We start from the raw sequence: 72,089 nt of genomic DNA, 5'->3' as shown, positions 1-72,089 counted from the left end.
GAATTTTGTTTTACTAATTTTCTGATTATTTTCTGTATATCTGACACATTGCAGAGCTTATACTCCATAATTATATGAAGCATTTTGTGGGAATTTCCAGAAATGTTAAACTTTTGTAGGAATTTAGTTATTTCTCTTTTCAATATAACCAGATTTAATATTTTCAAGACATTCAACAATACGGTCACCGTATTTTTTGGGGGGTATTTATATTCATAGATTAACAGATTTTCACATTTGCTCAGTCTTCCTCATTCTCAATCTAATGCATGGATTTATTTTTTTAAAAATATCAAGAAAAAATAAAAATCAAAGACATAAGGGGGCTGAGGTAAGAAAGGTAGTTCAGTGAATACAGAATTATAAGTAATCATAATTTCTTTATTTCGCATTTGAGTTTTGCAACTGCTCATCATAGTAATTTTTAAGCCACTGGCATGCCTTACCCACATTAAATGAGTGTGATTGTCTGCTTTTTAAACATTCCTGCTACCAATTCATTGTTTTTGGTTTTTATCCTTTTGTTTCTGGTATAGTGTCAATTTTCTTCACATTACTTTAGATATTTGTAGTCAACCCCAAAACCTTACATATGAAATGTAAAGGGAAATACTCGGCTTTAATAAAATTGAAATTTAAATAATAGATTTTACATAGGGTTGTGATTTGATCTTGTCAGTCTTGGTTTACATTTATGAACCTAGCATGTTTATTCAGGGTGATTTATTATATTCTCAAGATTGTCTCGGCTTTGTATGATATTTGTGGTCTCCCTACTTATACCATTTATGCGATATAGACATCTCCTACTCTTTCAAACTCTACTTTTATAGGCATTTGTTTATAAATAATGCACAGTTTGCCCAGACTGCTCAGTTGTTACGTTCTCTAAAACATCAGGATCATTTGTGTCGATGCATTTTAAACATGCCACATCCTATGCCTCATTAAACACACCTAATATCTTATCTTACTAATGCTATTCATCCTTTAGGTCTTAGCTTACGTGAAATTTCTACAGAAAGGACTTTTTGAACAACTGTTAATAATTTGATTACTCTTTTTCTCTTTTATAATAATCTGTCCATTTTTCACATCCTCAAATATCATATTTAATATTTATTTATCTTCTCTAATACTCTGTAAACTTCAGATTGGCAAAAGAAAACATAAATGCTTTGTGTACCACTGTGTACACAGTGCCCAAAACACTTCCTGGAATACACAGGTGGTGTTCAGTATTTAAAGGAATATAAGATTACTCTAATGCAAAAATGATCACCCAGATAATTTGCCTCTCAGGATGATTTCACTGTAAAAAGTTATGCATTAAAAATAAACTCATAAAAATGTGATTCTATTAGCAAAGTATTGAAACTGACCTCATAGAAATGTTGTGAATGTTGATAATTCTTTAAGAAATGTCATTCTTGGGATTTATATATTTTTATGGCTTCATGGGCAAAGGTAACTGGAAGGAAGAAGATAAAGACAGAATTATTCATTTATGCTAACTGCCAAAACTTATTTGTAATTAATTATTGCCTGGATTTTGATTGAGTGAAAGCACTACTACACTATTTTACATCAAGAATAATAACGTTGTTGGAGTAATAGCCTCTCATTCATTTTAATTTTAGACTTATTTTTGTTTATATCTACAATCTTACTTATTTAGTGTAATATGTCTATTTTATGTCCTTTTTATCTACCTTTTTGTTTTAGTTTTAATTGATTATTCTAATTTCCCCTCTATTAGTGTATTATTTATATAATCTTTTACCATTCTGATAGTAATTACCATAGAAGTATCTAAATTTATGATTGATTTCTTATAATGTAATTTAAATTATATCCTTTACCACTTTTGGGATAGCTTAAGACAATTTCACTACTTTTGTCTTTCACCTTTAACATTGCTGATATCACATTAGCACTACATACATTTTAAATTTCATATGTTATCATTTTTATACTGTATAGTACATATGTAGTCAACATTTATTTTCATTTATCCCTATATCTAAACATTCTATTGCTCTTCCTTTTTCATGTCATTCCATCTTTCCATCTGTGATTATATTCTATCTTAACAAATTTTTAATGTATTTCTCTTAGAAGTCTGATTGAAATGGACGTTTAAACTGTTGTCAGATAAAATGTTTATGAACTCTTAATTTTGAATGACATATTAACAGAATTTAAAAGTTTAGTTTGGAAGTTATTTTCTTTCACCACTCTAAAAATTCTATCCCACGTCTTCTAGCTTATTTATGTTGAAAACTCAGTTGTTAGTCATCTCACAGCTACCATGACACTAATGTGTGTATTTTTCTCCAGGTAGTTTTAAGATTATCTGTTTTATTTATAATTGTCCTACTATGATATGCCTTGATACTTTTGTAACTATGTTATTGATGGCTAGTAGATAATTTTGATTCTATGGGTTGATCTCCGTATCACCCATTCTTTTTTTTTTTTTTTTTTTTTTTTTGTGACGAAGTCTTGCTCTGTCACCCAGGCTGGAGTGCAGTGACACGATCTTGGCTCTCTGCAAGCTCTGCCTCCCAGGTTCACGCCATTCTCCTGCCTACAGGCGCCCACCACCATGCCCGGCTAATTTTTTGTATTTTTAGTAGAGACGGCGTTTCAACGTGTTAGCCAGGATGGTCTCGATATCCTGACCTCGTGATCACCGCGCCCAGCCCTCACCCATTCTTTTCTATTAGCGGCAGTGGTCTTGAATTCAGCTTGACTATGCAGTTTGTAAAAACAATAGTTTCACCTGAAACCACATTTATGGGCCGGGCGCGGTGGCTCAGACCTGTAATCCCAGCACTTTGGGAGGCCGAGGGGGTCGGATCAGGAGGTCAGGAGATCGAGACCATCCTGGCTAATAGGGTGAAACCCTGCCTCCACTAAATACAAAAAATTAGCTGGGTGTGGTGGCTGGCGCATGTAGTCCCAGCGGCTCGGGAGGCTGACGCAGGGAGAATCGCTTGAACCCTAGCGGTAGAGCTTGCAGTTAGCCGAGATCACGCCACTGCACTCCAGCCTGGGGGACAGAGGGAGACTCCCTCTCAAAAAAAAGAAAAAGAAAAAACCACATTTACTGAGTTTGAAGAAAGGAAACAGCAAAGAACATTCACTAACAGCATAGCAATGATCTCCTGATTTTCATGCATAGCATCTGATGTCCCAGTCATGTGTATTCACTGTGTGTTTGTTGACAACCTCAGCTCCAGAAAGGTATCAATTATGGGATTGCTTTGGCTTAATTACATTTCCAACTCAGGAAAATAATTACTCAGGACAATGAGATTAGCTTCCATTCTCCAGGTAAGCTGCATCTCATCAGTCCCGGTTATTTATTACTCAGTCTCAACAAGCAATTACAGGTGCTTGGTTTCACACTCTGTTCAGATTCTCATTTGTCTTAAATAAAACATGTTTAGTCAATCTTGAGTAACCCTATGAGTAAAAGTTACATGGAGTATCCAAAAATGCAAAAATCTTTAGGTATCTCTAAGGTTATAATAAAAATCTTAAAATCTTCTAACCCTTTTCTTTGGATTTACCTCCATCTTAGTCTCTGGAATGCTTGCTACAGTTTAAACAGACATTTTAAAAAATAATACTTTGGGGAAACATCTTCAATATTTGATACGTTAAGACTATTAGGAATTCCCTCCTGGAACACATTAAACATAACCATAACCCCAATGCTTACTGATAGTCCTTTACTACCTGGACTATTTGTCACACAATTTTACCTACCATTACTTGAAAATTTCTACAGATGTTAATAGAAGCATTTAACTGTGTGTGTAACTTTCTCAAAGCTAAATTTCTTTCTTTCTATTAGTCTCCATGTATACTATATTAGTTTGAATTTTACATCAACTATTCAAAATATTTTTCTCATAGGGATTGTTTTCTGTAGACTTTAATTTTTATTTAACTATACATATAAACCAAAATAATTTGTATTATACACATAGCTATTGAAAAAGTATTCATGTAGAGATTAACACACCAACAATTACTTAATAGTAATGTAATTGTTAATACTAATGTAATTGTTTTATACCTTATTTGGGGAAAAAAGCCACAAATATTCATTTTTGAATTACTTAAAATTAATGTTATCGTTTATATATTCTTGGAGAGAAAGTGCTCTTTTCTTATATACTCTACATTTTATGACTTAGAATCCTTAGAGATCACTACTCAGCAAAATCTACGGTCCTTCCTATCTTGGGGCATAACTTTATGACTTGGGGCAAGTCACAAAGAACACATGTTCTTTGGTTCAAGTTTCCAAGTATCACTAGGGAAAATCATTCATTCATCTTGCATTCATTCAACATGGCATTTATATTCATCTGACTCTTCCAACCAATTGTACCAGAGGAAATATGGGTTTCTTTTCCTTCACTGGCACAGTGGCTAACAGGAAGCAGAGGTAAGCCCCACAATTGACAGTGATGAGTTTGCATTATATACACAGACCATAGGAGTCTCAAAAACTGACCTCACTCTTCTGACCCTTCAGCATTCCCAGTCATGTCCTTTAAACATACCAGAGCATATTGGAATTAATATGTTAAAAATCTTTCTTTAATGAAGGTTTATACCTTCACCAAGATTTCTACTGAGTTTAATACAATATTAGTGTTGAAATATTTGAGCAAAACATCTCCCTCTGCCAGAAAAACAAATACTGTCCAGATCTGGTTTGATTGCATCCAGCAAGGTAATGGCAAAAATTTGTGACTTAGAAGAGAGAGAATTTTGTGATCTCATGATTTACCCAACACATGCCCCAATTCCCACTGAATCATATAAAACTTTCCCAAAAATATTCCTCATTCACTACTTCTCATATTCAGATGAAAGACAGATTCACTCAGTTGAGGCAGCCAGCCCTTAATTTCCTTACCTTGCCCTATGGTAGTTTCTTTGGCTATATAGCGAATTACTTCAAAACATACTTCGAAATTGTGAGCAAATGAACTCATCATCAAACAGTTATTATGGTGCTGGATTACATAGGTTAAGAATTCAAATAGGTCATAATGAGGATGGTTTTTCCCTGCTCCATGATACCTGGGGCCTAAGAGGGATGACTCCAAGCCTGGAGGCTAAAATTATTTGGTTCTCATTTCTTCAAAAGAATGCTGGCTTGCAATGGGAATGAAGGGCCTCATTTACTTTCTACCTGGGCCCCTACCTGTGAACTCACCATGCCCCCTCCCTAACAGGATGGTGCTTGGATTCCAAGGGTTTGTATTCTTAGAGTGAGCAGGAAAGAAGCAATATCCTTTGTATGGCACATATATCCCTTTTGCCATATTCTAGGGGACTAAGAAATTACAAATTAACTAACATTCAATCCAAGATGAAGCTATGTGTCACTTTTCAGTGAGAGGAGTGTCCATAACATTATAAGCAAGACATGCAAGAGAAGAGACTGAGAGAGGAGAATAAATTGTGGAAATCAGTGAAAAGTCCAAAATACTGGTAACTGGAATCCAATAACGTAAAGTGATAGATAATAAAGAAAAGTAATATTTGAAAAGATAATGGATACAAATTTTCAAAACCTGATGAGTGTCATTAGAAGACAATGTTAATGACTAGTTGTGTAGGCTTTTCCTCTATCATCAGACACACCAGAGAATTTGATCTTTCATTAAATCCAGCTTACAACATTAACTCAAGGAACAATTAGGAATCTGTATGGGATCAATGATGAATAAGAATTCAGCCTAGGTTCTGTACTGAACAAAACCCTTGTATCTCATTGTTAAACATTATTTAACAAGTAATGAATGGCTGGATTTCATGAGATGTAACTGAAACAGAAAAGGGGGTTATTTATGAATCCTTTGAGAATTTTGTAGTTAGCCAGTCCTATATCCTTGAGGGAATAATGTGACCAGCTAAGGGTATTCTTTGAAGGGTATTCTCTATGGCTTTTTTGAAATGACCGCTTTCTCAAACAGGCTCACTTCTCATGTTTACATACATCATGAGTGGCATCAAGTCATATCCTTGACTTTAGGATATCTGAACCTTTGGAAATTGTAACTAGAAGTCTTAAAACATTAGCTATGTATTGATTCTCTCACCTTCAGAACAATGGAATGTCCTCTTTCATAAGGTAAATCAATCTGATATGGAATGAAACCTGTTTTGTGTTTTTTGTTGTTGTTTTTGGTTTTCCTAATGAAGAAGATTGTCAATCCAAACCTATAACCATTGTTGTTTGAAAGCATGAGCATTGCAGGGTAGTATCAGAAGTGGGGTTGACTGTTAGTCTCCAAAATCTATTAGTTAAAGAAATTTTAAGTTAAACATATATATGTATAGAGAAGAGTTAAAAATTTTTGATGATGGCATGGTGGTCCTCCTGTCCTTGGTTTGAAGAACTGAAAGCAGCAGATATTCAGTGGTGAATCTTATCAGTGGAATATAAATGAAATACCTTCATCTCAAAAAATTGATAAAATAGATTGCAAAAAGGGGGTGTAAAAAGTTGGTAATGGCTATGAAATACCATTTTCTGAGTGTTGCCAACCCTTAGCAATAATACGTCCATTGATATGAGAAGGCAAAGTAAACAAAATTGAGCAAAGAAAAATTTGAGGCATATTTGAAACTATGGCAGGAAAAATAATGCCTCCCCCAAAAGTTGCCACACCCTAATTGCCTAAATCTATGTATATGTTCATTTAAAAAGCAAAAGTAACTTTTGAAGACATGATTACAATAAGGATATCGAGTTGGAGAAATTTTCCTTAGTTATCTAAGAGGACACAATATAATCACAGGGTCCATATAAAAGAGAGTCAGGAAGGTCAGAGTCAGGAAATTCAGAGTCAAAGAGGGTCCATATAAAAGAGAGATAGGAATATGACAACAGAATAGGAGATCTTTGGAGTAAAGCAGCCAAGAACCAGGGAACACATGCACTTTTCAGAAACTGGAAAAGAAAAGGAAATGTTTTCTTCCTTAGAGTCTCGGGAAGGAATACAGGTTTGCTAACACCTTGATATTAGCCCCATAACACCATTGGACTTCTGACTTCCAGAACTGTAGTATAATAACACTATATTGTTTTAAGTCACTATATCTGGGATAATTTGTTACAACAGCAACAAAATGTTTAGGTACCAGCAACATAAGTTTCAAATATGCAATGATGAGTAATGAGGCAAGACAAATGATGTACCTCTGATCTAAATAATGGTAGATGCTATGATACAGATAGTACTCATTCTCTATATGGACTTTATTCAACCCTCCTTTTAAGAGGGAAAGAGACTATTTTGGAATCTGGGCCAATTCGCTACCATGCAAATGTGCTCTTCATTGGTATTAGCAATGTTAGAGTCATTCAAAAGAAGGAGAATGGCTGACAGAAAATAATGATAATAAGAAAGAACTAAACTAAACTGAGTAGTACCATAATATTTAATAAATAATAGGATAATTTAAATAGATAAAATTAATATGGTTGCCATAAAAGAAAAAGAAAAAGCGAAAAAAACCCTAGTGGTGCATTGTTGCTATCTGGGTGGAGGAAAACCAATCCCTGGGTCAGGTAACACACCAGCTTAAACAGCCTGTTAAATATGTTCCCTTTGTTCTATCTTGAAAAAATTTAAATCCAATAATGCAAAAATGGATGGAAAACAATATCAAAAACCAAAGCTATATAAAAGATGAGATTAAACTGAATCTTTTAATGTGGTAGTGGTAAAGGATGAATGACTTGAGGCTTAGTGTTATCTCACCAAACCTCTATCTAAGACTGTAAGACTGCATGCTAAGGTTAAAGTTAAATAGTCTGCGGTAGAAAATAATATATTTTGAGAGGAATAGATTTTAATGCAAAATATGCTGGAAGACAAGAAGACACAATTAGATGACTTAAACTGAAACATGGAGGCCACATTCATACTATGGCAGCAGTCACCAGGGTTATAGCATAACTATAGATTAACCTGTACCATGGTATGGTAACATTACCTGCAATAGCATGCCTAATTGGGAAGAAGGAGAGTATAAATTGGAATAACTACCATTGATGGCCTATAGTTGAATATTGGGCAATTCTGAAATTTGTTATATTATTATAAGTAATAGGAAACTTTTAAATAGGAAAATTTTAGAACAGCTGAAACTAGAAATACAGTATTTAATAAAAGAATGGTACAAGTAGGCACACTTACACTCAAAATACCTCCAATTACAAGAATCCTGTGAGATTCTAAGGAAAGTTAGCACAGTCGAGTGACTATGGTTAAAAATAATTTATTATATATGCCAAAATAGCTAGAAGATTGGGAATGTTCCCAACAGAAAGAAATGATGAACGTCTGAGGTGAAGGATTGATTATCCCAGTTACCCTGATTTGATCATTACACATTTGCATGTAAATATAAAAATGTCACATGTACCCAATAAATATAAAAATTATTATGTATCAGTTAACAAATTGAAAAAAGTGTATAGTTCCTGAAAACAAATGTTCACTTTATGGCTTAAATTAATTCCACCAATGGCCTCTCTGTTTCTAGGTATGAATACACTAAAGTATAAAGTTGATTGTTATGCTGTCATACAGGTAGCTAAGGTTTTCTTTCATTTTCTATCTTAATTTTGAAGAACGCTGAACACCTGTTCTTTTTTTTTTTTTTTTTTTTTTGTAGAGGTGGAGTTTTCCCATGTTGCCCATGCTGGTCTGGAACTCCTGAGCACAGGTGATCCACCCGCTTCTGCCTCCCAAAGTGCTGGAATTACAGGCATGAGTGACTGCGCCTGACCCATTTCCTTGTTTCTCTTTTCTTTGTTTATCCCACCTCCCATAGAAACAACTGAAGAATAGCAGAATACAACTATTCGTTCCCTAGGGCGCCTAAATTTCCCAGCGTTCTTTAGAATCTGATGAGATGAGGTTTAGATCTGATGACCATCAAAAGTAATTGGATTCTTTACATTGATTATATTATAGAATTGTTTTCAGAAAAGATAGTCAAGAAATTTTAGGAAATGTAATATATAACTAATTGGTGTAGCCTATATGCTGTACCAATAGGATATATAATAGGATATATAAGCAACGGTTCATTAAACCATCTAAAACTTAGGACTCAGGCCAATCTTTTAAATCATTAAGGATATTCTCCGCATGGACCTCAAGAGATAGTAAATAAAAATATGAAATATATACTGGCTTTACTGAATTTTTCTGACTATAAAGTTCTATAATGTTATATGAGACTTTTTGTATTTTTATTGACACATATTCTTCCAATGGGTATCTGATTGGTGACTACAAATATCGTTCCCAGAAATAAATATGAATATTATGTGATTCAGAACAAAAAGAGGTTTCTGAGAGACTTGCAGACAATAGTAGTCCAAGGGGTGGCATTTGGGATATATGATGCTAAAGCTGGTTTATATCATCAGTGATAATATATCTTATTAGATTAGTATGATTAAGAATAAACTTGTTATGCTGAAGTGCTAACCCGCTCCTTAAGCCTACTCTATGTTTCCCAACACATTTAATTTTGCTCTTGCTAAATATCCACCTCAGGTTGGCAGAGATTCAGACAGAGTATCCATCTTGACAAGTCCTTTCAGAAACAGTAGCAGGGAGAAAGTGGATATAGAGAATCATGCACTAAGCTTCGAAAGTTTATAAGCAAAAGTGCCATGGGTTTCTTCTACTCAGACTCCAATGTCCAGGCAAGTCATATGGCCACATGTAACATTACGGTGTGCAGGAAAGTGCAGTTTTATTGTGTGCCCACAAAGAGGAGATCCAAAATATTTGTAGTAATTCTAATTATTAAAATATGCAGGCTTATTAACTTGGTTCTATTAATAACGGTAGCTAGGAATTAGAATTTGCTATATTGTATGTACCATATTTCATTTGAACATGTTGTAAAGTGTGGGCACAAAAATATATTATTTTTAAAGGTGCTATGCATCTCACATATGTATATTTTGAAGTTATATTCTAATTGCTCACAACCGTTAGAAACCATTCCTCTTTTGTCTGAGTACAATTATATTTAGATTTAGTAGTTTAACACATAGAGTCTAAAATGTTTCTTTTAATTTATCGAATTAGATTGTGATCATATTAAAGGAATAAAGATATTGAGTATGCTCTGATGCAAAATTGTTATGTGCCCACTTGAATTACTATATTAACATATTCAATAATTAAGATGATAATGTTCAAAGGCATTTGCAATAGTAAAATATTCCCTTTTGTGAAGGTTCCTTATTCTCTCAATTCTCCTGAATAGCTAAAAATAATTATTTCGCTGTTGTTTTTTACACATTTATTTTACAAATACAATGTACACATATGTGTTTATATGATTAGTTGTACATTATATTTTGTTGATGCAGAATGGGTGACTACATTTTGCTAAAAATATGACAGTTAATTTACAAGTCCCCTATAATAAACAGCGTAGGAATTAGAAGGAGAGTCACATAGGAAAACATACGTATAATTCTCTTGGGTTCATTGATTTTTCCCTAGTAGGTTGTGTTGATAAAAAGATGTAGCTTTCTTAAGTTTCCTTATCCTAATCTCAGGTGTTAGACTTTTATTTTCTTTCTCATTTTCTATTTCCCTTAAGTTCTTATCTGTCTATATCCCCTTGCTTCTTTGCTTTGGATTCTGCCAACATAACTTTACAAATCTTTTTAGGACTTATGGGAATTGGGGTTCTAGGAATATTTCTGAAGGTGAGTTTCTTACCTGTATTCTTCTAGTTAAGCTTTCAGAGTACTATGTGGAGTTGTCCTCATTTTAAGTCCCCATTATCATATCCTGGTATCTACTTACAGTTTAGCTTCCAACTCATTCTATTTAGGATAAGTGTATTTTATCTGATTTTCTTTCATACTCATGAATCCTTCTGTAACAAACTGTTAATCTGTAATATTACTGTTCTGAAAAGTGGAGTACAGCTTCAGCATGATTCAAAGTATTATATTGCAAGAATTTTCTTCATTCCACTTTAAAATTTGTGAATGCAAAATAATTCATCCATGTTTGAGAAGTCCGAATTAATAAAATATTCAAAAGAAAATAAAAATAAATGTAATTTTAACCTCTATAAAATACAAACAATATAAAAATGTAACAAAATATTACATAATTTATAAAGGTCATTTAAGTCCTTACTTTACATATACATGTATGTATGTATGTGTAAATGTATATGTATGTATAGACATACATATGTGTGTGTGTATATATGTATGTATATACATACATGTACATTTACACATACATACATATACATTTGTACCAGTTCTTCTCTGTATGTCTGGTGGAATTTGGTTGTGAATCTATGTTATCTTGGGCTTTTGGGGACAAAATAATTTTTATTATTGATTCAATATCACTACTTGTTAGACGACCATCTGTTTAGAATTTCTATTTCTTTTTGTTTCTTTATTCATTTCTTCCAGGATGCATAGTTTGTGAGTATAGAGATGTTCATAGATGTCTCTGATGGTCTTCTGTATTTTTTGTAGTATTGATTTTAATGTCTCTTTTTTCACTTCTGGTGATGCTTATTTTAATCTTTATTCTTCATTTTTGGTTAATCTAGCATGTAGGCTATCAATTTTGTTTATCTTTTCAAACAACCAAATTTTAATTTTGTTAATATTTTGTATTGATTTTTGTCCCCTCAACTTCATTTAGTTCTGCTCTTATCTTTATTGTTTCTCTTCTTCTTCTCTTTGGGTTTGGCTTGTTTTTCCTTTTCTAGTTCCTTCAGATGTGACATTGGGTTGTGAATTTATGATTTTTCTTTCCTTCGATGTCAGCAGTTAATGCTATAAATTTTCCTCTTAGCACTGCATTTGTTGCATCCCAGAGATTTTGGCATGTTACATCTCTATTTACATTTGTTTTATTATTTTTAATTTTTAGCTTAATTTTGTTACGAACTCAAAGATCATTCAAGAGCAAATTGTTTAATTTCCATGCATTTGTATAGTTTTGAGAATTTCTTTGTGAATTGATTTATAGTTTTATTCCTCTGTGACCTGAGAAAATACTTGACATAATTTTTATTTTAAAAAATTTGAGACTGTTTCACGGTGTGACATATGATCGATCAAATATGACATAATATCTATCAATAAGATAGACCATATGTTTGTGGCCCAACATATGATCTATTATCAGCACATGGAACAAGTCTAAAGAATGTTTCAGCCAGTAATCCCAGCACTTTGTGAGGCAGATGTGGGCAGATCACTTGAGGTCAAGAGTTTGAGACCAGCCTGGCCAATATGGTGAAACCCCATCTATACTAAAAATACAAAAATTAGCCAGGCATGGTGGCACACCTCCAGTTTACTCAGGAGGCTGAGGCAGGAGAATCCCTTGAACCTGGTAGGCAGAGGTTGCAGTGAGCTAAGATCACACCACGGCATACCAGCCTGGTATGCTAGACTCCATCTCAAAAAAAAAAAAAAAAAAAAAATTCCACCTGCTCATGAGAAGAATGTATTTTCTGCTGTTGCTGAGTAGAACGTTACGCAAATATCTATTATGTTCATTTGGTCTAAGTCCAATTAAAATCCAATTATTTTGTTAATTTTATAGCTCAATAATCTGACTAGTGCTATGACTGGTCAGCTAGTACAGCTAGACTATATAGTATAGTCTAGTATATAGACTAGTATATAGTATATAGTATAGTCTAGTCTAGTATAGCTAGACTCCATCTCAAAAAAAAAAAAATTCCACCTGCTGATGAGAAGAATGTATTTTCTGCTGTTGCTGAGTAGAACATTATGCAAATATCTATTATGTTCATTTGGTCTAAGTCCAATTAAAATCCAATTGTTTTGTTAATTTTGTATCTCAATAATCTGACTAGTGCTATGAGTAAGGGATTAAAGACTCCTACTATTATTGTGTTGCTGTAAATTTCTTTTCTTTGGTCTAGTAGTATTTTGTTTTTATGAATCTGATGTTTTAGTATTGGTTCAATATATCTTTAGGATTGTTATGCATTCTTACTAAATTGATCCCATTATCATTATATAGTGACGTTCTTTGTTTTTTTTTTTATACTGCTGTTGATTTAAAGTACGTTTATCTGATGTAAGCATAGTTACTCCTGTTGGCAGTCGGTTTCTGTTTACATAGAATATTTTCCCTTTTACCTTGAATGTATAATTCAGTGTGGTGTCTTTAAGCTGCATATGGTTTGATTTTGTACTTTTTCTCCATTCTGCCAATTTATATATATTTTTTATTTATTATACTTTAAGTTCTGGGATACATGTGCAGAACGTGCAGGTTTGTTACATAGGTATACACGTGCCATGGAGGTCTGCTGCACCCATCAACCTGTCATCTACATTAGGTATTTCTCCTAATGCTATCCCTCCTCTAGCCCCCACCCCCCGACAGGCCGCAGTGTGTGATGTTCCCCTCCCCATGTCCATGTATTCTCATTGTTCAACTCCCACTTATGAGTGAGAACATGTGGTGTTTGGTTTTCTGTTCCCGTCTTGGTTTGCTGAGAATGATGGTTTCCAGATTCATTCATGTCCCTGCAAAGGACATGAACTCATCCTTTTTTATGGCTTCATAGTATTCCATGGTGTATATGTGCCACATTTTCTTTATAAAGATTATCATTGATGGGCATTTAGTTGGTTCCATGTCTTTGCTATTGTGAACAGCGCCACAATAAACATATGTGTGCATGTGGATAAATGATCTCTTTTTACTTTTGAATTTGAATTTACTTTCATTTGGATGGGATTTTTAAATTTCCTTTTTGGAACATGGCTACAATGTATGCTGTCTAGGGTTTTTCACCTTTGGTTCTAAGTGCTTTCAGTGGCAAAGACTCTCTGTATATGTGTTCCTTGGTTATTGATAGCCTTACTATGATGGTTTTCTCAAGTTGGTTGTAGTAGCTAGCTATGTACAGGGTTTGTGAACAGGCTCACAAATTCCTGCTGGGCTGGGATGGAGGAGGTGTCAGAAAGCTTGTTTTCTAGTGCTATGTGCTCATGTCAGCAGATTTTGTATTGGGTCATGAAGTTCAACCTTCAGGCTAGTAGGTCCCCTCTACTACAGACATTCTGCTACTTTGTGTAGAGAGGGGAAGGGCCAAGACATTCTGCTACCTTGTGTAGAGAGGGGAAGGGCCAAACCTTTCATGCAAGCCTTAGCCCAGTTGGGATGCTGTTGCCCCTAAGAGCCCTAGAATGATCCTCCTCTGGCATGCTTGTGCCAATCCCCTGTTGGAGCAGCCACAGGTGTTTCTGCAGCAGTGGGTGGAGGTGGGAGGAGAAATGCCTATCCCCAAGGCTGTTCTCAAATACTGAGGTCAGTTGGCCACAGGGAGAGAATTTCACTTCTCCCTTGCAGAGCCAGCTAAAGCACCCATGTCTCCATTGGAAGTGTCACAGTCATTCTCAGCCCTTAAGCAGGGAGCTCTCAGGCACAGTAAATTATATGCTCTGATTTCTTTTGTCCCAAAAGCTGCTCCCTTGATGTGCTGCTCTCCACCTTCCCTTTGAAGCAACACTGCCTAAGGGCTAGAACACTGGGAACCTTGCAATCCTCTGTGTTCGGGGAGACTTGTGTGGTTGTTGCAAGCTGAGCAGGTGGTGGAGATGGTCTATGGGGGCTTTGGTGATGTGGAGACACAAGGGCAGAGATTCTCTAATTAGGACACAGTCCCCTGATGGCTGTACTTCCCAGTATAATGCCCCCCACCACGGCTTAGGTCCAGAGTGATATATGTTGGTAGTCTGGTGTAATGCCCTCAAGAAGAACCCAAGTTGCTGCCCACACCAGTGATGATTGGTTTATGAGAGCAGAGGAGCTCTCTGTCAGTTCAGATACTGGCAGTCTGCCTCAGGGATGAGGAGATAAAAACATTCCCACTCAACCTTTCAACAAATTACCAAGTCCCTCATGGTTCCTATGTGACTTCTGCCAGCTTCACGCTTCCCTCTTTCTCTGTACCCTTGTTTATTCCCATTAGCTCTTTACTAGGCTCCACCCTTCCCTTGGCATTCTATTTGAGATATAATTATTCCCCTGTAACTTTGGTTCTACTTTTTGAGAAAAACTAATATCCAACATCTGTAGTAAGTCATCTTGACAAAATATAATTTTTGTTATAAGTAATTTTGCATAAATTCGTAAAAGGCACCAGCCAAATATCAAGCACTAAAATTAACTGCTACCTCGAAATTATGTTTACTTTTGTGTGCTTTTAGATAAATATTCAATATCTTAAAACTTACAATTTCTAATACACATAGAATCTATGTAATGCAGATTAAAATGTTTGAATAAAACTTGAAATGGTAAAAGATATTAAAGCTTAAAACATATTTTTCTTCAAAAATTTTCAAGGGGCTTTATGATAGCTGACAAGAAGCATTTTGTACTCAACTCCTCCACTAGAAGCACCAAAATTATGAATAGATTATCACACCTCAAATCGATGAAACAAGAGAACATGGAAATTCAATGGAAAAGTGACAGACAATAATTAAAGCAAAGGAGAAGGAAGCAAGGCAGCTTGCAAGGCCAGCAGTGGCTGAGAGCTGAGAGATACTCCCCAGTATGGAGAAAGAGTAAGCGAAATACCCTCAGAGGTTTACGTTTGCATCATGTACTCTGGCAATCCTAGCCATAGGAAAGACCCTTAACCCTTGAGGACCCTGAAACTAACATAAAGAGCTAGAAGGAAATTGTGTGAAGGCACTGCACCAATGAGGAAGGTAGCACTGAGTCCCACACATTCTCTGAGACCACAGCAGCTACAGCAAGGCACCATTTTAGAGCCCCATCCTCAACAGACTGCTCACTGTGCTAGAGTCCAACATCACTGGGGCTGAGGCACAAGAGATGTGACAGCTGCTGCCACCAGGCCTTAGGTGCAAGCAACCATGGTGGACCACACCTGAGACTGAGCAGCAAGCAAGGCTCCCCAATAACTGCACTTCACCTGTAAAGACATATAAAGTCTGAAAATAAAGGAATGACAAAAGATATTTCACGTAAATGCAAGCTAGCAGGACTAGCTCTAGTTAGAGTAGATAAAACAGACTCCAAGTTAAAAGCAGTTAAAAAAAAAAAAAAAAGAAAAAGAGGACAATGAAGGGCATCATATAATGATAAAAGGAAAAAATCTGGCAAAAGGATATAACAATTCTAAATATGTATGCACCCAACACTGGAGCACCCAGATTAATAAAGCATATATTCCTAGATCTAAAGAGAGAGACAGACTGCAATACAATAATAGTGGAGGACGTTAACAATGCACTAGCAGCATTAAACAGATCATCTAGACAGAAAATCAAAAAAGAAACATTGAATGTAAACTGGATCTTGGACCAAAGGGACCTAACAGACATTTACAGAACATTTTATCCAATAACTGCAAAATATACTACACATTCTTCTCATCACTACATGGAACATTCTCCAGGATAGGCCATATGTTATTCTTCAAAGCAGTTTCAACACATTTAAAAAAATTATATTATCTTCTAAGAACACAATGGTATATAACTAGATATCAACACGACGAGGAACTTTTGAAACTGTACAAATACATGGATGTGAAATAACACGCTCCTGAACAGCCATTGGGTCAATGAATAAATTAATATAAAAATAAAAAAAAATTATCACAAACGAAAATGGAAACACAACATACCGAAACCTATGGGATTCAACAAAAGCAGTACTAAGAGGGGAATTTGTAGCAATAAACATGTATATCAAAAGAGTAGAAAATTTTCAAATAGTATAACAATGCACCTCAAGGAATTAGAGTAGCATGAACCAGACAAAGCCGAAATTAGCAAAAGGAAAGAAATAATAAAGATCAAAGCAGAACTAAATGAAATAGACATTAAAAAACACACAAGTTCAGTGAAAAGTTGATTCTTTGAAAGGATAAAAAAATGATTAAATGTTAGCTAGACTAACCACGAAAAGACCCAAATAAACAAAATCAGAAATGAAAAAAGCAACATTGCAACTAATACTACAGAAATACAAAATATCATCAGAGATTATGAACAACTATGTATTAAAATAGTGGAAAACATAGAGAAAATGGGTATATTTCTGTAAACATACAACCTATCAAGATTATATGAGAAAGAAATAGAAAATCTGAACAGATCAATAATGAGTAGTGATATTAAACCACTGATAAAAAATCTTTCAACAAATAAAAGCTCATGGCTGAATGGATTCACTATGGAATTCTACCAAACATAGAAAAAGGAAATAGTACCAATCCTTCTCAAAGTATTTCAAAAAACTGAAGAGGAGAGAATTCTTTCTAACTCATTGTAAGAGGCCAGCATTCCCCTGATACCAAACTAACCAGAGGCCTAACAACAACAAAAATACTTACAGGTCAATATCCCTTATGAAGATAGATGCAAAAATTTTCAACAACATAATAGCAAATAAAATTCAGCAGGACATCAAAAAGATAATACATCATGATCTATTGGGATTTTTCTTAAGGATTCAAGGATGGTTTAACATATGCAAATCTATTGAAGGGATATATCACATCATGAAAATGAAGACAGAAACATATACTCACAATAGATGTAGAAAAAGCATTTGATAAAATTCAACATCTCTTCATGACAAAAACTCAATGAACTAGACATATGAGAAACATACCTCAGAATAATAAAGGCTACATATGACAAATCCACAGCTAATGTCATTCTGAATGGGAAAGGTTGAGAGTCTTTCCTCTAAGCACTAGAATAAAACAAGAATGTTCACTTTCATCACTCTTTTTCAACTTAGTATTAGAAAGTCCTAGCCAGTCCAATCATGCAAAACAAAAAATAAAAGATATCCAAATTGGAAAAGACAATGTTAAATAGTTCCTATCTGCAGATGAAATAATGTTATATTTACAAAAACCTAAAGACTACACCAAAATAACTCTTAGTGCTTAAAAATAAATTCAGTACAGTTGCAGAAGACAAAATTAACATACACAAGTTAGTAACATTTCTATACAATAATTAAATAGTTGAAAAATAAATCAAGTTGGTAATCCTATTTCCAGGAGCTACAATAAAAACAAAATACCTAGGAATAAATTTAACTAAGGAGGTAAAAGATCTGTTCAAGGAAAACTATAAGACATTGATGAAAAAATTGAACAAACAAATGAAAAGACATCTTATAGTCATGGATAAGAAGAATTAATATCATTGAAATGACCATACTACCCCAAATAAAATACACATTCAATGCCCTCCCTATCAAAATACCATTTCCATTTTTCACAGAAATAGAAAAGCAATCCTAAAATTTTAATGGAACCAAGATGTAGTCGGAATAGCCAAAGCAATCCTAAGCAAAAAGAACGAAGTTCAAAACCTCACACAAACTGACTTCAGATTATAAGGCTATAATAATCAAAACAGCATGGCACTGGTATAGAAATAGACACAATGGAACAGAATAAAGCACCCAGAAATAAATCCAAATATTTAAGATTTTTAACAAAGGAACCAAGAACATACGTTAAGGAAATGATACCCTCTTCAATAAATTGTGTTGGGAAAATCAGCTATCCATATACGGAAGAATTCCCTGGACTCCTATCTCTCACTATACACAAAAATTAACTTCAGATAAAATAAATAATTAAATATAAGATGCAAAACTATAAAACTAATAAAAGAAAACATAGAATAAACACTTTAGGACATTGACTTAGGCAAAGATTTTATGGCTAATACCTCAAAAGCACAAAGAAAAATATACAATTGGAACGATGTTAAACGAAAAGGTTTCTTTACACCAAAGAAAATAATCAACAGAGTGATGAGAAAACGTTTTTCATAGGAGAAAAAGTTGCAAACTACTCATCTGGCCGGCAACTAATATATAGAATATATAAGGAATTCACACAACTTAGCAATAGAAAGAATAATCCAATTAAAACGTAAGATAAGAACACGCATAGTCATTTCTTTAAAAAAAAAAAACATGCAAATGGCCCACAGGTATATACAAAAATGCTCAACATCACTTATCATTCGTAAAATGCAAATCAAAACCCCAATGAGATATCACCTTACCCTAGTTAGAATGGCTGTTATTAAAAAAACAAAACAAAAAAATAGCAGATGGTGGCAATGAAGTGGTGAAAAGGTAACTCTTATACACTCTTAGTGGGAATGTGTGTTAATACAAGCACTGTGGGAAACAGTATGAAAATTTCTATGAAAAGCAAATAAAAGAACTACCATACAATCTAGCAATCCCACTCCCAATTATCTATTCACAAAACAAGCTTTCTTATACAGGTATCTCAAAGAGGTACGTGTACTTGTCCGTCCCCTGACATGTGGGGATTACAGTTCAAGATGAGATTTGGGTGGGGAAACAGAGCCAAGCCATATCAGTGAGTGAGTCAAATTTATAGCTATATAGAAGCAATAAAATAAGTCCTAGTGTTTAATAGAATAATAGAGTGACTGTCATTTGCAACAATATATATTTCAAAGTAGCTGGAATTGAAGACATGTTACAAACACATAGAAGAGATAAATACTCAATATGATGAATACCCTCAATAAGCTTTCTTGATCATTACATATCCTTTGCTTTTAAAAGCATTCACATTACTCCATAAATATGCAAAATATTATCTATCAATAAAAGAAAAATAATATTTTCAAGTATGACTACTTCAATTATTTCCTCCTGAAATAGTCATAAAATATATAGGTCATGGAGCACAATTTAGTGGGATAATAATAAGTAGCTTGAGTATCATAAAAATTATGTTTTAAATGTTCAGCTCCCCACTTCCTTACTAGCTGTATGATCTTAAAAAGGCAAAATAACTTCTCTGATTCTCAGGTTTTGGTGTGTAACACAATGTCAATATGTTCTGAATGGTCCATGAGGCTTAAAAAAGCTGAAAGCAGATAGAAAATATTTCTACGCTCTCTGCTGTATAGTGAAGCATTATTAATACACACAGGTATGTGTGTGCACATGCGCACACAGACACACACACAATTTAGTATCACTTTCCTTGAGTTGTCTTCTCAAATGGATTATTCCTATTTACTCCCCACAGGGAAAAGAGATAGGTTGAAAAACAACAGGGACAATCAATATATAATTATATTTTTATGATCAATATTTTATAATTTTTCTATATTCTTGCCTAAAGTTATTTTGCTATGTTCGCTAATAAACTTTATTAGAAAAATACATATCAGAACTAAAGCATTCTTTGAGATGTTGTGTTCAAAAATAAGTTGTATATGGCCGTGTTTTTATTGTTTGTCAAAATTTAATATGTTCTTGTAGTATCAAGTAAAACGATAAAATACAGCATTTTATCATGCAGTCAAATTATACTAGAAATGAGAGGGCAATGATCTTTTACCAAGCCAAATATAAAGATGATAAAAGTGTATATGGTTTCTGTTGATTCTAAATGTCTAATTATCTCAGAAAGTTATGATGGAAAAGTTCTACCTCAGACTTATTTTAGTGTATATTATAGGATTATTGGATGAATTTCTTCACTTTTATAGAGAATGAGATGCATAGTAAACTTTGAAACAGTTGCTAAGATGTCTATCTTTAAAACGAAATAGAGATTATCTCTTTCAAAATAAAAGAATGCACATGAAAAGTACTTATAAAATGTTTATAAAAATATATTACTTCCACAGAGCAGTTCTCAAATCATGGGTGTGCACTAGGTTTTTATACCTTTTTAAGTCACCTTTAGCTCACTGCCACTTTTCCGTCCACCCCCTTCTTAATTACTGCATCTGCCTCTCTCTCACCAGCAATTATTTCTAGTATGTGATTGCAATATCATTGTTTCTTTAGTTTTTCTGAACTTTGGCATTTTATTACTGTGTTAAATCTCAAGTTATTGTTTTGGTGTGATAGTCTTAGTATATTGTTTAATTGGACATTTTTTCTTGTTTCTTTTTTCTTTTTGATGTTATTTGATTAAGTGAGATGATGACAAGAATAGGTAAAACAGCTGGAGTTGCAGTAGATTTAAGTACATGGAGAAGAATGAGACTGATTCCTAGGAGAAACACCAATAGGTAGAAGACAGAGAGTGATTCTCCACACACCTAAATTAAGTTAGTTACACTTTGTATTTTGCAATAATGTAATTATAGGGAGAATTCAGAAACATATTAATACAACATCTTTATGTGACATTAACACAAACTCACCCAGCCTGTAAAACATGTATCAGTCTACTTGTAAATCAGATAACACATCCCTGGATAGCATAGCTTTCAGAGTCATTCAAAAACTGCCTATTGATTTTTTCCCCTTATTTATGTAAAAATTGCTGTGAATATGTTTCAATTTAAAGGCCACTCTCTTTGTTTTTTGACATATTGAAAACATTTTCCTACTTATAGTATTTGAACATTTTGACAATAAATTCTTACTTGACATATTATAATTTCCGTAGTGCATTTTAAGCTAGCCACAGAGATACTAAGATACAGTTACATAATAATGAATCTGGGTGGATAAGTCATAACTTTCACACGAATAAATGGTTAGGTCTCTAAAAATACCAAAATGCCTATTGATTCAAAATTTCAATGCTTCTTTATAGGAATAGCAGTATCTATCTCATAATACGGCTACTGTTTGAAAAAATAAAGTACAGGAGAAAAATTACTCTCTAAATTGAAAATACAATAAGTACCTTGATGATTTTATTTAATATTTAACATTTTAGTGAATTTTTCTGATCATTCCTTGAGTATAAGTAGTATTTTAATATGCATTCTCTGTATCTTTATTGTAGATTCTCTTAAAAGAGTTTGATGTTTTCATTTAAAATTATCAGGACTTCCTGACCCTACTTATTCTCCAAATGAAATAATATTTATATTTTAATGTTCTAATGAATTTAAAGGAGATAAGGCCTGCATTTTTAACCACAAATATTTGCTTGTTTTGAAAGATGCTTCATATTTCTAATATTCTCTCATGCCAAATCTACCTTTTGAAAAAATGCTCAGAAATTGATTTTTGTATAAAACAGTATTATTTCTTATTCAAGGATTCCTGAAAGCATATATATTTGAACCACATACATATAGGGCACTGTTGAGGAAAAATACCACTAGAAGAGTTTTTATTTTCACTTTAATTCAAAAAGATTCTTTTCATTGTTTTTAGCATAATAGATTGTATTTGACATTGTCTGAGTGCTCTCTGAATAGTTTATTTAATAACGAGCGTTTTGCATATTTTATCTCATTTATTTGTCAAAACAATTCTTTGAGCTAGATATTATTAGTCTCATTTTTCAGGACAGGAAATTGAGGTGTTAAGAGTTTTGAACAACTTTACCAAATAGATAGCTCATTAATAATTAGAGTTGAAAGGTTTATGATACCCAAGTGTGTTTTATGCACATATAATTTTTGTATATTGGTTGTGTCAGAGTCTAATCAAAATCAAAATCAATAGGTGATCAGGAAATTGGGAAACAGGAAAATAGAGAAAGGGGGGAAAATAAAATGGTGATCATTTGTGGAATCACTGAAGATAGATTGGAATCCAAATTGTTTTCTTCCACTTTGAGGTTTTCAGCTTTGATTATGAGGGGATTATGAGTGAAAATTGAAACTTTCACTGTGGGTCTGATAATTCACATAATTGCAGAGTCAAAGAAGCTGAAGGAGGAGATTCAGCAGGAGCTGGACTTCCAACAGATCTTCTGGGTCTAATAAGGGGGAAAAAAATGGGAATCCAGAGGGTAAGTGGCAATCGGCGTCAGCTAAAACATTTTTGCCCTGACCCATATTGGAAGTGTAAGAGTTTGGCTATTTCATTTGCACCTACCAAATCTCACAGAAAATGTCCCTTGTAACTACGTGAATTTAGACATACACAGGGCAAGGAATATTGGAAAAATACACACCCAACTTAGCTATGCTGACACACTGTAAACCTACTACATTCCACGTATATACAAGTCTGTGGGCTTGTATATATCCCACGTATAGCAATGTTTAACTTCCAAATAAAGACATGGGTACAATCATACCTCTACCAAAGAAAATGCATCTTTTCCTCATAACCAGTAGTTCCTCCTTATCTGTGGGAGATATGTTCCAAGATCCTCAGTGCATGACTGAAACTGGATAGTACTGAACTCTGTATATGCTATGCATACATTTCTTTTTTCTTCACAATTTCATGGATAGAAGATTCATTCTTAGTGTAGATTTTAGCAACTTCAGCATACAATTTTTTAATTTCTTTGTTAAGTCAAGAACTTTCACCTTTCACTTAAATGAAGAACTTTATGTCTTCTCTTTGGCCTATTCAAACTGCCAGCATCTTGTGTTTTGGGGCCATTACTATGTAAAATAAGGGCAACTTGAACACAAGCATTGCAATACTGGGGTAGTTGATCTGATAACAGAGAGGACTACCAAGTGACTAACTGGGGAAACTATAGAGTGTGCAGGTGCTGGACAAAAAGAGCTGGGCACAGTGGCTCATGCCTGTAATCCCAGTACTTTGGGAGGCTGAGGCGAGAGGATCACCTGAGGTCGGGAGTTGAAGAGCAGCCTGGCAAACATGGCGAAACCCTGTTTCTACTAAAAAAAAAAAAAATACAAAAATTAGCTGGGCGCAGTGGTAGGTGCCTGTAATCCCAGCTACTTGGGAGGCTGAGGCAGGAGAATCACTTGAACCCAGGAGGCCAAGGTTGCAGTGAGCTGAGACTGCACCATTGCACTCCAGCCTGGGCATCAACAGTGAAAGTCTACCTCAAAAAAAAAAAAAAAAAAAAAAAAAAGATGATTCTCGTCCTGGACAGGGTGGAGTGGGAAGACATAAGATTTTCCCACTCAGAACAGTGACAAGGTAAAACTTATAAACTGTTATTTCTGTAATTTTTCATTTAATATTTTCAGACCACAGTTGACTGCAGTTTACTGAAATTACCAAAAGCAAAACCAAGGATAATAAGGGGCTACTATAATAATAAAAAATAAAAAATGTGTTCATTGAAAGATGCCTTAAATCTCTCTCCCAAGGCTCTATATCCATGAGCCTTGTTTTTTTTCTAGGTTAATTATGTGCTACCCCTCTTTGATGTACATTAACTTAAATACTGAAATTCAAGGTTATCTACTAATAATAGTATTCATGTTATTTGATAGGGTTATGGAAGAGGATAAAATAAAATTATTAATACATATGATAATATAACCATATAAAATTCAAAATAAGGGACATTCATAATTATTATAGTTCTGGTATCTTCAGGTGGTCATGTGGTTATAACCGGTAATTAAATCTGCCTTCCCTGACTACCCATTTATGTTTTCTTGCACTAAGCAAGCAACTCAGCTAAGTATGGTTCCTTGCATGTTGGGTGGTACACAGTTTTATTCCAAAAGTTTAAGACTATCAACAGGTTTGCCTGTATTGTGTTGCTATGATTTTCGTTTGGCTTCACAACCAGGAATTGAAATACAATAAGACATCCAGGAGATCCCCTCCATTTCAGACATACTCCTACTTATTCTCATTATGTAGTAGGAATCCAATGTCACTTTGAAAATCAGAATACATCACTCAAAAATGTGGAGTAATATCTTTTTTTTTCCTACTGATTCACTGGCATTGTGGCCATTTGAGCTCCTCATCTTCCAGTTTGGAACCCTGTGAAATATTTTACATGGGTGCTGAAGACACATGCAGCTGAACTTTATGCACAGTTTAAAAATCAAGAGCATGATAAAATGATAATTTTCAGAATATTTTGTAGGATAATTATTTTGAAAGTAGGTATAACTTTGTCCTTTCTTAGATGATAAGTCAATGCAGGTATACCTTTGGCTGCTTTTCCAGGAATTTGAGAAGTCAGATAAAATACATGTTCAATTCTGTTTCAAAGTAGAAGGGCAACTTCTTTCATTTCCCATAGTTGAAAATTATTTTTTAAACTTGGTTCTATTGATATACTAAGACAATGTTGTATAATACATTCTTGCCACTGGCTACTCTTTTGACATTTCAGAATAAGAATACGTTCAAATGCAAAAACATTTGAAAAATTAATTATATACCCAAGTTGAAAATTCCTGAACCACATTCATTTATTCAATCTAAAAATACTTAATTTCCCTTTTTAGAGCTATGATTTGTGTTAATATAGTGTATAGAGTTGTGCCAAAAAGTGAACATAGCAAGCCTGAGATTGACCATCCTTAGAAAAAACTACAAGTTTGGTACTTGTTTGGTCTCCGGGAACTTGGCTGATAATCCATTCCCTACACTGATATAAAATGCTGATTAAACAAGTGTGTCTGACTGTCCCTAAACTGTTTGCATACGTGGTGTGTTTTGTGCTGAACATGCTTTTCTTCTTTCTTCGATGTGCTAGGCAGAGGGCGCCTATGTGAGTGGGCTCAAATAAAAACCTTGGACCCTAAGATCGCATTTAGCTAACCTACTAGCCAACACTTTGCAGACGTTGTAACATATTTTTTTCAGAGAATTAAGTACTCTGTGTGAAGCAACTGGGAGAGGACATGTAAAACCCTGTGTTTGGTTTTCTCCAGACATTACTCTACCTACCTTTCCTTTTGCTAATTTTGCTTTGCATTTATTTGCCGTAATAAACTGTGTGAGCATAATGGCTTCTGAGCCATGCGAGTCCTTATAACAAATTGTAATAATTTCTATAAAGAATAGCCTAGAATAATAAAGCAGAGAGTCTTGTGAGGTCAAATTTGATTTGGAGGTTAAGTTAAGCTTTTTGAATACCTTCGCACATTAAATTTCTTAGTGTATGAAAAATTACAATTCTCTGGATTCCATTTTCTAAATGGTAGGAAAAAAGCATGGCATTCTCCTGTTAATGCAGATATTGGAGAATAATAATATTTCTCATTGGTTCTACTTTTCCTGTTGAGCTAGGCCTACTTTTTCTACACTATATTGCTCACGTCCCTGCTTATTTCTGTAAAACCTCCTATATGAAATCTTTCATTTAATGAAAAAGGCATGATTTTTCAACCAGTTTTATGTGCCCAATGGTGTGATAGAAACTAAACATACAGAAATGCTACAAAGAATTCTTCGTCTTGCAAGAGCTATTCATAAGCAATAGTCAATTACAGTAGGACGTATTAAGTTTTGTCATAATATGAAGTATATAGTGTTTTAGAAGCACACAAGAAGTTTGATTAACCACATATTACATAGCTATGGGAGTTTTACCAGAGAAAGTTGGATCCTAAAAGACAACTAGGAGTGAGTCAAATGTAGAGAAGTTTATAACATGTGAAAAGAACAAAGCTCAGTGGTAGCCTGTTGGAAGGTTTTAATCTATAATGAGAGAGAGAAGCAGAGAAATGATCATAAGTAATTTTTAGATTGACTAATAAAACTGGAACCTAAATCTCTAGTTAATTTACCTATGTATTAACTGGAGTTGGATACAGAATATTAAACAAAAAACAAAATCGAATACTTCACTCCCATATATCTTGTTATTTGGTGATCAAAAGACTAATGAGGCTGGGCGTGGTGGCTCACGCCTGCAATCCCAGCACTTTGGGAGGCCAAGGTGGGTGGATCACCTGAGGTCAGGAGTTCAAGACAAGCCTCACCAACATGGTGAAACACCATCTATACTAAAAATACAAAAATTAGCTGGGAGTGATGGTGCGTGCCTGTTGTCTCAGCTACTTGGGAGGCTGAGGCAGCAGAATTACTTGAACCCAGGAGGTAGAGGTTACAGTGAGCCAATATTGTACCACTGCACTCCAGCCTGGATGACAGAGGGAGATGCTGTCCAAAAAATAAAAAAAAAAAAAAGCTAAAAAAGGGCAAATTAACCCAGGTTAGTGTGACCCAAAGTGTCAACTTCCAACAGATGCCAGCTTAGAGAATATTTTTTAGTACATTGTAAGTATAGAAATTGAGAGTAGAGGGTGAGATACATTTACCACAATTTGAATTTACTGTAATATCAAATAACATAGTCAGTGGATTTGAGTCATTGAAGAGGATACTGGTCACTTCAGGTGTTATCAAAGTCATGGTATCACAGTAAGACCCCACAAATATGCATGGTATTTTGGTTTATTATTTAGGATATTTGGGTTTGTCACAGTTATATCAAAAATGATTGAAAATCTGAGAAAATAATATTACTCATATAAGTTACTTTCAAAATTATTTTGATTTTATTCAGCTTACTTTTATTTTTAAATTTAAATTTATCCTCAATTATAGAAATATAATTAATATTTTTACTTTAATAAGATAAGCATCACTTGATTCACATAGATTTATGAAAATACACTTTTTCATAATGCTTCAGTAGTCATCAATGATAACAAAATTAATTTAGAAGAAAGGACCGCCTATGGAGTTCATTCTAGTCTTACTCAGAAAAACAGTGTTGTACATCTTGAGTTTAATTTTTTAGCCATAATTGATGGTGAAGTGGTAAAATCATCATTCAGTATTTACAGATATGTATGGACTTATTAAACAAAAATCTTCAAAATGTTAAGCATCTTCTATTTAACAAGTCCAGGAAAAAATAAAATCCCTAAAAGTTTCATAAATAAAGAGTATTTGGACTAAGAATTGGACAAAAAGAAATGTCCAATATTCCAAAAGTTAATATGAGTGTTTTGTGAACTCACAAGTAGCATTCTAGGACACTAAAAACAGGTAGACAGACAGAGATAGATGATAGATGGATAGATAGATAGATAGATAGATAGATAGATAGATAGATGACAGAGTCTGATAATAGATTCATAATACTTAGATATGTTGATAATATACAGTGGCTGAAGTATTATGCAAAGACTTCATCAAAACATGTATACATATGTAACTTACCTGCACATTGTGCACATGTACCCTAAAACTTAAAGTATAATAATAATAAATAAATAAAACAAATCTACTCCAAAAAAAAAAATACTGTGTCTTTCTGCAACAAAGAACATAGCTCAAGCATCAACCTTCCTATTACCTCATTAGAACCATCACATCTTCAGAAACTTGCTATGATATGGAAAGCCAACTCATAGAAAAAAATCATCTGACAAAGTATTTTTATTTGCAATTCGTTCAAATTTCTTAGTATGAACATGACAAGCCTCTCATATATGTGTAATTTGAAGGCTTGATTTTTTGATATGAATACAGCTATATTCAAGTCATATTTAATATTTAAGATAAAGCAGAAAAAGAGTGGGCTATATTTGATAATAAAAGTAGATATCTAGAGAGTTAGGAAGCAAATCAGAAGTGTTAGTATTCCCAAATTCCGAGTGAATTTAGTATTTCAATCAAGAAGAAATGAATTGCCTATGGTGATACATGATGAACAAGGACTGTAATTACCATGAGGTAAGTCAGTTGGTAACAAGCATTTCATCATGTGTGCTCTTGGTGATAGAAATCAGATTACAATGTTTACAGAATAAATAAGACATTAGAAACTGAAGATGAAAAAAGGAAGTGGTTACGTAGAATTCTGTCTCATGTCTGCCCAAGGTGGGATGCAGAGTGAGTAACCTGATAGAGCAAAACAATGAGCTCAGACAGCTGTTTCTTAATGCTTATTTATATTTGATAAAGGAAGGATGTTGAGAGGAAAATATTAAACATGGGTGTAGTTGATAATGATAAAGAAAATCTCTTGAGGGATTTTAATAATGAACTCAAGTGTAGGTTTTTTGTTTATTTTAGAAAGGAATGAAATGACTAAAATGAGAGAGAAGAAGGTTGAGTGAGAACAGATGCAAGTGAATGTAACAATGATAGCTTGATGCCAATTTCCAGGTTTTATGTAAATGTATGAGGGGTTTCATATACTCATTCCCTGTACTTTCAGTTGAAAGTCAGCTTTCTGTCACAGTTATATAGGTCTATAATTTTTGTTTTCTATTTGAGTATAACTATCAAAGCAAGACTTCAAAAAATATTCTGTATCTAATATCCAGTAGAAGGTATCATACAAACAAATGCTCAGTAAGACTTCACCAAAAGAATCACTGCAGGCGATTGCTGGTCATGGTATATCATGTCCATGGAGACTGAGCTAAGAGTCAAGAGAACAAACAGTGACAAAACACACTAGCATGTATATTTGGCATCTGTTCACTGTCTAGAAGTAGATAAAGTGGTTGTAATGGAAAGTGAACTCCACATATATTACATGCATATATGCAACACTTACTTTTCCCATATTACAGCTCTTTCAACATATGAAGCATATTAGAGAAAGATTCAGTAGATAAGATGTTTCCATGACACACGCTGATAAATAGAAATGACTCCAAGTAATAAAGTGAAATCTGAAAAGTAGCGGTAACTTGGAAACAATCAAGAAAATGAAAGGAATGTTGTGATCTCATTGAGATATGAATAAATACGTGGCTGAGGTAGAGTGGAAACTTGGCAGCATGTGCAACCTCAGGTCTGTTAGATTTTAAGTAGATTTGAAATTTAAAAGTTTGAAGTCTCATAATGTTAGGACTCAAGGATGCATTTATAAACAAGAAAAAAAAAATAGCCGGTTGTACAGATGAGAGCCAGTCTTCCAGATAAGAGAGTTCTGGCCATTTTCAAAACTCAAAAAAACAGTGGATCCCTATCAAAACAAAGGAGATAAAATAAGGAAATATCCAAACACTATATTTGCACATGCCCACTTAGGAAAATGAAAATAGGTTTGAGACCTATAAATGTATTTTTTCTTAATGAAAATCCCTGAGAGTTAGGTATTTATATAAATCTATCCTTTTTTAAATTTAAAATATTTATATTTAAAATGTGTTATTTTCTGATATTTAACTGGTGCAAATTTCACACTTAAGAGTTCCAGAAGTGCCAGGAAAAGAAAATATGACACCTGGACACATTACTTTACCAGAGGAGATTAATGATAAACTGCACACATAGAGATGCTCATCATGGGAGACAAATCCAACATAGGATGTAGTAAAATGTTATTAATATAAAAATAATTGAATAAACTCGACTGATTGTCCCTCTGCATAATAATGCACCTAGTCTTACAAATAAACTTCAATTAACTATGTAATTACATAATTACACACTGCATTTTCACATCCAGAAAACAAGTGTTTACATTCATAGATTCTCTTTAATTTTTACATGGTATTATTGATGGAAAGGCACTAGATTTTGATGGATGAATATGACAAATTCTTTTCTTTGAGAAGATACAAACCAATTATAAAAAGATGAATACAATCAATAAACTGCTATGTGGAGATTTTAAGTCTTCAAAATCTGTGGATGTGTTTTCAAATTGTTATAAATATGTGGTGGTTGGTAAATAGATTTTAGTCCACATTTTTAGAATAACTATTATTGTATTAGTCAAAACCTGGCTACAAATTATTTTGGCTATTGCAGAAATTAAATAAAACTTGAAAGCTCATTATTTGTCCCAAGTGAAGAAGTTATGTTATTATTTGTATATGTGTAGTGAATTTTGAGTGCAACTTCAACCTAAGGCATAGGAAAGATTTATAATAAAGACAAATTGGAACAATACTTAGAACATCCAAATAAAACTGATAACATGCACAATCCATAACGTTTATGAACATTTTATAACATGTGTAATGGAAGTTTAAAAATATGCAAACAGAAAAGAGAGAAGAATAAAACTAGTTATCATTAAAAATCATAAACTGAATAGCAAAAAATAAAAATTTATCCTATACACATTAAATGGCAAAAATTGCTGCAATGGAAAAATTGCTCATTGGAATTGCTCTCCTGGAATGCAAAGGCTAAAGAAAAAAGAAAATAAAACATAAAAGGATAGCCTTTGGATATATTTAGAGAGTAGAGAAATATAATTCAGCCTATTAATAATTGAAATTTCTGAAGAAAATGCATTACAATTGTAAAGTTTGTGATAATAAAAATATAATGAGAAAATTGTCACGTTTTAGACACTGTGATTGTCAATTTTTTAAAAATAACCTATAAGTATTGATGTCATATTTTAGTCAAACTTATCATGTTTTTTCACATGATAGAAGTATTCTGAATATTATCCAGAAAAAGAAATTAATGCAAATGTCAAGTATCTTGAAATAGCATTGAAATGATAGGAAATTTATAATGATAGTAAAATATAACAGTTCCTCACACATGAAAATAATTTATGGGATATTATTTGAATGTTAAAATGAATTACTTGTTTAAAGATAAAATAATTTGAAATTAATATTAGAGAATAGATAGTATTTAACCATACATTATAACCAGTTCTATAATAAGATATGACACCTTAAAGGGTACCAAAGACAGGAAACTACCTCAATAAAGGAAAAATTATTTTGTGAAAGTCAGGAAACATTTTTAGGAAATGTAAATGTATTAACTCTTCATTATGCATTAAAGCAAACTAAATTCCTAACAATCCCTATTTATCTAAAGATATATTTAAATTTAGTCCTCCTTAGTCTTCCTTTTCAAGTCCTGGCTAAGTGATTTAAATTGATACATGAACTTTGTGTGTGTGTGTGTGTGTGTGTGTGCGTTAGAATCAGTTTGTGTTTGAGCATATGAGTGAGGTGGGATTGTACAATCTCATTCAGAGGCTTGGGGACAGTCCATACATCTTTGAGGTTCTGGGACTCCAAGGAGGCTTTGCAGTTATTTGGGCTGGTTTTTGGCTACAATGAAGCATTGCTTATGGAGCTGAAAGGACATAAACCACAGGTCTTGTTATGGGGAAGTACAGGAATCCTCTGTCCTTGGTCTTCTTGCGGTGAAAAATTCAGGCAAGAGACCAATTAGTAATGTAAGCAAAAGGTTTATTAAGGACATAAGAGTATACTCCAAGAGAGGAGTGGGTTGACCTGGCTAGAAAACAGCTCTTGGCTGGTTTGGCTGGAAAACAGCAGTAGTAGGAGCAAGGGTTAAGCAGTAGCACAGACAGTACACTCGGAAAGACAAGGCAGAGCAGGCTGCTAAAAAGAGAATGTAATGAGCCAGCAGCAACTCAGAGCATTCTACCTTGCAGCTTTTTATGTTGGACTCTTTAAGTTCCGGCCTCTGTCTCAAGTCTCCACCTTTGTCTAGTTTCCCCATTCTGCCTTAAGTCTCTGTCTTTTCCATGCCTAGTTCCCACCCCAGGTTTGCGAGATTCTCTCCTACTGTCAGGTGACGTGCATGAGCAAACACAGTGTCGAATATAAATTCTACCAAATGACAGGTTTGCTCATTACCACCACCAGGAAGGTTGTATTGCAGTTGAATCTGTACTTATTGTGCCTGCATATCTCTTAGGAGTTTCTCCTTGGCACTCCTTTCCTTTTTGACAGCCTGTAGCTAGCTAGGTTAACTGCAGAATGAGCAATTACTGGTCATCTTAAAGGGCATTTCTTTCTGCACAGGTGTTTCCCCTCCTCCCTGATTATATATAGCCTGCATATTTTGGATGGTCTCTGGGGTGTGAAATATTTCATACTTCATTTTTTCAGAGGCTTCTCCTCTTGCTCATGTCAACCTATCTCCCTGTTCTAACATTCTAACAAAAGACTGGCCTATCTCAGGGTCAGAGCCTGAAGTGAGGACCTTGAGAGGCTGCATTAGTCTATTTTCACACTGCTGTGAAGAACTACCTGAGACTGAGTAATTTATGAAGAAAGGAGGTTTAATTGCCTCGCAGTTCTGCAGGCTGTACAGAAAGAATGGCTGAAAGGCCCCAGGAAAGATACAATCATGGTGAAAGGCAAAAGGGAGGTAAGCACATCTCACCAAGTTGGAGCAGGAGAGAGAGAAAAAGCAAAGGGGAAGTGCTACACACTTTTACACAACAAGATCTCATGAGAACTCACTCATTATCATGAGAACAGCAAGGGGAAAATCCCCCCCATGAGTCAATCACTGCCCACCAGGTTCCTCCCCCACCATTGTGAATTACAATTCTACATGAGATTTGAGTAGCAACATAGAGCCAAATAATATCACTCCATTCCTGTCTCCTCCCAAATCTCATGTTCTTCTCACATTTCAAAACACAATCATGCTTTCCCAACTGTCCTCCACACTCTTAAGTCATTCCAGCATTAACTCAAAGTCCAAGTCCAAAGCCTCAACTGAGACAAGGCAAGTTCCTTCACCTATGAACCTGTAAAATAAAAAAACAGTTTGTTAATTCCAAAATACAATGTGGGTACAGGCATTGAGTAAATTATTCCATTCCCAAAGGGAGAAATTGGGCAAAACAAAGGGGCTACATGCCCCATGGAAGTCTAAAACTCAAGAGGGAAATCATTATATCTTAAATCTACAAAATATTCTTGACTCCTTGTCTCACGTCCAGGCATGCTGATGCAAGGGTTGGGCTCCCAAGGCCTTGGGCAGTCCCCCTCTTGTGACTCTGCAGAGTTCAGCCCCTGCAGCTGCTTTCACAGGCTGGTGAGTGACTGTGGCTCTTCCAGGGGGATGGTGCAAGTTGTCAGTGGATGTACCATTCTAGGGCCTGGAGGATGGTGGCCATCTTCTCACAGCTCCACTAGACAGTGTCCCAGTGGGGACTCTGTGTGAGGTCTCCAACCCCACATTTCTCCCATGCAATGCTCTAGCAGAGGCTCTCCATGAGGGCTCTGCCCCTGCAGCAGACTTCTGCCTGGTCATCCAGGCATTTTTATACATCTCCAAAATCTAGGCAGAGGCTCTCAAGCCTCAATTCTTGCCTTTTGTTCACCTGCACACCACATGGAAGCCACTAAGTCTTGGGGCTTTCACCCTCTGATGGCTCATACTGTACCTTGGCCCCTTTTAGCCATGGCTAGAGCTATGAGTACCTGGGACACAGGGCATCATGTCCTAAGGCTGCACAGAGCAGCAGGACCCTGGGCCTGGTTCACGAAACCATTTTTCCTCCTAGGCCTACAGGCCTATAATTAGAGGGGCTGCTGTGAAATCTCTGAAATGCCCTGGAAGCATTTCCTCCATTGTCTTGGCTATTAGCATTTGTCTTCTCTTTACTTAAGCAAATTTCTGCAGCCTTGAGTTCCTCTCTAGAAAACTGGTTTTTCTTTTGTACTGTACAGTCAGGCTGCAAATTTTCCAAACTTTTTATGCTCCACTTCCCTTTTAGATATAAGTTCCAATTTCAGGTCATTTCTTTGTTTATGCAAATGAGTTTAGGCTTTTAGAATCAGCCAGGCCACATTTTGAATGCTTTGCTGCTTAGAAATTTCTTAATTGACTCTTTCTAAATTAACTCTCTCAAGTTCAAAGTTTCACAGATCTCTAGAACATGGGCATAACGCCACCAGTCTCTTTGCTAAAGCATAGCAAGAGTGACCTTTACTCCAGTTCCCAGTAAGTTGCTCATCTTCAACTGAGACCACCTCAACCTGGACTTCGCTGTCCATATCACTATCAGAATTTTGGTCACAACCATCCAACAAGTCTCTAGGAAGCTCCAAACTTACTTCATCTTCCTATCTTCTTCTGATCCCTCCATACTGTTCCAACCTCTGCCCATTACCCAGTTCCAAAGTTGCTTCCACATTTTCAAGCATCTTTATATTAATGCTCACTTCTCTGGTACCAATTTTCTGTATCAGTCCATTCTCACACTGCTATAAATAACTACCTAATACTATGTCATTTATGAAGAAAATAAGTTTAATTGACTCACAGCTCTGCAGGCTGTACAGGAAGCATGGCAGAGAGGACTCAGCAAACATATAATCATGGCAGAAGGCAAAGAGGAAGCCAGCACATACAACCATGGTGGAGCAGGAGAGAGCAAAGGGTGAAGTGCTATATACATTTTTAAACAATGAGATCTCATGAGAACTCACTCACTTTTACAAGAAAGTCAAGGGGGAAATCTGCCCATATGATCCAATCACCTCCTACCAGGACCCTTCCCCAACACTCAGAATTACAACTAAAAATGAGATTTGGGTGAGGACACAAAGCCAAACCATATCAGTGACCCTCCCAGCTGAGTAAAATGGCTTTTTGGACTTAAATAGAAAAAATCTGTTTCTACCTGCTAGCTCTTTATTGCAGTGAGGGAATACAACTATTGATTAAGGACCACTTACTGAGATCATTTTATTTGTGGCCTTTAATTTTCTGCAAAGCAACGTAGCTATAATTTTAATCAACACTACCTCTCATCATTAATGTCAAAGAGACCATAATTTGATTAGATTAAATGTGTAAATTGAAGAGGGAAAACTGTATTAGTCCATTGCTGATAAAGACATACCTGAGACTGGACAATTTCCAAAAGAAAGAGGTTTTTTGGACTTACAGTTCCACATGGCTGGGGAGGCCTCATGATCATGGCAGAAGGCAAGGAGGAGCAAGTTACATATTTGGTGGATGACAGCAGGCAAAAAAGGAGCTTGTGCAGGGCAACTCCCATTTTTAAACCCATCAGATCTCATGGTACCCATTCACTATCATGAGAACAGCACAGGAAAGACCCACTCCCATGATTTAACCATCTCCCACTGAGTCCTCCCACAACATGTGGGAATTACGGGAGCTATGAGATGACGCTTGGCCAAACCATATCAAAAACTACCTTAAGCGAGTCTACTATATGGCCTCTATTAAAGGAAATAAATGGTATAAATATAAATTACTTTGAAAAGTTAATGAGATTTTCTATGAGATAATGCCATACTCTATACATATACATATACATACACGTATACATATATACATATAAATATATATACACACACACACACACACACACATATATGTATATATATGGTATTTTAGGTTAAATAAAATATAACGTCCAGTTTGTAAAAGTCAAAAATAGATATTCACATGAATGTTTTTATCAGCTTCATTAATAACTGTCAAAATCTGAGAGTAACTAAGGCATCCTTGAAGAGATGAATGAATATAAAACACCAAAAACTGATGTCAAAATTTTGAAACTAACTTCTACCGCCAAAAGATGAAAACATTCAAATAATATTAATAAAAGCACCAATGTAATAGAGCTGAAATTGAACTCAAAGTACAGAAAAATCATAATCAGAATTTTTAATATTAATAGAAATAAAAGTATTAAGCACATGAGACTAATAGCAATGCAGTAAAATGAAATAATAAAGAAAACAACAGAAATGTATTAGACATTTGTATATTAGAATAAAAATAAAAAGAAATAAATCAATACATAAGATCACTTTTTAAAAGTTTGAGAATTTTTTCAAAGTTTTATCTAACATAATAGGGAAAATAAGGAAAAGTCACAAATACACAAAACAAGATATTTTAGGGTAACTAACAACAGACAAATAGCCGATTTATTTTCAAAAAGCATCTGAGCAACCTTGTACCTTTTTGTACTATTTTGCTCTCAACCCTATTTAAGTAAATAAAACACATTAAAAAACGACAAAAAAGTAGAAAAATTTAAATTATGAAAACTGAACCCAAAATAGGTCATCCAGGTAAAATTACATCCATAGTAGGGGGAAAAATGTGAGTTTTAAAGGAATTGTCTGTCTTTGAAGCCATAAGTTAATAAATGATTAATCTACTTTTTGAACAACAGGTAATATTTTACATACTGAAACCAGAAAACAAAATCCCCAATTTTTGGAAACTTTTAGTGAAGTGAGATTATATTAATCTCATACCTGAAAAAGATTTTTTAAAAAAGAAAGAACAATTTTAATTAAGATTGATGCAAAGGTCATAACAAAATTCAGAATCCACCATGCATTATCTACACACATGGTAGATAAAATTACCTACCCCTTGCTCCCCAAAAATGGAATTCTAGTTTATTATTACAATATGTATTCTGCACATTAAGGCATTAATTAATGTCTTAATTCTTGTAGACTTAAGTAATACAATTATGTTGATGCTAAAAAGGACATCAAAAAGTCAGCACTCAATTTGGGAAAAAATAAAAATTAATAATAACTTTAACCAAATAAACTTTATAACTCTATAATGTTCTAATAGCATCATCTGACCTAACAGGAATATAATAGAAGCAGTTCATCTATAGTCAGAAAAAGGTAACAATATTTTAGTAGAAGGAAATCATAGCTAAAACAATCTGAAATTCATAATATCATTATTTTCAGATTGTAGATGATACAATTTTATGCCTAGGAAAATATAATAATTAAGTAATGATTACTAAAGTCAATTAGAGGATTTTTAAGATGATAGTGAATAGAATTAAATGAATTAATAGCATTTGTTTAAATATAAATAAGTTAAAATGTAATATAAGAGAAGACTTCATTTAAAATAGCATCCATTCTTAGGGGCAATGCTTTCAAACGTTTCCCCATTCAAGATGATGTCGGCTGCGGGTTTGTCATACATGGTCCTTATTATTTTGAGATCTGTTCCTCCCATCCCTAGTTTGTTACCATCAAGGATGCTGAATTTTATCAAATGCTTTTTCTACATCTATTAATATTATCATACAGTTTTTGTTTTTAATTCTGTTTATATGGTGAATCACATTTATTGGTTTAGGTATGTCAAACCATCATTGCACCCCTGGAATAAAACTCATGTGACTGTTGCATATTATATTTGATTTGTTGTTATATTTGATTTGCTAGCATTTTGTTGAGAATTTTTGCATCTATCTTCATTAGTGACGTTGGTCTGTAGTTTTCTTTTTACGTTGCGTTTTCGTTTGGCTTTGGTATAATTTTATTGGATATTGGCTTTGTAGAATGAGTTAGGGAAGATTCCCTTCTCCTAGATATCTTGGAACATTTTCAGTAGCATTGGAACCAGTTATTGTTTCTCCGGTAGATTTTTACTGTTAGTCCATCTGGTGTTGGCTTTTTTTTTCTTCTTTTTGGGAGTTTTTTTTTTTATTACTGTTTCAGTTTTACTGCTCATTGTCAGCCTTTTCAGGATTTCTGTTTCTCCCTTGTTCAACCTTGGGAAGTTTGTATGTTTCCAGGAATTCATCCATATCCTCTGGATTTTCTAGGTCGCAATGTGGAAACTAGAAAATGTTCGTAGAAGTCTCAAGGTGGAAATGTTCATAGTTGTCTCAGAGGTTCTTTTGTATTTGTGTGGAATCATTTGTAATGTCTCCTTTTCATTTCTAATTGTGCTTATTTGAATCTTCTCTCTTCTGTTCTTGGATAGACTAGCTAGCAGTATATCAAGTTTCTTTATCTTTCCAAAAAACCAGCTCTCATTTAGTTGGTCCTTTGTATTTTAGTTTTTGGTCTTAATTTCATTTATTTCTGTTCTGATCTTTGCTATTTCTTTTTTTCTGCTAACTCTGAGTTTTCTTTGTTCTTGTCTTGTAGTTCCTTAAGGTACAACACTAAGTTTTTATTTTATGATCTTTCTATCTTTTTTATGTAGGCATTTAATGCTATACACTTCCCTCTTAGTACTGCTTTTGCCGTATCCCAGAAGTTGTGGTATGTTGTGTCTTCATTTTGATTCATTTCAAAATGTTTTTATTTCTATCTTAATTTCATTATTGACACAAAGATCACTCTTTGTGTCAATTTAATTAAATTGTTAATTAATGAAAATTAATTAAAATTGTTTAATTTCCATGTATTTGTATAGCTTTGAGAATTACTCTTGGAATTGACTTCTAATTTTATTCCACTGTGGTCCAAGAATATACTTGGTATAATTTTTATGTTGAAAATTCTTCAGAGTTGTTTTGTTGCCTGTAGTCTATCTTGGAGAATGTATGTTTTCTGGTTGTTGAGTAGAATATTCTGTAAATGTCTGTTAGGTCCATTTGTTCTAAGGTGTAATTTTAGTCTAGTATTTCTTTGTTGATTCTCTATCTCAAATCAGTGTAGTGCTGTAAATAGAATGTGGAAATCCCCTACTACTATTGTATTTCTGTCTATTTTTAACATCAAATTATATTTCAGGGCTATAGTTGTCAAAATAGCATGGGACTGACATAAAAGTAGACACATAGATCAAAAGAACAGAATCGAGAAGCCATAAGATCTTTGAAAGATCAGAGAACTGATCTTTGAAAAATTGACAAAAACATACACTGGGGAAAGAGATCACATTCAATAAATTGTGCTTGGAAAATTGGATTGCCATATACAGAAACATATGTCACCAGACCTCTGTCTCTCACCATATACGAAAATTAACTCAAGATGAATTAAAGATTAAATGTAAAACCTGAAGCTATAGAAATACTAGAAGGAAACCTAAAATCAAAAACTCTTCTGGACATTGGCCTTGGCAAAGAAGCCATGAATAAGGTTTCAAAAGCAAATGCAATAAAGACAAATAGACAAATGAGACTTAAATAAACTAAATTTTTTTTTTGCATGGCAAGGAAATAATCAACAAAGTGATCAGACAACCTGAAGAATGAAAGCACGTATATGCAAATAGCGCATCTGACAAAAGACTAATATCCAGACTCTACAAGGAATTCAGCCACTGAGCTAGCAAAACACAAATAACTAATTTAAAAAAGGGGGCAAATACCATGAACAGACATTTTTCCAAAGAAGACATACAAATCACCACAAGTATATTTTAAAAATTCTCAACATCACTACTTATCACAGAAATGCAAATTAAAATCACTAAAAATGACTAATATGAAAAATTTTAAAAAATAACAGATGTTGGTAAGGATGCAGGAAAAAAGCAATACTGCTTCCTGTAGCGATTTTACTAATTTCCATTCCCAGTAACTTACTAAAATCACTACAGGAAACAGTATAGAGCTTTCTCCAAGAACTAAAAATGGAAGCAACATTTGATCCAGCAAACCCACTACTGAGTATCTACCCAATGGGAAAGAAATAAACATACCAAAAATGTAACCTGCACTCATGTGTTTAATGCAGCACTGTTCACAATAGCAAAGATGTGGACTCAATGTAAATGTCTATCAGTGGATGATTGACCAGAAAATGTGGTATATATATATAAAATATGGAATACTACTTAGCCATAAAAAAGGAAACATTTTCTGCAGCAACATGATGGAACTAGAGGCCATTATTTTAAGAGCAACAACTCAAAAACAGAATGTCAAAACATGTTCTCTTTTATAAGTGGGAAGTCATTTATAATCATGTACAATGAGAGTCAAATAATAGGCATTGGAGACTTAGAAGGGTGGAACACAGGAGAGAGATGAGAAATGAGAAATTACTCAATGAATACAATGTACACTATTTGGGAAATGGCTACACTGAAATTTCAGACTTTACCACTATAATATATCCATGTAACAAAACTGCACTTATAACCTTTGAATCTGTAATAAGAAAATAGCATCAACACATAACATTTTTTGAAGTAAACTAAAAAATGTAGAAAAATATGAGTATCAAAAATATCTCGATGGATAAAAAATAAACTTGAAGACATTAAAAAAGTTATACTCAGAAAACTCAAAATTAGAGATATATCAATTCTATTTACCTTGCATACAATTATGATATTAAACCATAAAATTACTTAAAAGAATTAGGAAGTAAATCTTTAAAGTCTTGGAATAAGAAGGTGCTTTTTTTAACTATGACATAAAATATAGAATATATAATTAGAATACTGTTGATTAGATTATATTTCTAAAAACATTTCCTGCTAATAAACATTTGAAAAGTCAAAAGAACATACAGAAGCTAGTACATATATTTATTAGTGATTCAAATAATAAGGATTAATCTTCCTATTATGTAATGATCTCATAGAAAATGAATTTAGAATTTTTTTTAATTTTTTAATTTTTTTTTTTTTTTTTGAGACAGAGTCTCACTCCATCACCCAGGCTGGAGTGCAGTGGTGCAATCTCAGCTCAATGCAACCTCCGTCTCCCAGGTTCAGGTGATTCGTCTGTCTCAGCCTCCCTAGTAGCTGGGATTACAGACACAAGCCACCACATCTGGCTAATTTTTTTTTTTTCACCATGTTGGCCAGGCTGGTCTCAAACTCCTGACCTCAAGTGATCTGCCCGCCTCGACCTCCCAAAGTGCTGGGATTACAGGCACGAGCCATCATGCCTGGCCGAGTTTAGAATTATAAAACCAAAGAAAAATAATTAGCAAAATTAATGAATTGAGTTTTGAGGGAAAAAAGCCCTAAAATATATAAAAATATGTTCAACTCCACCTAAGATAAATGCAAATTAAAAGTATAATGACATGCCATTTCTTACTTTCAAACTAGTAAATATTCAAAATGTTGACAACACTCTATAGTAAAATAGGTATGGAATAATCTCTGTATCATGATACTAAGTGAAAAGTTGGAACTGCAGAAACTCAATCAGAAAGGTTAAGAAATTATAATACATATTTATATTTACTACTATAAAACATTTTTAAAAAACAATAACATTGGTAACAGGTGTGTGGATGTTTGGGATGAAGATAACTTAATGGCATACTTCTTTTTTCCATAATTTTAAGTTTGAGCATAGTGAACATATAATAATCAGGAAGATAATTTTTATTATAAGGCATTAAGGCCTACATAATCAAATTATTTTTAAAAAATAAGTTAACAAATTGAATCATCAGTGCTGGAAACTGTATCTTCCAGAACCTGAATCAAATAAAAATATTATCTTGCAATACATAAATATTATAACAAATAAATGAAAAAAATGAGTGTAGGAGTTACATATTTTGGATTTCTATTATGTTCATGGTATAGTACCTCATTGAGGTACCAGAAAAGATGGAGGAGATGCAATTAACAGATAATAGACATTCACATTTCTTGGCTGAATAGCCACTTGGAGCTGCATATTGAAATGGTACAATGACTAGGGGTAATGAATAAGACACAAAATAAACATAAATATATATGTATATATAATTTGAACTTAGAAGGGAGGGATTTTTAGCACATTTTTATCAAAGAAAATTTACAAAATAAAGAAAAACAGATATATTTTTCAACTCTCTCAGGGGAAACATACTTAAATGGCTTTTAAAAAATGTGCAAATAGGTCTATAAGCCAAAATTTCTACACTCAACAAATATAGATACATGCATATAATATGTACATATAATATATACTCATGTTAGAGAATATATACAATGTACACTATATTATATATTTCAAAAATACATTAGTTTTTTTTAAAAAGACATTATTGGTTATACCAAGATTCAGCAATTGCATTAACTATTTATCTCATGTATTGAAATTTTACAAGGACATACTCTATATAAAATAAACTTAGGCAAAATACTCCCCCAAAAAGAAAAAATAAGTAGCATAAGAAACATAATAAACTATGAACTAAGAAAATGCATGTGCAATTAAAAGGACTGATAGTAATGATTACATACCGAATATCTGTTAACAAAGTATACTCAATAAAAAGAACAGCACAAAGAAATTCTTAGTAATAGCATGAAAATAATATTACAAATGGTTTAGAAACATGATCCCTGTGGTTGGATGGAGAGTAGCAGAAGGGATCTTAGTTACAGAAATTTGAAAACTATTGTTCAAACAAAAATATTGTGGTAATGACTGCAGTTGTTTCAAAGGATTAAACTGGAGTTCAAAAATTTAGAAACACAATTTGTATTGTTAAGAAGTACGATAAAGGATATACGCCAGGCACTGTGGAGCATGCTTGTAGCCTCAGCCACTTGGAAGGCTGAGTCAGGAGGCTTGCCTGAGCCCAGGAATTCAAGGCTGTAATGCCCTATGATTAAGCCTGTTAATAGCCACTGCCCTCCAGCTTGGGCAACATAGAAAGATCCCATCTCTTAAATATATGCATGTACATATATTTAATATGTATATTAATATATACATTAATTTGCCCCTGATATTTACACATCAAAATATATGAACTAGTAAATTACTTTCTAATAAAGTGATAAGAGAAAATGTAATCAACTGTTTCAGGGCAAACATTCTACGTTTAGACTGAATGGAAGTCTTTTACTGAGAGGGAATATATTACTATGACTCACATTAAAAATCAAATAAAACAATAATAATAATAATAATTGTGTTTAGCATATAATATCACAAAATAAAAAGTAAATGATATAATAGTAAACAAAATGTGGATAGGTATATAATGTATATATGTATCAATACATAAAGTATTGTTGAAGTTTCTAACACACACACACACAAACAGATAAAAGGTAAGGAAGAGATTCATCAAGGAGTTTGGGAGTGCAATATTTGTAGTAAAGGATACTCCCACACTCTGAAATTAACAACTGACATAAGTACTTTTAAGATAATTACATGGGATATATTTTTAAAAGGAGGCTGATATCTCGTTCACCTACTAATTTCTGACAAAGGAGGGAATTTAATGAGCTGCAGGACGTAGCCCTGGTTACAGCCACATGGGTGGAAGAAAATTAGAGCAGTCTTAAGGTTGAGGTGAGGGTGGGAAAGGTTTTTTCCCAGCAGTAAATGTCCTCCGATCTTACCACCTGGGAATATCAAAGACGTGTCTTTCCTTTGGCAAAGTGCCTGCTCTTGAGCCATCTTGGTAAGTCAGAGAGGAATTCATTGGGACAGAAGACACTAGCAGGAGATTCTAAAACTCCTTATGGCAGAATCTGAGGTGGAGGAAGAGGTTCGTTTGGTGACAGATGCTCAATTTTAATTGTGTTCCTTTCAAGCCCCACAGTCTTTCTTAATTAAAAACGCATGTGCCCACAAAAGAGCCAAAACTACCAGTATTCAATACCCATAGTGAATAGATGCCAAAGTAAATCAGAATATAGGAATAACCAACCAAGAATGTCTACACCACGGAAAGTTTATTAAATCAATGTTTGCCTTGTTTTTGTTTAATCTTTTTCTCCTCCAAACATTTCATGAGAATAGTAAAATCTAGAAAAAGAAATCAGGAGAAATTTCCGAATCAAAATATATCACTTATCTTTGCTCCAGAGGCCTGATATAAGTAAGAGGAGGAGTAAAAATGGAAATCATACCCCTTTTCACTGCAAATTCCTAGAGATCATATATTTCCTTTGCATAGGGAATGAGAAAAAAGACATTAATATAATGAAAAAGATGATCTTTTAATTTTAAAATAGAAAACTAAAAGTTACAAAATTTGCCAAAAATTGTAGGGAACTATATGAGATTTTATATAGTATAAATTTAGCATTAATTAGAGAAAAAGAATCCTAGTTGCACTCTTGAGTTGAATCTAAACTTGCACTGTCACTGCCTATTGATAAATATAATGAAGACAGTTCTGGAGTACGAAGCCTCCGGGGTGTATCTCCTCCAATCTTATGAGAAAGCAGTGACAGGAGAGGTAGTTGTTGTGCATTTGGGATAGGGGCTAAAATCTTGCTCTCCTCCAAGATATCCCTTTAAGATATCAAAAGATATCAATATAGCTGATCACAATCTCCCCCAATTAAAAACTGAATTGTCTTTGGGTTAAACACAGCTGTATCAGTAAATATGGAAAACAAATGGCTAAAACTTTAACAACCATGATTTGCAAAGTCTTTGTCTCTAAAATTTTAATCAGTCAGAAATACGTGCTTCACTTCAAATTTTACTAGAATGTCTTTTTTTTTTTCTCCTGTATCTGGAGATAAAGCATCTCCAGATTTTTCAATTGAGGATTTAGCATTCAGTTGCAATGTGTTTATAATCTGTGCAGCATTATACAATCTATTCTTATTCTCCAAATCCTCAGCTTGTACAATTTTAAAACAAGAATAATATATTGGAAAATTCTAAATTACTTTCATCTCTTTAATTCATTAAAATTGTATGTATAATTTTATAAAGAAGAAAAAGGAGCAAATCATTTGTAAGACATTTTGACAAGCTCAAATTACTCTTTATAAAGTTAATATATTATACTTATATTTCAGCATTAAGATTTACAAGTTAGGAAACACATTATTTTATCTGCTTGCATTCTTGCAAACTACCAAATTATAGAGCACTCACAAAAGAGCTTAGTCACAGTTTCATCCTATCTGTGACCCAGAACATTACAACAGCTTGTGCAGCATAAAAGGGCAAAAAAGGATAAACATCCTTTGCAATTATATAACAATAAATGAACCATAGCTGATCAGCATTATGATAAGATGTGTCCTGAGAGAATTTATTTAGTCAGTTAGTCATTGAGAAGAAGTGCACAGAATAAATCCATTGGGCATATGGGCAGCATGTGTTCAAGGACTCCCTGCAGCATTGAGATGACACATTATTATAAAATATAATGTACCATCTCTGCTATTATCATAATTCTTATGAGAAAAAATAATTCTATGTTTTTATATACAAATATTTCCTGGGAATAAAACAACACAAAAGGTGATGTGGAAAGCTTCTAAAGATATTTTTAACTGTGAAAAGTAGTGATTTATAATAAAACTTGATAAAGAATGGTATATAATGTAAAAAGACTTTTTTTCCTTCAACTTACCAGATGTCTTATGCTTAGTATCATTTATTTTCTTTATTTCATACCTAAAGTTCATATTGACAATCTAAATTAGGTGTTTTTCATACCTAAATTCCAGAATAATATCTGTGACTAAATATATTAATGTATTTTTTTCAATAATAGTTACTTGATAGTACTGCCAAGACTTCTTTGTATGGGTATCATCTATATTTTCCTAATATATTATCTTTTCTTTTCTTAACATGTGAATATATAACTAATATAATCAACATTATTTAAATTAACCAATATTTTGTTTTCAAAATAAATGGTTCCAGAAAAATTACTTAAATTTCCAAAGTTCTTTCCTCAGTGACCAAGAAGAATGGAAGAAAGACTATGAATTTTCTTGTATGTACTAGATTTTAGAAAAATCTAGCTCCAAAAAAAAAAAAAAACAGCAATAAAACAGAATGAAAACAAAAAAAAAGATTTGTGAACCCAGATATATCTTTGATTCTATGTCATAAAGTCATCTGTTTGATAATAGAGATCAGGCAGGCAGTGATATTACACATTAGCAAATTGTGCTATGAAGAAGCCAGCTCATATCAGCTGGCTAAAGCCAGTTGTTTAACACAGCTATGAATAAATTTATTCTATATTGTTTAGGTTAAAAACAAAGATACTACTACTTTATACTCATTACTTCCTAGTTCTTCTGCTAAATTTTAATATTATCTCTGGTTTCAAGGTTATTTATGTCTATTCTAGCTTTGTAGTGAAAATACCATTTAATTAGTGGTACCACACATCTCTTCTAACTCCAAGCAATGTGAAGTTAGTAGCTTGAAATAGGTTCATATAAAAGTATTTGCACTATGAAAATGGACAAGTTGTACAAATCAGGGTAAAATGTATGATTTTGTTAATTTTCCTTTTTTTTCAATTGACAAGGACAGTTTTATTTTTGTTTCTTGCCCATTAGTGCATCTTTTATTTTTATCCTGCCTTATTGTATCAGTTAGAACTTCCAGTGTGATGTTGAAAAGGAGTGGTGAGAGAGGATGTCTTTGCCTCAGTCCTGATCTTAGCAGAAAAGCTTTGAGTTTCTCATGAAGTGTGATGTTAGCTGTACTACAAAAACAGACACATAGACCAATGGAACAGAATAGAAAACCTAGAAATAAGGCCACACACCTGCAACCATCAGATCTTTAACAAACCTGACAAAAACAAGCCATGGGGTAAGGACTCCCTATTCAATAAATGGTGCTGGGATAAGGGTCTAGCCATATGCAGAAGATTAAAACTGGACACTTGTTTTTTTACACAATATACAAAAATGAATTAAAGACTTAAATGTAAAATGAAAAACCACAAAGCCCTGAAAAACAATGTATGCATTCTGGATGTAGAACTACGCAAAGATTTCATGTTGAAGATGCCAAAAGCAAAAGCATCAAAAGCAAAAGCTGACAAATGGGATCTAATTAAACTTAAGAGCTCTGCACAGTGAAATAAACTATTAACGGAGTAAACAGACAATGTAAAGAATGGGAGAAAATGTTCCAACTATGTATCTGACAAAGATGTAATATTCAGCACCTATAAGGAACTTAAATAAATTTACAAGAAACAAACAACCCTTCTAAAAAATGGGCAAAGGACATGAACAGATACTAATCAAAAGAAGATATACATGTGGCCAAGAAACATTTAAATAAAAAAGTTCAATATCATTGATTATTAGAGAAATGCAAATCAAAACCACAATCAGATACCATCTCACATCAGTCAAAATGGCTATTATTAAAAAGTCAAAAAATCACTGATCCTGTCAAGGTTGTGGAGAAAAGGGAATGTTTATCCACTGTTGATGGGAATGTAAATTAGTTCAATCATTGTGGAAAGCAATGGTGCAATACCTCAAAGAGCTAAAAGCAAAACTACCATTTAACCCAGCAATTCAATTTCTGGGTATATACACAAATGGATATAAATTATTCTACCATAATAAGAGAAATCATTCTACTATAAAGACACATATATGTTCTTTCCAGCACTATTCACAATAGCAAAAAAAAATTAAATCAACTTAAATATCCATCAATGACTGATTGAATTAAGACAATGTGATACATATACCCTAAGGAATACTACACAGAATGATGTATTGGTCCATTTTAAAACACTTCTATGAAGAAATATTCAAGACTGAATAATTTATAAATAAAAAGAGATTTAATGGACTCACAGTTCCACATGGCTGGGGAGGCCTGACAATCATGGCAGAAGGTGAGGTAGGAGCAAAGGCACATCTTACATGGCGGTAGGCAGGACAGCATGTTCAGGGGAACTGCTTTATAGAACCATCAGCTCTCTTAAGACTTGTTCACAATCATGAGAACAGCGCAGGAAAGACCTGCCTTCATGATTCTGTTACCTACCACTAGGTCCCTCCCATGACTTGGGAATTATGGAAGCTACAATTCAAGATGGGAATAGGGTGAGGACACAGCCAAACCATATCATTTTGCCCCTGGCCCCTCCCAAATCTCATGTTCTCACATTTTAAAACCAATCATGCCTTCCCAATAGTCCCACAAAGTCTTAACTCATGTCAGCTTTAATTCAGAAGTCCACAATCCAAAGTCTCATCTGAGACAAGGAAGTGCCTTCCACCTATGAGCCTGTAAAATCAGAAGCCAAGTTAGTTAGTTCCTAGATACAATGTGGGTACAGGCACTAGGTAAATATGCCCTTTCCGAATGGGAGAAATTGGCCAAAACAATGGGGCTACAGGCCACATGTAAATCCAAAACCCAGTGGGGCAGTCAAGCTAATGCTCCAGAATGATCTCCTTTAACTCCATGTCTCGCATCCAGGTAACACATGCAAGAGATGGGTTCCCATGGCCTTGGGCAGCTTTGCCCCTGTGGCTTTGCAGAGTACAGCCCCACTCCTGGCTGCTTTCACAGGCTGGTGTTGAGTGTCTGTGGCTTTCCCAGGTGGACAGTGCAAGCTGTCAGTGCATCTACCATTCTGGGGTCTGGAGGATGATGACCCTCTTCTCACAGCTTCAGTAACCAGTGCCCCAGTAGGACCTCTGTCTGGGGGCTCCCATCCCACATTTCCCTAGCAGAGGTTCTCTCTATGAGGTCTCTGTCCCTGCAGCACACCTCTGCCTGAACATCCAGGCATTTCAATACATCCTCTGAAATGTAGGTGGAAGTTCCCAAACTTCAATTACTGACTTCTGTGCACCTGCAGGCCCAAAACCACATGCAAGCCACCAAGGCTTGGGGCTTGCACCCTCTGAAGCAATGGCCTGATCTGTACATTAGCCCATTTTTGCCATGGCTGGCATGCAGGGAACCAGGTACCAAGACTGCACAAAACAGCAAGGTCCGGGGCCCAGCCTAGGAAACAATTTTTTCCTCCTAGGCCTCCCAGCTTATGATGGGAGGGGCTGCCATGAAGACTTCTGACATGCCCTGGAGACATTTTCCCCATCGTCTTGGTGATTAACATTTGGCTCCTCATTACTTATGCAAATTTCTGCAGCCAGCTTGAATTTCTCCTCAGAAAATGGGTTTTTCTTTTCTATGGCATCATCAGGCTGCAAATTTTCCAAACTATTTTGCTCTGCTTACCTTTTAAACATAAATTCCAATTCCAAACTGTATCTTCGTTAATGAATAAAAAGGAATTATTTTAAGAGCACTCAAGTCACCTGTTGGACGCTTTGCTGCTTGGAAATTTCCTCCACCAGATACCCTCAATCATCTCTCTCAAGCTCAAAGTTCCACAGATCTCTAGGACAGGGGCAAAATGCTACTAGTCTCTATGCTTTAGCAATAGATGAGCAATAGGCCTCATCTTCATCTGAGACCATCTTAGCCAGAACTTTTTGGTCAAAACCATTCAATGAGTCTCTAGAAAGCTCCAAACTTTCCCACACCTTCCTGTCTTCTTCTGAGCCTTCCAAACTGTTCCAACCTCTGCCTCTTACCCAGTTCCAAAGTCACTTCCACATTTTGGGGGATCATAATAGCACTGCCCAACTCTACCTATACTAATTTACTGTATTAGTTCATTTTCATACTGCTATGAAGAAATACGAGAATGGGTAATTTATAAAGAAAAAGAGCTTTAATAAACTCACAGTTCCACATGGCCGGGGAGGCCTTATAATCACGGCAGAAGGCAAAGGAGGAGCAAAGGCATATCTTACATAGCAGCAGGCAAGAGAGCATGTGCAGGGGAACTGTCCTTTATAAAACCATCAGATCTCATGAGACTTATGCACTATCATGAGAACAGCACAGGAAAATCCACCCCCATTATTCAATTACCTCCGACCAGGTCCCTCCTACAACACATGGAGATTATGCGAGTTACAATTCCAGATGAGATTTTGATGAGGAGACAGCCAAACAGTATCAAAAGGTATCATGTCTTTTGCAAGAACATGTATGTAGCTGGAGGTCATTATCTTTAGCAAACTACATGAGAACAGAAAACCAGATGCCACATGTTCTCACTTGTAAGTAGGAGCTAGATAACGAGAACACATGGACATAAAGAGCAGAACAATAGACACTGGAGCCTACTTGAGGGTTGAGGGGTGGAAGAGGGAGAGGGTCAGAAAAAATAACTATTGGGTACTAAGCTTAGTTCATGCCTGATTAAATAATCTCAACAACAAATCCCCATGATATAAGTTTTCCTACAAAACAAACACAAAAATAATATAATAAAATGCAAAAAATTTTTGAAATTGGGTTATATGAGTCTTCCAATATTGTTCTTTGTTTTGAAGATTGTTTTGGCTATTTTAGGTCCTTTCTGAATTTCATATATGTGTTATAATCACCTTATAAATGTATATAAAAAGCCTGCTGGGGTTTTTTATTTTAGTTTGATTTCTTTATGTTTTTGAGACCAGGTTATACGACTGGCTAATTTGTGTATGTTTTTTAGAGATGGGGTTTCCCCATGTTGCCCAGGCTGGTCTGGAACTTCTGGCCTCCTGTGATCCACCCTCCTCAGCCTCCCAACATGCTGGCAGTACAATCGCGAGCCACCGTGCCCAGCTCCTGCTGGGATTTTGATTGAGATTTTATTGAATCTAGATTGATATGGCGGGTGTGGAGGGAATTAATTGAATGCTTTGCTGTATCTAGTATTGCCTCATTCATTGAGGTTTTGCCAATTTTTTATGTGATAATCGATTCAACATTAGAGATTTATCATAAAGAGGTTTATATCATTTATTGTTATTTGTAAATGTGTGCTATACTTCCTTTACATCAGTAAAATTTATAATCAACTTATGTATATACACATATACTTACATTATTCTTCCAGAGAACTGGCTGTTAAACATGTATCATCAACCATTGCATAAATTAAAAAATGAGATAACACAGAGAAATACTACATTGCAAAAAAAAAAAGAAAAGAAAAAGAACAGAGAAAATGAACAAAAAGAAAGATGTAAAAATTTTCAGGGAACTCTTGTTTTCCATTTTTTAAAAGTTTTATTTTAACTTCAGCGCTATAAGTGCAGGTTTGTTACACAGGTAAACTTGTGTCATGGGAGTTTGTTGTACAGTTTATTTCATTACCCAAATATTAAGCCTAATACTCATTAGTTACTTTTCCCGATGCTCTCGGTCCTCCCACCCTCCACTGTTTCAAAGGCCCCAGTGTGAGTTGTTTTCTATATGTGTTCACTTGTTCTCATTATTTAACTCCCACTTATAAGTGAGAACATGCAGTATTTGGTTTTCTGTCCCTGCATTAGTTTGCTAAGAATAATGGCCTACAGCTCCCCATCCATGTCCCTACAAAGGATATGATCTCATTCTTTTATTATGGGTACATAGTACTCCATGGCATATATGTTCCACGTTTCCTTCATGCAGTCTATCTTTGATGGTGATTTATGTGGATCCCATGTCTTTGCTACTGTAGATAATGCTGCAATAACACATGTGTGCATATGTCACTATAATAGAATGATTTTTATTCCTTTGGGCATATACCCAGTAATGGGATTGCTGGGTTGAATGTGGTTCTGTCTTTAGATCTTTGAGGAAACACCACACTGTCTTCCAAAGTAGCTGAACTAATTTACATTCCCACCAATAATACATAAGAATTCCTTTTTCTCCACAAATTGCCAGCATCTATTACTTTTTGACTTTTTAATACAAGCCATTTTGACTGATGTGAGATGGTATCTCACTGTGGCTTTGATTTGCGTTTCTCTAATGATCAATGATATTGAGATTTTTTTCATATGATTGTTGACCACATATATGTCTTCTTTTGAAAAGTATCTGTTTACATGCAACCAAACCCAAATGCCTGTCAATGATAGACTGGATAAAGAAAATGTGGTACATATACACCATGGAATACTACGCAGCCATAAAAAGGAATGAGATGATGTCTTTTGCATCATCTGAGTGTGATGATGTTTTAGTTTGCTGAGTTTGATGAAGCTGGAATCCATCATACTCAGCAAACTAACACAGGAACAGAAAATCAAACATCACATGTTCTTACTCATAAGTGTCAGCTGAATATTGAGAACACATGGACACAGAGAGGGGAACAACACACACTAGGGCCTGTTGAGGGGTAGGGGACAAGGGGAGGGAACTTAGAGGACAGGTCAATAGGTGCAGGAAACCACATGGCACATGTATACCTACGTAGCAAACCTGCACATTTTGCACATGTATCCTGTATTTTTTAGAAGAAATAAAGAAAAACAAAAATTAAAAAAGAAAATAACAATAAGGCTTTCAGACGACCACTGAATTATTTCTAAATAATTAAAATATAAATAAATGAATAAATAAATAAATGAGAAAAAAGTCTGTGTTTATGTCCTCTGCCCAGTTTCTTATGGGGTTGTCATTTTTTTTAGTAAATTTGTTTAAATTTCTTATAGATGTTGCATATTAGACCTTTGTCAGATGCGTAGTTGGCAAAACTTTCCTCCTATTCTTTAAGTTGTCTGTTTACTTCATTCATAGTTTCTTTTGCTGTGCAGAATCTCTTTACCTTACTTAGATCCTATTTGACTATTTTGCTTTTGTTGCAATTGCCTTTGGTGTCTTCGCCCTGAATTCTTTTCCTGTACCGATGTTCTAAATGGTATTGCCTAGGTTGTCTTCCAGAGTTTATATAGTTTTGGGTTTTACATTTAAGATTATAATCCATCTTGAGTTAATTTTTGCATATGATTTAAGAAAGGGGTCCAGTTTTAACCTTCTGCATATATCTAGCCAGTTATCTCAGCACCATTTATTGAATAGGGAATCCTTTTCCTATTGTTTGATTTTGTCAGGTTTGTCGAAGATCAGATAGTTGCAGATGTGCAGTTTTGTTTCTGGGTTCTCTATTCTGTTCCACTGGTCTATGTGTCTGTTTTTGTACTGGTACTGTGCTATTTTGGTTACTGTAGCCCTATAGCATAGTTTGAAGTTGGGTAGCCTGATGCCTCCAGCTTTGTTCTTTTGCTTAGGATTTCCTTGGCTATTCAGGCTCTTTTTTTTATTTCATGCGAATTTTAAAATAGTTTTCTGTAGTTTAGTGAAGAATGTCAAAGGTAGTTTAATTAGAATAGCATTGAATCTATAAATTGATTTGGGCAGTATGGCCATTTTAATGATATTGATTCTTCATACCCATGAGCATGGAATGTTTTTCCATTTGTTTGTGTCATCTCTGATTTCTTTGAGCAGTGCTTTGTAGCTCTTCTTGTAGAGATCTTTTACCTACCCAGTAAGTTGTATTCCTAGGCACTTTATTCTTTTTGTGGCTATTGTGAATGGAAGTATGTTCCTGATTTGGCTCTCGGCTTGACTGTTATTGGTGTATAGGAATGCTAATGATTTTTGCACATTGATTTTATATCTTGATGCTTTGATGCAGCTGTTTATCAGTTTAGGAAGCTTTTGGGCTGAGACTATGGGGTTTTCTAGGTATAGGATTATGGCATCAGCAAGCAAACATAGTTCGACTTCTTCTCTTCTTATGTGAATACACTTTATTTCTTTCTTTTCCCTGATTTCTCTGGCCAGAACTTCCAATACTATGTTGAATATGAGTGGTGAGAGTGGGCATCCTTGTCTTGTGTTGGTTTTAAAGGGAATGATTTCAGCTTTTGCCCATTCAGTACTATACCATTAAATGACACTAAAGTATTTCATTTTTTTGTGTTTCGACTTTATATAAATAGCTACTTACAAGCCTTGTGGATTTGCAATAGTATTTACAAAGCCGCCATTCTGAAATAGCTAATCTAACCCATTTGAATTGGAAATGTTTCCTAAAACACCAAAAGCATACGTTGGGTCATTTGTGAAATCTGCTGATATATGTTTTTCATTTTAACATGCATATCTAAATTTCTCAATGAATATACAATTAATGTTGCTAACTTTTATGTTGTGAAGTGTAGTATAGTTTCTCAAATAAAATATTATGAGTACAACTAACAAGATGTCATCAAAGTTTTTATCCAAGATTTTATTTAATTTTACGAAAATGAAGATTTTATTTAATTTTACAAAAAGCAAATCCTAACGGGCTTCTTGAGAACCTGGAAGGTTAGACAAAGCCTATTTTTTGCCATTGGATATAGTAATTGGACAATGTATTTAAAAAGTAGAAATATATTACTTTTTTACTATGGAAAAATAAATAAATTTGATTCTGTTTCTAGATCTATGTCAAAATGGATTCTAGGAATGACCTTGCTGATTAAAATAATTTAAAAGTTAGGTAGTTTTAAAATCTTATTCAATATAAAAAAGAAAGTATTTTCACTTGTTACAAATAAAGTGACAGCACTAATCCTGAAGGCAACTGTATTTTACTCTGTTTCTGCCAAGTCATTGAGACATTGACAACACCTATAAATTTTTCGGAGGAAACATTATAATGAGAAGTCTTTACATAATCACTAATATCATACTCTCTGGGGAAAAACTGAGAGCTTTCCAAAGATGAGGAATAAGAAAATGATTCCTACTTTCACAATTGCTATTCAACATTGAACCATAAATTCTAGCCAGAGATATTAGAAAAGAAAAGAAAATACATTCAAATTGTGAAGGAAGAGGTAAAACTTGTCTATTCACAAATGCTATGATCATATATACTGAAATCCCAAAGTATCTATAAAAAAACACATTCAAAAAATTTACAGCATACAAGACTAACAAGAAATTATTTGTGCTTCTATATATCAGTAGTGAAACATTGGATAAGAAAATTAGGAAAGCAATTCCATTTACAATAGCAACTAAAATAATCTACTTAAGAAAAATGGAGTAAAAGTCATGTATGTTGAAAACTACAAAATTTTGCTTCAAGAAATAAAAGTTCTGAATAAATGGAAAGACATTGGTGTTTATAGATTAAAAAGACATTTTTAAGATGTCAGTATTACCCAAAGCAATCTACCGGTTTAACACAATTCTTAGCAAAATTCTAACAGCATTTTCACAGAAATGGAAATGTTGACTCTCAAATTTTTATGAAATTACAAGAGACTGAACAGTCAAAGAATATTGAAAAATAATAACAACAATGGAGGACTCGCATTTCCTGAATTCAAAACTTACTACAAAGCTACGGTAATCAACACATAATGGTACTGATATAAAGACAGATATATGGACCAATAAAATGGAAGAGATAACTCAGAAATAAGCTCTCATGTATATGGTCAACTGATTATCGACAAGGGTGCCAAGAATACTAAATGGAGAAAAAAGCCTTTTTAACAAATGATGATGGGAAAATGTAATATCCATATGCAATGTAATGGAATTAAAGTCTTGTTTTACAGGTTATATAAAACTTAATTCAAAATGGATTCAAATCCTAAACTTAAAAGTAAAAAGTATAAAAATATTAGAAGAAATATAAGGGAAAATCTTCAGGACATTATATGTGGCAATGATTTTTTGGGAGAATATGACATCAAAATCACAGATAGCAAAAGAAAAAAATAGACAAATTATACTTTATTAAAATTAAAAATATTTGTGCATCAAAGGATTCTACTAAGAAAACATAAAATGACCTATAAAAGTAACACATATAAATTATACATTTGATAATAGGTTAATATTCAAGCTATATAAACCACATCTAAATCTCAACAACAAAAAACCAAACAATTCAATTAAAATATGAGCAAGGGACTAACATAGACATTTCTCCAAAGAAGATATACAAACAGCCAATAAGAACACAAAAAGATGCTTGAAGTTATTAGTCTTTAGAGAAATGCAAATCAAAACTGCAAGATACAACTTCACACCTTCTAGGACGTCTATAATTAAAACAAAAAAAAGCAAAAAAAAAAAAAAAAGGAAAAACAAAATAATAAGTGCTTCCAAGGATGTGAAGAAATTGGAATTTTTGTACTTTGTTTGTGGGAATGTTAAATGGAGCATTCCGTAAGGGAAAGAAATTGGTGGTTTCTCAAAAAGTTAAACACATAACTATCTTGTAACTCAGTAATTCTACTCCTAAGTGTATTTCCAGAAGACTTGAGAGCAGGGACTTGAACAGATATTCGTACATGAATGTTTATAGCAGCATTATTTGCAATCATGGAAAGATGGAAACAATTCAAGTGTCCATGAACAGATGAATTGATAATCAAAAGATATGATACACATAAAATGTAAGACTATCCATGAGAAGGAATAAAATTCTGATATACGCAACACCATGAATCTTTTAAACGTTATCCTTAGTGAAATAATCCAGTCACAGATGAACCAATATTGTGTAATTTCACTCATATAACTTATCTTGAATATCCAAATTCCTAGAGACAGAAAGTAGACCAGAGGTTACCAGTGGCTGCAGGAGATGCGAAAGGGAAAGTTGTTGTTTAATGGGCACAGAGTTTTTTTGGGGGTTGATTACATTTTTATGTATAGATAGTGGTGATTGTTACACCACTTTGTGATTGTGCTTAATGCCACTGTATTGTATATTTATGAATGATTCCAATGATAAATATTATGTTATGTATCATTTACTACAATAAAACCAAAACAACAATCAAAAGACAAGATTTTAAAATATCTATTTGGAAGCATGAGGAACCAAGGACCTAGGAGGAAACAAAATATTTTGTGATAAGGTATGTCTGATTCCTCCACTTTTAATTTAGTGTCATTTTCCATAAAATGACTCACCGTATGAAGGCCAAGCAGAAAGCATTGAACTAGAGCTTCCCTCAGTGTGGTGCTGTCACGAAGATAAAAAAGTGCACTTCAGTAGGACAGACAGTACTTAAGGTGACAACACCTGTATTAAATAAAAGAAACAGTGAAAAGTTGCCTTAGATTTTTGCTCTTGAAGATTCTGAAAATTTTAACCTGTTTAGGAGACATAGAAACCAAAAACCAAAAAGAAAACAGCTACTAATAGGCCAAAGACAAAGTTAACAAAATATTATATCAGTGACATGGAGCTAGGGAAACAAACAAACGAATAATTATAGTTAAATTTCCACAAAGAAGAAAGAACCTTAATTTAAAAAAAATTAAAAATCTCCCAGGCTTCTTTTCTTTGAGATTTCTAAAAGTCTACATACAAGACACATGATAAGGAGAGGGAGTAAAATGACCTTTAAAATACCTGAAATGTGCTTCAAATCATCTTGATTCTTATTTAGACTTGTGAAATAATTTATCAAACTTCATTTGAAAAGGAAACTATGGAAAAGGAAATTAATCCGTCTTGATAAATTAACATCACCTCCTGACTCTAACATGTTTAATACAATATTCAGCATCCAAATAACCAAAATAAGAGAAACTGTACGATAAAAAACTATCTCTATCGCTCTCTCTCAAAAAGAGACAGAGAGAGAGGAAAAAGCAATGGAGTGGTGAAAAAAGTAATGTTGACCTGAACAAAACTCTCAATCTAACTGATTTTATTGATATTTGTAGAATACTCATCCAACAAGAGTCAAACTTACATGGAGAATTCATCAAGAAAGAACACATTTTGTACCATAAAACACATCTTAAACTTAATAGTATATAAATAATATAAAATACGTTTTTAGGCTACAGTAAAATCAAACTAGAAACAAAATGCATAAATATATCAGAAATATTCTTAAATATGTGGAAATTAAAATGGCATACTTCTGAATAGTACACGGGTCAGAGAATTCTCAAGAGAAACTGAAATGTTTTGAACTAAGTGAAAATAAAAATACAACTTATTTAAGTGTCTGGGATGCAGTGAAAGAAGTGATTAGAGAGAAATTTACAAAAATAACCTAAGTTTCTACCTTAGGAAACTAGAGAAAAAAGCTATTTAAGCCTAAAAAGAAGAAAATACAAAAAAATTAGAGCAGAAATTAAATTAAAACCAAGAGGCTAAATATGTTCTTTGAAATGATCAATTATTTTAATTAATATCTATCCAATTGAATTTTTTTACCTATATTCTAGTTCCGTAGGTTTTTCTTTCTTTGTATTTCTCATATGTTCATGACTATTGTTCACCTTTTTACACCAGATCTTTACTTATGTGTAATTGCTTTGAATTTTTTGTCTTTTTCAACATCTGGGTCATTACTGACTCTGGTTTTATCAACTCTGTTTTTGATGGTTCTTTCCTGCTTTTTAAATTTGTCTTGTACTTTCACTTAACATAACACATCATATTTAGAATACCAGAGACTGAAGTAAATTATATTTACCCCTAGAAATGCACCTGCTCAATTTGTTGCTGTTTTCTGTTTGTTTATTTTGCTGTTAACATGAATGTTTGATTCTTTCTCATCAGGAGCTGAGCTGGGTTTGGGTCTTGTTGCTATGTTTACCTCCAGGGCATAACAGCTTGCATTTTCCTATGCTGTATATCAGGTAGTGGCTGAGGCATCAGAGGGGTTTTTTTCTCAATGTTCTAGATTCATTCTTCATTACTGGCATTAACCCTCTGATCTTGACAAAGAGATATTCTCTCTCTACACTCAGCCCATCCCCAGTGCTCTTCTGTTATTGCTTTTGCTCAATTTTATCTAAGATGTTTGAGGATCAATAATTGTTTTGTATTCTTCTGCTTCAATATTAGGCTTAAGTGGGCCTTGTTTGCTTGGTTCTCTAAGGTGTGCCCTTTTAAGTACCTTTTCCGTTATCCCCAGTTATAGCTAAGAATCTCAGCATCTTAGTTAGGGGATAGAGTTCTTTTAGTCTTATTTAGTGGTAGATCTTTTCTGATAGTATCTAGAAAATTAGGTTGGTGCAAAAGTAATTGCAGTTTAGATTCTTGGATTTAGAATATTGTTCTCCCTTTCCCTGTATGGCAGAAATTTTATTATTGTTTCCTTTACTCCCAGACAGATTTTGACCTGTCTCATGGATGGAAAGTTTTTCTGTATCTCCTCCAGTAGCTTAGTTTTTGTTTATCATCTCTCTGATGCTGAACATTCTCATGAAAATCTGTGAATGAGTGCAAATTCCATTTGTGTCTGCAACTCTCAGGGTTTCTATATATACATGCTAGCTATACTCACCTTTTAGCAATTTGTTATATAAAATTTAGCCAGATTCTCAGAGTTTATTACCTACTTGCGTGGTGTCCATGTCTCTTCCTTCTCTGCACTGCCACAGGTGTGCCAGTGCTTACATCCTCTCTCCTCTTGAGTTAACATATATTATTTTAGATATCAAGCTGCTTGTTTGTGTAGCAACCTGAGCTCTCCGACAGATTCAAGAAAAGTTATGATCTATGAAAAAGAGTTATGAATGTCACTTAGCAAAAGAAAGGTTCTGGAGTTAAGCAGGCCTTTTCCTTCTTAGATACCAGTTTGATATCCCTTGGTAATATTCATTTTATTCATATATCTATATAAAATGAAATTATTCACCAAATTCTAAGAGATATCTTTCTAATTAACGTTCTACTTTCAGTTTATCTTTCCTAGTAATGTTTTAATGAATCTTTAAATTGAAGTCTAGCTTACCAACCCTATATTAAACTTTATAATCCTTGCTAACTCAAAACAAATTATCATTTTGGTAATAACACAACATTGTACTTTGGAAAATTAATATTGTTAATAATCTCAGACTAGAAAATATAGGAATCATTGAATAAAGGATACTTTAAAAAATATTTTACATCTATATATCTTAACTGTATATATCTTAACTATATATATCTTAACTGTATATATCTTAACTATATAACTTAAACTGTGGCTTGAAAAAGTGGAATGCTTATGGTCTTATGACAGTTTTGGAAAATGTATTATATAATTAGTTCCTTTTTTTCCAAAAAATATGGCACACTTTCCCTAAATGTGAATGTACATAAACCATCCCATGGGAATGGGTAATGTTTTATTTTGTTTTCATAATTTAGCCTCAAATACATATAACCTGTTAGACTTTATGTCAGTACAACCGCTTTCTTCAACTTCTGTGCTGCAGACAGATTTTTAATCCTACATATGCACCTGGAAGAGAAAGTTCAGGAAAACAATATACTCAGAAAACAGAAATACCCCACGTGGCCCATTTCCAACTTTACATTACCTTTTCCTGGGATTGTGTTCCATTCCTCTGAGACTTTCTGATGTTTTGGGGGGTATACATTTAAAGGGTACAAGAGCAATTTTTTTTACATGAATATATTGTGTAGTGGTGAAATCTTGGCTTTTTGTACATCTGTCACCAGAATGCTGTACGTTGTACCCACTAAGTAATTTACCACCACCTATCACTCTTCTTTCCCCTTCCTTTTGGAGTCTCCAGGATCTGTCATTCCATGCTGTATGTCCATGTGCATACCTTAGCTTTACCTTCCACTTGTAAATGAGAACATTCAGTATTTGACTTCCTGAGTTGTTTCACTTAAGATAATGACCTCCAGTTCATGTTGCTGCAAAAGACATGAATTCATCCTTTTATGTGGCTGAATAGTATTTCAATATATACCATATTTTCTTTATCCAATTATCCATTGATGGACACTTAAGGCTGATTTCATAGTTTTGCTGTTGTGAACAGTGCTGTGATAAACATATAAGTGTAGATATCTTGTTGATATAATTATTTCTTTTGCTTTGGTTAGAGACCCAGTAATTGTACTGCTGGATCAAATGGTAGTTCTATTTTTCATTTTTGGAGAAAGCTCCATACTATTTTCCACAGAGGCTGTACTAATTCACACTCCCACCAACAGTGTGTAAGTGTTCTCTTTTCTCTGCATCCTTGCCAACATTAGTTGTTTTTGACTTTTTAATAATAGCCATTCTGACTAGTGTAAGATGACATTCATGATGCTGAACATTTTTTTTCATATTCTTGTTGGCCATTTCTATGCTGTCTTTTGAAAAATATCTATTCATGTGTTTTGCCCATCTTTTAATGAGGCTATTTGTTGTTGTTGTTGAGTTCTTTGAGTTCCTTAATCAGAATTAGCACATTGGACTTCTGCTGGTTTTCCATCAGGACAGTGCTCCAGTCCTCATGCTCCAGGCATTTGTTGAAAAAGATAAAAATAACATAAAGAACAGCATTTAATCAGGAGATAATACTGTAAATGTTTACATGTCCCCCTTTTCTTCATGGTCATGGCCCAAATACATTTTATTTTCAGGGTAGAGGAAGAGTAGGTAACCTTGAGCTTTGGCTAGGAGTTAAATCTAACTCATAAATCCTACAGAAAAAATGAAGCAGGAATAGATATTCTAATACAATGGGATAGAGTGATGGGTAGTTGCATTTCTACTTCTATGAAGCCAAAACTGAGAGTCCTTATACAAAACCAATGTAAATGCTGTTCTAAAATGATATGGGGGAAAACATAAATGGGATACTCATTGTAAAATAATTTTACCTTTAATGTAGTCCAAGGATTTCTTCAAAATCTGATTTTGAAAGAGTTTCTACAATCATTTTAAAATTAATTATTTACCTAAGGGCAGATTTTTAAAAGTAGCCTTTTTTTTCCCCAAAGGAATGCTCAGAATACTAATTACGGCAAAAACACAGTAAACATAACCTTTTCATAGTGAATTCATTCCAGATGAAATCTCAGGTTACACCAAATCAACATAGGATCGAAAAGCACACACACACACACACACACACACACACACAAGATTGTTGGATCTTTAAAATAAAAATCTAACCCAAAGAATGTGATTTAACTTTCCCATTTAGAAGAAAAGTGCAGCTTGCTGCCAGCACTCATTTAATTTTACATCAACATGCTCTTTGAGGCTGAAGCAAAACTGACTGATTTTCAATGTAAATATATATACATTATATATATATATAAATAAACTATTATTGGAGTTATTTCTAAGCAGAATATCAGAATTGTCTAAATCATCAGAATCATCTATTTTGGAAAAATTGGATTCATCAAATAAATCTTTGGCCAACGATTGCTCCAGAAGGATGTTAACATCATGGGTAAGAATGCCACGTTTTCTAGGATTTGACATTTCAGCACTCAAAAATTACTATATTTTGGAAATGGAAATACTACTCCTAAAAACAGAATGCTGTAAATAGAATGATGTCTTTTGTTTCCAAAGTCAATATACTAGAGTGTGCGAAAAAATAAATAAATAAAATCCAGATATTTCGTGGCAAAGTTATCTCAGGATAAATGCTGCAGCTGCAACTGCCACCGGCGAGTATTCTTGAGGCAAATGGGAAAAGGGTTAAAACTTGTATTTTTTTAAGCTTTTTTTTTAAGGATTGGAGCAAAGTACACTATGATAGACAGAATTATGCCACTTCCTCCCCAGAGTTTTTCATGCCTTATTCACCTAAACCTGTGAATACATTGCATTACAGGAAAAAAAAAAGTTTCCCAGATAACAGGAACCTTATAATAGGGAAATTAGCCTGGATACTCCAGGTGAGCCCAATCTAAGTACATCAACCCTTAAAACAGAGAACTTTCTCTTACCTGTAGCAGAAGAGATTCAGCAGTGAGGAAAGTCAGATAGAATCAAGTCATGATGATTTAAAGCAATACTGCTGATTTGAAGACAAAGGGGGCAACGTGGAGATACTTACGTGATAGCCAGAAAACAAACAAAAACTGGGTTTTCAACCCTATAACTCAGGGTTCCCCAACCCCCAGTTCGCGGACCAGTACCAGTCTATGACCAGTTAGGAACCAAGTGGCTGAGAAGGAAGTGAGCGGAAGGCAAGCAAATGTCACCGCCCGAGCTCCACCTCCTGTCAGATCAGCAGAAGCATTAGATTCTCATAGCAGCGAGAACCCTATTGTGACCTGCACATACAAGGGATCTAGGTTGCGCACTCCTTATGAGAATCTAATGCCTGATCATTGTCACTGTCTCCCATCACCCCAAGATGCGACCATGTGGTTGCAGGACCACAAGCTCAGGGCACCCACTGATTCCACATTATGATGAGTTGTATAATTATTTCATTGTATTTTACAATGTAATAATAATAGAAATGAAGTGCACAATAAATGTAGTGCATTTGAATCACCCTGAAACCATCTCCTTGCCCCCAGTCCATGGAAAAATTGTCTTCCACAAAACTAGTCTTTGGTGCTAAAAAGGTCAGGGACTGCTGGAAGCAACTGAATTCTACCGAGAGACTGAATGAGCCTAGAAACAGATTCTCCCTGAAAGCTTGAAGGTAATAGCACAGGAACACAAGCTATATTGATTTTGGTCTTCAGAAACCAAGAGCAAATGAGCCAGTCCAGCCCACATGAACTTCTCACCTTTAGAACCATGAGATAGTAAATTTGTGTTGCCTTAATGGGCTACATGTGTGGGAATCTGTTACAGCAGCAAATAGAAAGCTAATGCATTCACTTTAATAATCCCAAATTAGAGTGAAATATAATTCCACAGACAGCAAAACCATTTTTGTTGAAAAGCCCAATGATGCAATTTTAATGTTTTATTTTAGAACAGTAAATATACCTCTCTCTATATAACATATACATGTATATATATATTGTGTATGTGTGTGTAAATATTTGCATATAATGAATAGACTTGGCTAATATCCCTGTCTTTATATGTTATTATTCTGCTTATTTCCAACCATTTTGCAGAAATTGGGAAGCAGTGGTTTCATGTTCTATGTGAGATAACATTTATTCACATGAGAATTGTATGTGTTTATATGTTTACACCAATTTAAAAGTTTAACCAAAGTCAGAAAGAATAGAGTTTTAACGTATTTAAAGAAAGTGGGACAAATCAAATATTTTCTGTAAAATTTAAAATATGAACTTTTTTATATTAATATGGTTTATAATGACTTTTTTTTTACTTCAGGTGATCTTCATGTATATTTAATCTGAAGTAATAGGTTTGAATTAAAGCTTTTGAATTCAAACACATGGCACATACCTTTAGAGATGAATGGCTTTCAGTTTTGCTCTTATTTAAAGTAGTGGAATGCTGAAAAACACAGGGGAAATTTCTTTTATTTAGAGACAATTTTGACAAAATTAAGCAAGTGAAAGTAGTTACCTTGGCCCTTGTTTATTCTGACTCTATTTCAAAGTTGTAAGGAGATGAAAAAGTTGAGGTAAAGTAACTAATCCAAAACTACCTTTGTTTCTTTTATTTATTTATTTTTGAGTATTCTTTGGTCTACTTGAATGTTGTAAGCTGACTGTTTTACTTAATTATGCAGAGGATGATTAGATACATTAGGAAATGTATGAAAATGAATTAAGTTATAAGATTATATTTTAAATTTGTAAAACCAATTTCTATGTAAATAAGGACATGTGATGTTAGGGATAGGAAATGTGATAAATTTAAGAATCAGAAAAGGGGAAGTTTAAGAATGATTTTGAGTTTAGAGAGGACTTTCTGTATCTCTCAATGTCACATTAGATGCAGTAAGACCAACCTAAAACTCTTCCCCAGATAAATACCTCAAGGAAAGCTAGAAGTAAAACTGGCCCCCAAATCAAAAGAGGTACAAGACCTTAAGAGAAACAAAAATAAAACACAACAAATAAAAATGCTTTGAAATAAAAAAATGCTTATGTTTGTATACAACATATTTGTATACATATAAATCAGTATGCACTATCATGTTATTATTATTCTTAACATTAGCTATAATACCATGAAGATATAAGTGAGCAAGGAAGAATTTAAAAAAAAAAAATCTGTGTAGCACAGTGACTCACACCTTTACTTCCAACTACTTGGGATGTTGAAGCTGGGGGATTCCTCAATCCCAGGAGTTCATACCTGCAGTGAACTGTGATCCTGCTACTGCCCTCCAGCCTGGGCAGCAAAGTGAGACTCCCTCTTTTTAAAAAAAAGAAATCCATGTAAATGAATTGTATTGAAGAAATACTTCTTTCCTAGTATTACACAAAATTGGAGAGTGCAATGTAGAATATTTGGGGGTAAAGAGAACATTTGACTGACTTTGCTCAAATTTTTATATTTTTAAAATTCTAAGATCCTTGCTCAGAAAAAGATGATTATTCATTACTTTGTCTGTCATGCTTTCATGGGTTCACTGACTTTTGTATTTATTGTTAGGGTGTTTGGGTTCCTTTCAATAATTTATTCCCACGAATAAACTATTCAATTTTTCTTGTGAATTGATTTAAATCAACTTAATTATGCAAAAATGAGGCTATATTTTGTAGTGATTGGTTGCATTAGCTGTCAAAAACATGATGTGGAAAATATTACCTACTCTATTCCACAACCTCAATAGCAGATTACATGAAACTAAGTCTGACGCCAAATTCTGCACCTCATAGAGATATTTATTATATACAAATTGACAAGCAGTCACAAAACATTTTATAAGATATAATCTGTAAACTTAGTGAAACCCCACTTGTTGTCGTTTTAGGTGGTTTCACCACGTGCTTTATAAATAGAACTCAAACCCCAGACCCAGCAGCATTCCCCAGGCAAGACTGTGTAGGAATGCCTGAAAATACTTTGGTGAATGGATCTTGATTAGAAGATGAATGACTCAGAAGACTAGAAAGTATATATTTGTTATACACTATACCCAGAATAGAAATCATGTCCTTATATACTCTGCACAAATATATGATGCCGATGCCCATACCATATCCAAATAACCAAACATGCATTAGCAAGTTACTAAGGGTTTGGGTCAAGGAGCTACTATAACCTACATCTGCTCCCCAGTTGTACATAAAACAAGCGCACTCTATCCAAACATACATCAGTGGACAAATAACAACAACAACAAATACTTTGTGTAGTTGACGGCCTGCATTCTGCAATCTCCCTGATTAATGGGAGGACAGAAGAGCCATCTGGAACACAATCCTGAAAGTGAAAAGTTATGAGACTTTCTGAAGTTTTATATCCTGTTCACAGGTGATGAGGATATCTGAGTTACTTTAACTCTAAAACCTTTAGTTTCACATTTTGGTTTACTTTTAGATTCATAAAAAGAACACACTTCGATCTTTGATCATACTTATTAGCAAGTTGTGTGTGTGTATTGTTGGTTGTTGATAAATTTTAAGAGTTATCTACACAGAACTCTTTATGAAATAATGCAAATTCATCAGTTTTGTCCTGTGAATTTTTCTATCATGTTGTCAGGTTCACAACTACACCAAAGGTCAAGTTGAGGTCCTGAGGGAGCGGGTAGATGAGCAGAAAGAACACTTGGGGTGGGGCGTAGGCAGGTGAAAAATGATTTTATTCAGCAGCAGCTGTCATCAACAGCTTTCTCTCACACTATCTGCCCTGTCTCAGCTGCTTAGTCAGGTGGCCCCCACACACAGCTGCATGGCCGGCTCTCCCTTGCCTTCAGGGTCAGAAGCTTAACTTTTTCTCTCTCTGGGCATGATCAAGCTGAGCTGTGTCCTGGCTCCCCTCTGTCCGTATGCAAAGACAGACAACTCTGACTGTCTCGTTCTCTGTGGGCCAGTACCCCTGTACAGTGTCAACAGGACAATTATACTTTTACAGACAATAGTGGCTTAGAGACAAGTGATGGTGTTCCCCATGTTGTGGCTATGGTGGTGAACTTCTCTATGTTATGTCTACATGGTTATGTTAACAAGTGGAGTTATATTCTTGCGCTCTAGACTCACTGAGTCACGCAGGATGTAAACATCCTACCTCAGCCTATCCTTGACCAAAGCACAGCCATGTTTTTTCACATGTTAGTTGACCACACATAAAATTAAAATTGAAAGTACCTAGTACTTGCAAAATATAATACAGATTTTACTGAACTAATATTGAAGTGCTAATTTTCAAGAAGTTCAAAATTATAGTCATTGCAAGTAATTTTCTCTTTTTTCTATTTTGTGCATTGTCTCACTGTCATTCTTTCAGTTTTAGTTTCCCAGAAATTTAGAGATTTTTAAAGGTATAATTTGTAATTACGAAAAAAAATTCCAGTTCAAAAATAGAAAGATAGAGATATATATATACTCTTTAAAGTTTAATTAAATTGATTTTTAAATATTTCCCACACTGTATTTTATATATTTAAATGCATTTTATTGTTTATTTAAAACACTGTAATTATCTTGCCATATTATTTTTATACAACAGGAAATTAATGTAAATGTATCTAATGCAGTCATTATAGTTAGATCTAAAAATAAGAGATTGGATAGTGTTAGTAGTAAAATATGTCAATGCCATACAACAGATATTAGAAGAAATGATATCTGTCAATGAAAAGCAAATAACAGTAAACAACCCAGCCAAATAATTATTTTAGGTAAATTTCTGGAAAACAGTGTTTCTTCAGGAGACACATGTACATACTATAGGCACAGAAACTAAGTTTTATTTGTGATAAAAACTCTCATTTCTATTTATTTTTCAATTTAAATAAGACAGAATAGAAATCAGAGACGTAACAAATTTGTGGGTACCGCACAATATAATTTCCCATATGTCTTAATCAATAGGATTAATACAACATTTTTCTCTATAAAACAATAATACGAACTACAAAATAAGTCTAAATAGTTTCTAGTAATATGCATGAATACCTTGCATGCTTAGTTTCAGTTAAAAAAAAAAAGACTATTTCTACCTCAGGAATTATCTTAGTTTCTAATTTAAAGTTGCTAAATACTTATTAAATTAATGTATATCTCTCCCAGGTTTTGTGGTTTATCAGGTTATGGATGTGCTCTTAGACAGAAAAAAATTATTTAAAAGAAGGTTCTTTTTTATGGTGAGATACATTTTTGGTTGAAAATCATCTGACAGCAATACTATAGTCTATTATTTGTAAAGGAATAGTTTATTTTTACTTTGACCAAATTTTAAACTCAAGTATCATTATTTTGAAAAGTCTCAACTAATTTTTATAACTTTTCATCATTATCTCAAAGCTAATAATACCACTTTGCTGGCTTACTTTTCCTAAGTTTAATTGGTTCGCCCTTATAACCAAGGTGACTCTGATCTGGAAGGTTGGCAGTTGCACCTGCAGTATTATGACTGCAAATAGATAATAGACCTAAACACTATATTGAGTTGTTCAGAGTGCAGGAGAATCATAACCTTGTAAAATAAAAGCAATTTAAAAACTAGAACAAATTTTGCAAGACTATTTTAGTAGCCAGCACACATTTTTTTTTGTTTTGTTACTTCTATATTCAAATAAAACATACAAGTAAGACAGGTCTCTCCTGTTTTCAGATTACATGTGTGTGTGAGTGTGTATGTATGTGTGTATACATGTATGTATGTGAGTTAAATTAACTATACATTCAGTTAAAAGTTAAAATATTTTATTGCTAAACTTTGGTTTCACTGACTTCACAGTGGCTTGTAATTGCAGTCCATGTCACAGGTTAGTCAGGCACAGTTTTCATAACCCATAAAATGAATCATAAATGTAAAAGGTGATTTTATTTCAAAGTTTCAAAGTCTATTCATGTTGGAAAATGTATAGCAAAAGGTACCTATGGTAGGCAGGGAATGAGATAAGGGCTTCTCAAAGATGCCTATATCCTAATTCTCAGAACCTGTAAATACATTAGGTTACAAAAAAATTTAGATTGCACATGTAATTAAGTTTGCTAAGCAACGGACTTCAAATTAGAAAGATCACTCTGAAATATTTAGATGTGCCCAGTGTAATCCCAAACTCCTACAAATGGAAGAAGTTGGAATGGTGTGATATAAAAGGACTCATCTCACCATTGTTTGCTTTAAAGATGAAAGAAAGAGTAAAGAACCCAGGAATACAGGCAGCAGTTAGAAGCTGGAAAAGACAAAGAAACAGACTGACCTCTGGAGGTCCCAGAAAGCATAGCCCTTCCTATACTAGTTAGCTCAATTATTCAACTGAGTACCTCAGCCCCTTCAATCAAGGAAGGAACTATTCTGACAAGATATTGGGACTGAGAATCAGAATTTATTATAGCATTTATGTATTATTGTTTATTGCTTTTTTAAAACAGACAAGCACAAAATTGTTTTTTTAAGGTTAGTTAAATTTGCATATCTATATGTTGCATCATTAGCATCTACTAGAAATGTGTAAAAGAGAGATAAGTGGGCAGGTGAGGGTTTTACTGTGACCACCCAGAAGTGAGTTGCAGACTTCATGTATGTTTCCTCTTGTCCTGTATCCCACCACTGAAAATTGAAAATAATATATTTTTATTTATTTTTGCAATAAAATGGCACACACTTTCATATTTTGATCAATTTTCTCTTTTGGATCCCAGTTCCCAAAGTGATTATAATTGGCAAGATGGTCATTATGGATTTAAAAAAATCCATCATACACTGTTCATCAAACCATCATACTGTATCTTTACCATGAACCCACCAAAAAGATTCATAATCAACTAGTTGTCATTATTTGTCAGCATTACTTTATCTTTACACAATATTTACCTTCTAAATAATTCTAACTTATAAATATTGGAGCTGAAGTTCTTATATAATTGGTTGGCAAAACCTCCAAGTTTATTGAATTCCATGAGAGACATTGTATGGCAATTAACTGAAAACCTTACTTTGTGCCTTTTGACATTCTGACTCTAAGTACCCAATATTAATACACTATTACTATAATCAATGCAGTATACCAACTACCTGTAGTTTTAAAATATTAATTATACAAATTAATTATACTTAGATTTTCAAAGGCAAAAAATGTTGAAGTTAATAAGAACCATGGTAAATTCCTAATAATTAGTGTTACATTAATGCATAAGGTGATATGAAAACTTCAGTGGTGTTATTATAAACTAAAATTTATAGTATTAATATTGCAGTCTTTACATAGGTAACAAGGAAACAACTATAATTCATTTTAATAAGGTGCTTGTTAAATACAGCATGGTGTTTCTATGTTGAACTATGGCATAAGCTTAAGATAGAAGACAGAACAATTTACAGATTTATCTGGTTACTTATACTTGGTCTATCCCTTTATGAAAAATACATAGAATACATTACAATTCAACTAACTTATCTCTAAAATTGGAGAGGAGGATCTGTTTACGTATGCCAGTCTTACCCACCAGTGTTCTGGGGATTAAAGGTGGCTACTTTGACTGATATCAAATGATATTGCTTATATACTATGAGTCATGCTGGAATTAATGAAATATTCATAGATAACTTGTTAATAGTGCAGAGTCTATCTGGACACAATGTTTATTCAAGTGATAAGGAAATTGATCTGATCAACATAAGAGTTGTAAGATATTCACAGTTATACTCTTTTTTTTTTTTTTTTTTTTTTTTTTTTTTTTTTTTTTGAGACGGAGTCTCTCTTTGTCGCCCAGGCTGGAGTGCAGTGGCGCGATCTCTGCTCACTGCAAGCTCCGCCTCCCAGGTTCACGCCATTCTCCTGCCTCAGCCTTGAGAGTAGCTGGGACTACAGGCGCCCGCCACCACGCCCGGCTAATTTTTTGTATTTTTTAGTAGAGACGGGGTTTCACTGTGTTAGCCAGGATGGTCTCGATCTCCTGACCTCGTGATCCGCCCGCCTCGGCCTCCCAGAGTGCTGGGATTACAGGCATGAGCCACCGTGCCCAACCCACAGAGTTCTACTCTTATTAGAACACAAATCTATTCATCTGATCAGCTTAGATAATTCTATTCATATTTTATTTCAAGAGTGATGCATGAACAAAGCTGGTCTGTTTTATTATCTTATAATTCCATTTACAGATATCTGATCATAGCTTATGTATTACCTGTAAATAGAATTGGGGGAAGATATAAAATCTGGGCAATAAAGTATTATCAACTTTTTCTCACTGAGTTTGTCTTTTGCCTAACATCTGTTTTGGAATTGATTAGCACCCGAAACCACAAAGCAATGCCTTTCTCTGGCCCAAGTGCAACCATATCATATATAAGAAGAAAAGAAATTACAGAATGATTCATCATCAAGCAATTCTAAGAGTAAGGCTCCTGTAATGATATCACACAAGAGGGAATAACCCTGTAGGAAAATCTTACCAGTCATTTTTGAGGTTGATTAGTGACACATAAAACTATCCCTCTGAAGCATTTTTGGAAGGATCCAATCAGCCCTGTGAGACCATCTGTTTCATGGTTGCCATAAGGGTAATAGCTTGCAGTTGTGGGCAACACTTGACTCAGTTACTGCACACAGATCTCACTGCCTTAAACGCTGAATTAATGATTCAAAGCACCGTCTTAACACGCTTATTGAACTAATTGGCTCCAAGAAAAGGGTTTTCAGCTCTGAGTCTAACATAACTATCAACATACTATAATAACATTTATATTGTATGACTCCCCTCTTTTATTAAGACCTAGATGGTCATCAAAGAATTCATTCTGTATTCTGTGTTAGAGACTACCATGTGCTTGCTAAAACCTGTTTATTTTCAACCTGGGCATTTTATTCCAATCGATTTCTCAGGTTCCCTTGTAGTTCGGTGTGGCCATGTAAATGAGTTTACATCAATTGAATTGGAGCAGAAGCTGTTCCCTCCTTCACACCTGGCCCATTGAAGTTTACAGTTTGTGCCTTTCAGAGTCTTTTTCTCTATATCTACCAATAAAATGGAGAGGATCTATCAGAAGACCATAGGGTGTTAGCAAATGGCAGAACAACAAAAATAATCACATCCATTGAGCAGATGCCTAGCCAAAGAAACTGTTGATACCTTTCTTAAACGCTGTTGAGCAGAAGGTCTTAGTGCTACGCTAATGGGTGCAGCACACCAACATGGCACCTGTATACATATGTAACAAACCTGCACATTGTGCACATGTACCCTAAAACTTAAAGTATAATAAAAAAAGGGGGGGGGGAAGAAAAAGCCACCCTACCAATAACTCTTCCATTGCACTGTTATGAGATGCAAATATGACTTTTGAAGGGTTAATTCACTAAGATTTTAAAATTTATCTGTAAAAAATTTGTGTAATTAACACAGAAATTGATGCTAATATTGAGGTGCCTTCTTGGCAGGTTAGAACCATTGGTTTAGTATTCTGGAGGGAGCAGGCAACAGAGCA

At 34.1% G+C, this 72,089-nt stretch overlaps 2 long non-coding RNA genes across 2 annotated transcripts in view; one reads left to right on the top strand and one right to left on the bottom strand.

Moving 5' to 3' along the window:
• Positions 1 to 8,834, top strand: part of LOC107968067 (uncharacterized) — a 14,319-nt gene extending 5,485 nt beyond the window's left edge. Inside the window, exons 2-3 of the long non-coding RNA XR_001708947.3 lie at positions 6,009 to 6,166; positions 8,722 to 8,834. This is a non-coding gene — a long non-coding RNA (uncharacterized LOC107968067). The remainder of the gene's footprint in view (positions 1 to 6,008; positions 6,167 to 8,721) is intronic.
• A 22,682-nt stretch (positions 8,835 to 31,516) lies between these two features.
• LOC134808138 (uncharacterized) lies at positions 31,517 to 59,482 on the bottom strand. The gene is made up of 3 exons (XR_010150510.1): positions 59,175 to 59,482; positions 56,782 to 56,893; positions 31,517 to 33,300 (listed from the first exon to the last, which is right to left on the bottom strand). It is a non-coding gene; the product is annotated as an uncharacterized LOC134808138 (long non-coding RNA).
• Positions 59,483 to 72,089: the final 12,607 nt, after the last annotated feature.

This window comes from Pan troglodytes, chromosome 14 (assembly GCF_028858775.2).
Source record: "Pan troglodytes isolate AG18354 chromosome 14, NHGRI_mPanTro3-v2.0_pri, whole genome shotgun sequence".
Taxonomy (NCBI): Eukaryota; Metazoa; Chordata; class Mammalia; order Primates; family Hominidae; genus Pan; species Pan troglodytes.
Note: the sequence above shows the minus strand (reverse complement) of the source record. Positions and strands in the feature narration are given on the sequence as shown.